A 65,431-nucleotide genomic window follows, 5' to 3' on the forward strand; every position below is an offset into this window, starting at 1 on the left:
TTGGGGATGGGGATCGAAGTTAGGGTTAGGGTTTCGGGTTCATTGTTAGGGTTTCACTATTTTTCTTTTCCCGAATTGATTGCGGGTTTTAGGGTTTGGTTTAGACGTGAAACCGAGCCCTCCTTCTTACTCCTTTCTTTTACCCAGTTAGGGTTAGGGTTCGGCTTTCTTCCGAGACCCCTTCTTTTCTCAGATCCGAACGGATCTTCTCTGTTTCTTATCGTACACCCGTTCTAGATCTAAAACCCCTAGAAAACGTGGCTCTGGTACCAATGTTATAACTGTTGAATCACTAGGATCATAGATCTAGCCGGGTGCAGTGGTTCTATTCGAGATATGATAGACGTTGTATATCCTAATGCTTGTAAAACTAGAGAGACAAAGAGGGAAGGGGAAGGTGTTGAACCTGACACCGCAGAGGGGGAGGGTTCAGCGGACGCCATTAGGTTCGTTGGTGTAGTCTGCGCACGGGCAGTGACGGTTGGTGAAGAGGGCGATGAAGACGTCGTCGTCGATGGAGCGGGCGGCGCGGCTGGTGGCTTCCCGTCTCTGGCTGCGCCCCTCTCTAATCGGATTAAGGTTTAGGTGTCGGTGGGGAGCTCGGCTCAGGTCAACCTCGTGATAAGAGCCGCCGGCCCCACCTCTTTTTATAGCGCAGGGTGATAGGGGCCCTCCAGCCATGGTGGGCTGGACGCCCCCGATCAGGGCGCGAATCAAAGGCCCAACTGGACCGTTGGGTCCAGTTAGGTTAGAGATCAATCTAACAAGAAAGAGTGAAACTATAGCTTACAATGGTGACAACAACATTTTTTTATCTATGTTACATAGTCACTGTCACATCACTGATTATTTAACATGATCAAATATAAATTTGGAAGGTTGTTTCAGAAAATAATAAGGTGGACCAACCTGGCAACAGAGAAGAAAATGGCACCTCTTCCACAATCACATGCCTTTCTGTAGTTATCAAGAGCCAATGTTGTCTCAACGACATCTGGTGTTTCGATGAACACTAATTTATGTTGCATGATGTCCTGCAAAACAGAAAGACCAGGTTTCCGTTATTGGAGCTAATGCATATATATCTTATCTGGGCTATAGAAAATTTACAGGTATTTCATTTTCATAACACAAATGACTAGCATATCTTTGTGAATAACAAAAATTATCACCAATACCTGCCATATCTGTTTAGATAACAAAACAGCAGATATGATAGTGTAATTCTTCGTCCAAAGACTAGATAGTATCTATCTAGTACCAAAGGTAAGACTTAACACTTAAGCAACCTATCCAGTTCCATACGACCATATGCATGTTGATGATGTAATAAATAATTCATCAGTGTCTATATGAGTGCGAGAGTACTGGTACATACTTTTAAGTCTTAATGCAACTTGAGATTCTTGTCAGTATAGATAGTTGGATGGAAAATCCAGAACATGCAATGAAAATATAGCATTAGATGCTTAGACGCCATTTCATATACTTACTATAAACCAATGGTGTTCCAGAGGACCTGCCCCGCTATCTAACAGATATGGACGATTTATGACTTGGCTGAGTTGCATAGGTGTTACGTGAATACGTGATTGGACCAATTCCTCGTTGCCATAGTCTATATTTTATCTGAATTGTAGGGTTTATATGAGAGAAAAATATACAAGTGAAAAGAAATAGCCTGCAGAATTCCCATTTCGTGCCAGCTGTTGACAATGCCATCCATATAGGAATAACTGACAAAAAAGCAAACTAAGCCATCTGGAAAAGCAGAAGCCATTTCCAGCAAGAGGCGGCCATAATTCCTCACAACACCAGGATCACTACGCATATCGAACTTCGTACTCACAGGTAGCTGCTCACTGAAAATGATGGAATGATTGAAGTTTACACAAAAGTGTACAATGCTACCAGTAATACGAAATGTTGGAAACAACTAAAGCTGTCACAAAAGCTTAACATAATTGTCATATGATCCTCAGGAATAAAAAGGTATCATATGTTTGTATCAAATGTTGTGTTTGTAGTTCGGCTGAAACCATCCAACATTTGTTCTTTGATTGCTACTTTGCACGCTTTGTTTGGAATACTGTGCATATCACATATGAAATTCAACTTCCTACTAGTTTCGCCAATATGTTTGGTTCCTGGCTACATGGTTTAAGTCTAAAACTTAGAAACCAGATTTTGCTGGGAGCTGCTGCATTGTGTTGGTCGATTTGGTTGAATAGAAATGATATGGTATTTAACAAAGCTAAACCTAATACATTGATGCAGGTAATTTTCAGGACGACGTATTGGATACGACAGTGGTCCATGCTGCATAAGGAAGAGGAGAGACCTCTGTTCTTTGAGGGATGCAGAAGATAGGAGACGTTGATCATGGCTGTTTTCGTGAAGTTCAGCTGGAACTTCACGAATCGTATTGAAGCCTAGTGTTTTGCTTTGTTCGCTGCGCCCACTAGTTGGGCTTAACTTTATTTTTTTTCCTTGGACTTGTAAGCCTCATGGCTTTGGTGTTTTTCTGTGACGTATCATCCATAGATGGTAGAGGCTGGAACTTTGTTCCATTATGAAAAAAAAAATTTGTTCGCTTCAGCTTCAGTGGTTAGTCAGCCTGTTCGCTTGCTCGTAAACGATCGTAAATTTCCAGCCGGGAACAGTGTTTTTCTCTCACACCAAACCAGCCAGCAGTAAATAATCCACGATACGATACGGCCTCCCGAACAAGCTGAGTATTCCTTCTAATTTCAGGTGATGCTCGGTATTGCTGCCGCACAACTCTTCTTCTGAATATGAAGGTAAATTCTCTCGATCCTACTGTAATCCTTTACCGTCCTGCGGTTACATGCGTTTGTGTTCAGCTAAAAAAAATTCATATAGCTTACTTGAAGGACACTCTGCAGCAAGTGAGCACACGTTCATCATATAGATCACATGGCAACGCTCTGTAGCACGGATACGTGAAGAAGGTGCTGTATCGTGTATCGGATAAGTATCCAATACGGATACACCGTCGATACGGCTTCGATGCGTATCCTTCGAGTATCGGATTTTTATTTAATTTTGGGAATATTTAGTACGTGTCCACTCGTCCAGATATGTATCAGACCTGTGGGATACGGCCCACCCCAACAAGAAGCCAACTATTCTTTTGATTCATATAAAGTTAAAACAAAATAGAAAAGCTAAACTATTTAAATTTAGAAGTTAATACAAGAAAAAATGTTAATACTAAATAGGATATGAATATAAGGTGCATAATAAATAGTTTTGAAGAACAAACTTGGCATACCTCACAACACATAATCAGTTAAATTAATAGTAGAATTGATACATATTTTTTTATATAAGTTGAGGTAAATGACAATACGAGCTAGAATTAAATATTGCAAGGTTATAAAAAGGGCATAGGCACCTAGAACACTATTCTGACCAAATATACACAAGAAGACCAAATACATGTTTGAATTTTTTTTTAATAATTTGATCGATATTTGTAACATCAATCATTCGAGCGTGAAGACCATATCAAGAAGTCATCTCGAAGACCCCGTGAAAATAGCTCGTGCCTAAAGATAACATAAAAGGAATATACAAGGGAAATAATAGATGTGCCAGGATAGCTAGGACAATTACTAAAGAGCGCAGAGCATTGTCCACGTGTCCGAGCAACGGTGAAGCTAAATAATTCAAGATGCTCCAAAACGCTCGTTGAGCGGCTATAAAAGGAAAGCCAGACGCATGCATTTGGCATGATGACGAGGAGGAGAACGATTGAGTACTGAGAATCAAAACGAGCTGGGCCATCCTCCACGTGGCACTTTGTATAAAAATAGCAATGAACTAAAAGAAAACAATGATTTTCAAAGGAAAACTACTTACATTCCTTTCGAGAAACCCAAGCACTGAGCATAAATCTGGAGACATCGCCTTACAAGCATGAGGTGTTCACAAGCAACTCCTTTATTCTATACTATACTAGACTGAAGGTGTGGAAAGTGGAGCTAGGAGGTTGTCCTCATGGTCGTACATGCGCCTATCTTTTTGAATTGTTATTTGTCTTCACTGCTGTCTAGACACCTGGACGATGCTAATAATTGTACTAGGCTCTTGGCTATAGTTGCACATCCATTATTGCCCTCGCATATTCCTTTTGCATTGTCTTTTGGTGCGGGTTGCTTTCACATGGCCTTTTGGATGACTCTTAGTATGGTCTTTCATGCTTGAATGTTTTGTATAATTTAAAGACCAAATACATGTTAAAATATTTTTTATATATAATTTGGTTGAATTCTGATTCATGAAAGTGTGTGTATACCGAATGTATGCACCTGCCTTTTCTTTTATATAGCCACTCAAGTTGCCTGGACACACGAACCAAAGGTGCTACGCTCTTCAATAATTGTCTTAGATATAGTGACTTATCCATTATTGCCCTTGCATTTTCCTTTTGCATTGTCTTCCGCTTGGCCTTCTGGACGACTCTTTGGTGTAATCTTTCACGTCCTAAGACCAACACGATGCTTGCATACGAAATTCAACGCTCCTTTTTGCGAAAGAGAGATAAATCAACACCTCTGACTATTTGGAGCTTCATTTCTTGGACGCGAAGATATAAATGCTAATAAAGAATAGGAAAAAAATCTCATTGATATTTGTTTTTTTTTACTATATATATATTACAACTAGGATATATTCCCTCCATTAATTAAGAAGAATGCATCTCACTTTCTCACGACTCAACCAATCTAAAGCTTAACCAAATATATAAAAAAATGCCAAGATATATCATTATATTTCCCTGGACGGAGTGTGTACCGAAGTTCCATGAGAGTGACAACATGATTAAAAAACAGAGTAGATGTACCGGAAAGTGTAAACTAAACTTGACACGTCACGCGTGCCGAGTGATGCCTCTCTCGTCAGTCGTCTCCATGACCATCACACGCAGCTTCCACGAAACTTGTTGCTCGCAGTTGGTGATCACCTCCGATCAAGCATAAAACTTGAGCAGAGTAGGGAGCTGCCCGGTCGCCACGGCGGGAGAAAGAACTAAGGCGATCGGGACGAAGCCCCGGCAGGAAGGAAGCAAAAAAGCCATATGGCGGGCAGCGTCGTGAAGGTGTACGGCCCGGCGGCGTCGCCGTTCGTGGCGACGGTGCTGGTGTGCCTGGAGGAGGCCGGCGCCGCGTACGAGCTCGTCCCCGTCGACATGGCGGCGCGCGAGCACAAGGCGCCGCACCACCTCGCCCGTAACGTACGTACGCCGAAACGGAATCATCTCTCTCACTCATCATCGCCTGTCAAATTTATCTGTTCATCATCCTCTCTAACAAATCATCGATCTCTCTACAGCCGTTCGGCAAGATCCCTGCCTTCCAGGACGGAGAACTCACGCTATTTGGTACTCCCTCCTCCGTCCACGAGAAATGCAGTTCTACATTTAAACCAATTCAATTTTTAAATTTTTTGAATAAATTTATGTAAAATAGTACTGTGTCTACATCTAAACCAAGAACTATTTTGTTTTCGCTAGAATCACGTGCGATTTCAAGGCACGTGCTCCGAAAGCACTACAAGAGCGCCGGCGGCGGCGACCTGCTGAGGGAAGGCGACCCCGAGGGGGCCGCCATGGTGGACGTCTGGCTGGAGGTGGAGGCGCACCAGTACGAGCCAGCCATCGCGGAGATCGTGCGGCACTGCGTGATCCTGCCGATGATCGGTGCCGGCGGCGCGCGCGACCAGCGCGTGGTCGACGAGAGCGCCGGGAAGCTGCGGGCGGTGCTGGCGGCGTACGAGGCGCGGCTGCGCGAGCACGCGTACCTGGCCGGGGGCGGGGACGCCGGCGTCAGCCTCGCCGACCTCGCGCACTTCGGGTTCACGCACTACCTCATGGCCACGGACTACGCCGCGCTCGTGGAGGAGCGCCCCGCCGTCGCGGCGTGGTGGCGGAGGATCGCCGCCAGGCCGGCGGCCAGGAAGGTCGCCGCGCTCATGTCGTGGCCACCGCCCGCTTAATTGAGCCCGTGACTGACCGACAAGTGGGCCCATGTTTTAGAGACACAAATCATTGTAAACCGGACACTTGTTCGGTCTCTCCCTGTTTCATGCAAACTCCTCGCCGTCTCATTTCTTCTCCGTGCAAATTCATCCATTTCTCTCTTAATCTCAATACAAGATTGCAACTTTGACAAGAAAACAAACAAATCGAAGCAACTCAGAGAATATAAGGATGAAGAAGGCACCATTCTCTCCTCTGGCCGTCGTCGCCACTCGCCATGACCGTGCTGGCCGTGGCGTGGGCGTCCACCGGCCTGCGCGCAACGGAGGCGACGATCGAGAGCACGTGCGCGGCGGCCGCGGCGCGGGACCGGCACGTGGACGCGCTGTTCTGCGCGCAGCAGTTTCTGGCGTACCACGGAGCGGTGAAGTCGGACCTGTGGGGGTGGCGAGGACGGCGGCGCTGATCGGCGTCAGCCTGGGCGACGACGCCGTGTACGACGTCCACGAGGGCACGATCCCGGACCCGCCGGCCGGCGGCGCCAGGGGGAAGGCGGACATGGGCGCATGCGCGCAGGCCTACGACGCCGTGGGCATGGCCTTCGCCGAGGCCGCCGACGAGCTCGGCGTGCGGCTGTTCGAGCGCGCCCAGGAGAGGTTCGACCGCGTGGCGCCGCTCGTGCGCCGGTGTGACGCCGCGCTCGCGGTGGCCGGTGCCAGGACGCCGCCCGTGCTAGCGAGGTATGGTGCCGACTGCCAGCAGATGGCCGTCATCGGTGCCGCCATCACCAACCTCATCAAGTGATCCAACACCTCCCGTGTCCGTGGCTCTGTACCTTCGTGGTAGCTGCTAGTTTTGCTTCTCTTGACTAGTTAGAACTTAGAAGTCGATTATTACCGCATTGCTCTTTTGGAACCTGAATAAAGAAAGGGTGCATGCCCATCGATTTTCACCCACAAATATTTGTCCATGTACCATGTCGATTGAGCTTGTTTGGCTGCTTGCAGAAACAATTGCAGCTTGCTGTTTGTACAGTGATTTTGTGAGAGACATGCCAGCTGCTGTTGCTGCAAAAAACAGCTACGGCAACTTATGCAGAAAAACAGAAGACAGAAACATATGGGTGCATATATATACCATAATATCATTGCACCAATGCAATGGAATTTCAATCAAAATGCAATTTTTTTTTCTCTTTGTTCGTTCGGCAAGTCTCTTGCCAACTTTTTGCAAGGGACATTTACAATTTTGTGGATCATCACCGCCCCATATCCTTTTTCTTTCGGAAATTGTGTGGTGCGGGCATCCGACCGTCAGGACGCCGCGCTTCTTGGGCCTGCGTGCTACTAGCCTATCAGGCCTGCTCCTCTCTACCTTCCTTCACGGCTTCTCCGAAAAAACAGCGACATTTCCCAACTCGCACAGCCATCGCGGTGTTTACCATCGCTCGCCTGTTGCTCGCCTTCTCCAGCGCGGTTGTCGCTCACTGCGGCCTTCTCCAGCATGGGGGCGCCTCGCCGTTGCCGCCTTCCACTGCGGGTGCCGTTCGCGTGGGGCACCGCTGCTCACCGGGGGCCGCGCAGCCGCCAGTCCACTACCATCCTCCTTCACGTGACCTAGCGTCGGATCTCGCTATGCACTTGTTCAGTGCTCCGCCCGCCCGTCTGTCAAGTTTTGGTGAAAGCGCATGTTGCAAGCGCATGTTTTGAGTGTTTCAGATATTTCAGAGGTATGTTACAAATGTTTTGTATGGATGTTGCAAAAGTAGATTAGGATGTTGCATATGTTACAATGGTCGTACATGTCTGTTGCAAACTTCTGTTCCCAATGTTTCATCTGTTTGTTCAGACGTATTTTGCAAATGCGTTTATCTGGATGTTGCATATGTTTCACGCGTATGTTGCAAGCATTTTATTTGGATATTGCGTATGTTTTGCAATGGTTTTCAGGTATTTTTGCAAGTGTTTTAGACACATGTCTCAAGTGTTTCACCTGTCTCCAGACATATGTTACAAGTGTTGTATCTGAATGTTTCAAAAGTAGATCGGGTGTTGCACATGTTGCAATGTGACCCACCTGCTGTAGGCCCCTGTTGCTGCTGGGGCGCCGCCGTGGGTCACCGTGCGGGTGCCTAAGGCTAGCAAATGCCTCCGCGGCCCGCATCCGCAGGCGGGGTGAGGCGGGCACGCTCCTGTCCGTTTCGACGTCGTGGGGTTACCGGCGTGCTTCTGTTACGGGGATGGGCAGGGCGCCTTCTGTTACGTGAGGATGGGACTGGAGGGGACACAATGGATGCGCTCGAACGGGAGCAGCGTCTGAAGGCCTCCTGCGGCCGGACATCCGGACGCTAACCCTTCCATTTTTCTTTTGATCACCGGACCTCTAACAACATCAACACACAACGTCATTTTGTACCTACGACGGCAGTGGTGGGGTGTGAGTTGACTTGTCTACGGCGTATGCTGAGGTCCTATTCCAGTTCGTCTTTGTTGGTCGTTTTCGTTTTTATTGGTTTGTTTGCCTCAGTTGTGTAGTTGCTAGACCCTTTGACGTATTCGTGTTTCATTGTATTATTATTCAGTTTGAATTTCTTCTTTTGATATACAGAAATGTGAAATTACACCTGTGTGTTTTGCGAGGAGCCAGCACATAATATCCTGCGGCTCTGCTCGCTGGCTGGCTCAACACCACGCGAGATCCGACGGCTCGCTCGCTCGCTCAACCACCACCCGGCGGCGGTACTCCGACGGCTTTGCCTCCTGCAGTACCTGCGCCGGTGGGTTCAGGCGCCCGGCTCCTCCCTCCCCTCCGGCGACCGCGGTGGATCCTCCTCGACGCGAGGTAGGCCCCCTCCTCCTCCTCCTCCTCCTCCTCCTCCTCCTGGATCTGTGCCTACCAGAGACGAAGACAACGGCGGTGGTAGTTAGGGTTTCGACAAGCCTCTCCCCCAATATTTGTCCTTGTCGTTCTATAGAAAAAAAAATATTTCTCGTGATTTGTGATCTGTGATCTGTGATTTATGATTTGTGCCAAGGAGTAACCCGGGGAGAGGCGGGCCGCGTGCCGGCGGCTGGGTGAGCGGTGGCGGCGGAGCGCTCGCTGGGCAGCGGGGGTGGAGCTGGGTGCAACCGGAGGTACAAGAAGAGGTGGGGTCCGTTGGATCTTCATCGTAAAAAAAATCGTGTGCTAGAACAGAGCGAAACACCCAAAAGCCAGGTAGCATATCGTTTCATTGCGTACATATTTTTTTTACAAGAAAATGAACAGATTGAGCTCATTCTGACACAAGACAGAACACAAGAAGCAACAAGATGCAACAAGATTAACCTCAGATGGTCCATGAAAAGTCATCCCGCTTTAACACACACGTTTGTTGCAGAGCTTCAACATTGCAGATTTGCAGTTCATGTTCGCTAAAGTACAAAATTATCCCGGATTAGGTACCTAGGATGTTGTGTTAGTTAATTAACGAGATAAAGTGCACTGCTTGGATGCATCCACGCACAATCAGAATGCTGCACAGCCATGCAACGAGGTGTGCCGGGCATCAATGGCGCCCGCCGCCGCGCGTTTCATTCTGGTCGGTTATTGAGCGACGACTGCATCACAGAATCAGAAGCCCATGCCGTCCATGAACCCGCCGTCGTACGCCGCGTCCACCTCGGCGTCGGCGATCATGTCGCCGATCATCAACCCGCCGAGCAGGCCGAGGCCGAGACCCGCCGTCGTGCCCATCCCTGCTCCGCCGCCTGATCTCCCCGCTGGCGCGGCGCCGTGGCCCCCGTACCCGTACGGCGCGGCGCCGTAGCCGTACGCGCCGTACCCGTACTGGTGGTGGTGCGGGTACGCGCCGGCGGGGCCGCCGTAGGGAGCATGACCGTACGGCGGGTACTGCCGCGCGCCGCCGCCGCGCGGGGTCGCGACCGGGTACGCGGTGATGGCTGCGTCGGCGCCCTTGCCGTGGTGCCGCTTGGACGACATGGACGACGCCGGCGGGGCCTGCGTGTACCGGTGGTAGGCGTCCGGCACCGGCGCCGGCGCGTCGGAGAGCCTGTAGGAGATGTGGAGCACGCCGCGCTTGCGTCCGCTGACGGGGCGGCGCACCTGGTAGCTGAGGTGCCTCTGCTCGGCGTTAGCGCTGGCGCCGGCGACGCTGCCCTCGGCCGACGCGGCGGCGAGGTCCTGCATGGGCACGACCACCTCGCCGACGTCGCGGTCGCCGAAGGCGCGCTCGGCGCGGAGCAGCACGTGCAGGGCGAGGCCGCGCGGGTCGGCGTCGGGCGGGATGGTGAACCGCAGCGGGGCGTGCCATATCGGGTTCCGTCCCCCCTCGCGGTCCGCGTACGTCCGGTGCGTCGGCAGCCGCGGGTCGCCGCCGGAGATGGACGCCACGGCGTACACGCGCATCTTGCTGAAGAGCGTCACCCGCTTCAGGTCCTTGGCCGAGATCAGCGTCACCTCCAGCACCTGGTACGCCATTGCGTGGCGCCGCCGGCTGCTCGGACTCTTTTCTTGCCTGTTTCTTATGTGTCGGAATGGTGGAGAGTCGCACTCGGAGGATGGAAGGTTGGTAGATGGCGAAATGACGGTTTTGGCCTTCCAGCTTCTAAGCTCAGTTCGTGGCTTTTTTGGAGGGGGCGATTTTGTGCAATGCCAAGGGCACTTGTATTTGGCGTGGGCACGTGGCCATTGGACAAGAATAGCTTCACTTAGGTTGGTTACATTTGTTATTCTTAGGGCTATGGTTATTAGCGGTAAACCGGCAATGGCGGTTCTTTGACAAATGGTCAAAGAGAAAGCATACAATGTGATTACTGGTAATGAATGGGATATACTTGACGGGTTTACCTTGAATTCGGTTTAGAAAAACACATTTTTCTATACCGTGTTTGAGATTTGAGCTCTTCTTACCTTATGCGATATTGTGGAATCGGGTTCGGAAGTCCTACAAGCTTAGAAATGATCTTGGGGGAGGCAGGCCAGCCAGCGCGGAGGAGGCGGGCATAGGGGTCCATCGATTACCTTACACTACAAAGCGAGACGGTCAATGTTCAGAAAGCTCAATCATCCTCCCACAGAAAAAGAGTCATGAAAGTGTATCAAAGCATGTGACAAGTCTTCAAAACCCTCCAATTCTCTGACAATTGATCAAATGGTAGCACATGACTGATAAACATAAAAAGTGACTGACATAATTGATCAAATCACTATCATCCGTTTGAGCGGTATTGGATCATCTTATTTCCACAAATGACCATCAAATTGGAGCATCCCTTTTGTAACCTGTGGAAGTATTTACCCACAATGAGACAAAGAGATCATCTAAAATGACACCTTTAAGAGACAACATGACACCACCTTAGCTTGTCTCTAGAATCGACATTGTTTTCCTCCCAACATGTGTGTGTGACACACCCTTAGCTTGTCCAGAATTGACAGCATTTTTCTCCAACCATGTAGGGGGAAGGGTGGTGTTGTGTGTGCGCGCACGTGCGTGGTGCTGTGTGTGTTGTGTATGCGCGCACGTGACGTGTGCATGCGCGCACGTGACGTGTGCATGCGCGTGTGTGTGTTCGTGAGTGTGTCTGTCAAATAACCATCAAACTGGAGCATCTCTATGTAAGCCATGGAAGTAGTTACCCACAATGAGACGAAGAGATCTTCTAAAATGACACCTAGAACATGACGCCACCTTAACTTGTCTAGAATTAACATCGTTTCCTCCCAACATGTAGGGTGTGTGTGTGATGAGTGTGCGTGATTGCGTGCGGTGCGCACGCGCGCGTGTGCGTGTGTGTGCGTCTGTGTGTGTTATTTTTTATTTTATTTTTCCCTAACATTATTTTTGAATTATTTTATTTTATTGGGAAAATATAGACCCAATAATTAGTTGATATTTGTGGTTGATGGGATCTTTATAGGTTCACATTTTGTTGATATTTCGTTGAAGTTACTTCCATGCATGAAAAATCTATTATTGATGGTTTCCCTTTAAAGAAAAAGCAAAAAAAAAAGTAAAAGTAAATGAATAATTTTCGTGCAAACAACCCACATCTCTCCCTTGAGATGGTTACATTGTCTATGTGGGCCACAATTTAACACAGTGTTTTCTCTTATAGAAATTCAAAACACATCACAATGTTTACACGACGTCGTCAACCAAATCACCTTACCAAGCCGCTCACCGAATCACAGCTACCTAGCCGCCCTCGAATTGTACCTACCTAGTTGTTCATCGTCGTCCACCAAATCGCTCTTACCCACCCACCCACTGAATGTAACCTAGTCGTCCACCAAACCGCTCTTGCCCACCAGCACCCAGTTCATACCTTCGCAACCACCCACCGTATCAATCCCTATGCAACCGCCAACCGACTCGCACCTACCTAGCCGCCCACCATATCAACCCCTAATGCAGCCGCCCACCGACTCGTACCTACCCAGCCGCCCACCGTATTAACCCTTACTATGCTTATAAAACCGGAGGAAGACCCCACCCCACTCTCACTCGGTCCCTGTGGGCGTGTTTGATACCTGGCCCAACGGCCTGGTTGTGCCCGTGGGCTGCAATACGCGTGTTTGATGTCCTTGGCCCAGTCCGTAGCCCGGTCGCACGGACCAAAAGCGCCCCCTCCGCCTAGATCCAGGGAAACTAACCCTACCTCCGTTTCTCCAGGGCGCGGTTGCATGCGGCTCCTCGTGGGCGATTTTGGGGAGATTTCAAGCGGCGGCGGGTGGCTCGCGCGGGCTCACATGGAAACATTGAAACCTCCATGCGCACTCGTGCCTCCGATGAAAGCTGCCGCCTTTATAAGCGGCCCCTCCGACGCTGCACTACCTTCCTTCTTCTCCCTTCATTCTCCACTCAATCCCATGAGAGACCAGCGCTAGTGGTGAGGTGTGGTGTTCGTCGAGGCAGTGGGCTTCCTCTCCGTTCTCCCGCCTTGGATTTTCTATATTTTATCAACCTTGTAATAGAATGGGAAAACGCCTTTTTTCTAAGAATAATAAAAATTACGAACAATGGCCCTCCTTGCTCCTATCCCCCAAGTCACCCTCCTCTGGAGCCCAAACCCAAACCCAAGCCCAGACCGATCGATCCTGCATCCAAATCTAGGTGCAGTGCGGTGCGTGCGTGTGCGTGCGCGACTGTGCGTGTTTGCGTGTGCGTGTATGTGTGTGTTATTTTTTATTTTATGTTTCCCTAACATTGTTTAAAAATTATTTTTATTTTATGGAAAAAAGTATAGACCCAATAATTAGTTGATATTTGTGGTTGATGGAATTTTTGTAGGTGTTCACATTTTGTTGATGTTTCGTAGAAGTTACTTCCATGTATGAAATTTATGATTGATGGTTTTCATTTAAAGAAAAAACATGAAAAGTATAAGTAAATGAATAATTTTATGCAAACAACCCAAATCTTTCTCTTGAGATGGCTAAGTTGTCTACATGGGCCACAATTTAACACATGCTTTCTCTTATACAAATTTAAAACATATCACATGTTCACACAACGTCGTCTACCAATCCGTTCTTACCTAGACGCTCACCGAATCACATCTACCTAGCCGATCGGCCTTGAATTGTACCTACCTAGTTGTTCACCGTCGTCCACCAAATCGCTCTTACCCAGTCACCCACCGAATGTCACCTAGCCGTCAACCAAACCGCTCTTGCCCACCAGCACCCAGTTCATACCTACGTAGCCGCCCACTGTATCGAAACCTATGCAGCCGCCAACCGACTCGCACCTACCTTGACGCCCACCGTATCAACCCCTAATGCAGCCGCCCACCGACTTGTACCTATGCATCCGCCTACCGTATTAACAATTATTGTGCTTATGGCCCTGTTTGCTTCTCTTATAATCTGTCCTTTTCAGCTTGTTTTTTCAGCTGGAACAGTATTTTTCTCTCACAACAAATCAGCCGGAATAGTGTTTCGGTTTTTTTTAGCGAAGCGAACGAGGCCTATAAAACGGGAGGAAGACCCCACCCCACTCTCACTCGGTCCCTGTGGGCGTGTTTGATACCTGGCTCGATGGCCTGGCTGCGCCCGTGGGCTGTAATACGCGTGTTTGATTTCCTTGGCCCAGTCCGTAGCCCGATCGCACGGATCAAAAGCGCCCCGTCTGCCTGGTTCTAGGGAAACGAACCCTACCTCCATTTCTCCAGGGCGCGGTTGCGTGCGGCTCCTCGTGGGCGATTTTGGGGAGATTTCAAGCGGCGGCGGGTGGCTCACGCATGCTCACATGGAAACATTGAAACCTCCGTGCGCACTCGTGCCTCCGGTGAAAGCTGCCACCTTTATAAGCGGCCCCTCAGGCGCTGCACTACCTTCCTTCTTCTCCCTTCCTTCTCCACTCAATCCCATGAGAGACCAGCGCTGGTGGTGAGGTGTGGTGTTCGTCGAGGCAGTGGGCTTCCTCTCCGCCCTCCCGCCTCGGATTTTCTTTATTTTATCAACCTTGTAATAGAATGGGAAAATGCCTTTTTTCTAAGAATAATAAAAATTACGAACAATGGCCCTCCTTGCTCCTATCCCCAAGTCACCCTCCTCCGGAGCCCAAACCCAAACCCAAGCCCAGACCGATCGATCCTGCATCCTAATCTAGGTGCAGTGCGGTGCGTGCGTGTGTGTGCGCGTGCGTGTGCATGCGCGACTGCGTGTGTGCGCGCGCGTGCACGTGTGTTTGCGTGTGCATGTATGTGTGTGTTATTTTTTATTTTATGTTTCCCTAACATTATTTCTGAATTATTTTTATTTTATGGAAAAAAAGTTAGACCCAATAATAAGTTGATATTTGTGGTTGATGGAATTTTTGTAGGTGTTCACATTTTGTTGATGTTTCCTAGAAGTTACTTCCATGCATGAAATTTATTATTGATGGTTTTCATTTAAAGAAAAAACATGAAAATATAAGTAAATGAATAATTTTATGCAAACAACCCAAATCTTTCTCTTGAGATGGCTAAGTTGTCTACGTGGGCCACAATTTAACACATGCTTTCTCTTATACAAATTTAAAACATATCACATGTTCACACAACGTTGTCTACCAATCCGTTCTTACCTAGCCGCTCACTGAATCATATCTACCTAGCCGCCCTAAGATCGCACCTACCTAGTTGTTCATCATTGCCCACCAAATAGCTCTTACCAACCGAATCACACCGACCTATTCGTCCCCGAGTCGCACATACCCAGCCGTCCACCCTCGCTGACCAAACTGCTCTTGCCCAGCTGCCCACCGTGTCAACCCTTACTGTGCTTATAAAATGGGAGGAAGACCCCACCCCACCCCACTCTCACTCGGTCTCTGTGGGCGCGTTTGATACCCTGTCCCGACAGCCTGGCTGCACCTGTGGGCTGCAATACGCGTGTTTGATGTCCTTGGCCCAGTCCACAGCCCAGCTCGCGTGGACCAAAAGCGCCCCCTCCGACTGACTTTAGGGAAACGGACCCTACCTCCATTTCTCCAGGGTGCAGTTGCGTGTGGCTCCTCGCGGGCGATTTTGGGGCAATTTCGAGCTGCGGCGGGTGGCTCGTGTGGGCTCGCATGGAAATGTTGAAACCTCCGTGCACACGCGCTCGTGCCTCCGGTGAAAGCTGCCGCCTTTATAAGTGGCCCCTCCGGCGCTACGCTGCCTTCCTTCTTCTCCCTTCCTTTCCCACTCAATCCCATGATAGACCAGCACTGGTGGTGAGGTGTGGTGTCCGTCGAGGCGGCGTCCTTCTCTGACGGGCTTCTTCTCCGTTCCCCTGCCCTGAATTTTCTTTGTTTTACCAACCTTGTAATAGAATAGGAAAACCCCTTTTTTCTAAAAATAATAAAAATTACGAACAATGGCGCTCCTTCCTCCGATCCCCAAGTCACCAGCCTCCGGAGCCCAAACCCGAACCCAAGCCCAAACCGATAGACCCTGCATCCAAATCTAGGTGCGATGCGTGTGTGTGTGTGTGTGCACGTGTGTGACTACACGTGTGTGTGTTGCACGTGTTTGTGTGTGTTATTTTTTATTTTATGTTTCCCTAACATTATATTTGAATTATTTTATTTTATGGAAAAAAGTATAGACCCAATAATTAGTTGATATTTGTGGTTGATGCAATTTTAGTACGTATTCACATTTTGTTGATGTTTCATTGAAGTTACTTCCATGCATGAAATTTATGATTGATGGTTTTCATTTAAAGAAAAAACATGAAAAGTATAAGTAAATGAATAAATTTCTACAAACAACCCAAATCTTTCTCTTGAGATGGCTAAGTTGTCTACATGGGCCACAATTTAAGACATGCTTTCTCTTATGCAAATTTAAAACATGTCACAGTGTTCACACGACGTCGTCTACCAATCCGTTCTTACCTAGCCGCTCACCGAATCACATCTACCTAGCCGATCGGCCACGAATTGTACCTACCTAGTTATTCACCGTCGTCCACCAAATCGCTCTTACCCAGTCACCCACCAAATGTCACCTAGCCATCCACCAAACCGCTCTTGCCCACCAGCACCCAGTTCATACCTACGCAGCCGCCCACTGTATCAAACCCTACGCAGCCGCCAACCGACTCGTACCTACCTTGCCGCCCACCATATCAACCCCTGATGCAGCCGCCCACCGACTTGTACCTACGTAGCCGCCCACCATATTAACAATTACAGTGCTTATAAAACAGGAGGAAGATCCCACCCCACTCTCACTCGGTCCCTGTGGGCGTGTTTGATACCTGGCCCGATGGCCTGGCTACGCTCGTGGGCTGCAATACACGTGTTTGATGTCCTTTGCCTAGTCTGTAGCCCGGTGGCACGGACCAAAAGCGCCCCCTCTGCCTGGTTCTAGGGAAACGAACCCTACCTCCATTTCTCCATGGTGCGGTTGCGTCCGACTCCTCGTGGGCGATTTTGGGGAGATTTCAAGCGGCAACGGGTGGCTCGTGCTGGCTGAAAGGTCCTAATGGCTAGAGGGGGGTGAATAGCCTAATAAAATTTCTACAACAACACTTAACAAAATAGTTAGACAATTTTGAGGCGAAGCAAGTGTTGCGCTAGCCTACTCAAAATGCAAGCCACCTACCATAATTCTAGTTTAGATAGTGTCGATTCACACAAGAGGTATGACACTACCCTATGTTAGTGTGCTCTCAAAGGCTAACTAAAGAGCCACACCAACCAAGCAAGCAAGCTCTCACAACTAGTTACACTAAAGAGCTTGTCAACTAGTTTGTGATAATGTAAATAGAGTGATCAAGATAGTTATACCGCCATGTAGAGGAGTGAACCAATCAATCACAAGGATAAATAACAATGAAGACCAATCGCCTCGGAATCAAAGGATGAACACAATGATTTTTACCGAGGTTCACTTAATTGCCGGCAAGCTCCTCCTCGTTGTGGCGATTCACTCACTTGGAGGTTCACGCGCTAATTGGCTTCACACGCCAAATCCTCAATAGGGTGTCGCACAACCAACACAAGATGAGGATCACACAAGCCACGAGCAATCCACTAGAGTACCTTTTGGCGCTCCACCGGGGAAGGTCAAGAACCCCTCACAATCACCACGATCGGAGCCGGAGATAATCACCACCCTCCGCTCAACGATCCTCGCTGCTCCAAGCCGTCTAGGTGGCGGCAACCACCAAGAGTAACAAGCGAAATCCATAGCGAAACACGAACACCAAGTGCCTCTAGATGCAATCACTCAAGCAATGCACTTGGATCACTCCCAATCTCACTATGATGATGAATCAATGATGGAGATGAGTGGGAGGACTTTGGCTAGGCTCACAAGGTTGCTATGTCAATGAAAATGGCCAAAGATGTGAGCCATAGCCGGCCATGGGGCTTAAATAGAAGCCCCCACGAAATAGAGCCGTTGTACCCCTTCACTGGGCACAATGTGCTCTGACCGGACGCTCCGGTCCATTTGACCGGACGCCATCCCTCAGCGTCTGATCCACTGATGGACGCCATGTGTTACTGGCTTCAAATGCTGTTCGTCAGATGTCAACGGCTACGAGGCTGACCGGACGCTCCGGCAAAACTGACCGGACGCTGGAGCCTCAGCGTTCGGTCGAGTACAGTAAGGGTCAAAAACCAGTTTTCCTCGACCGGACGTGTTCGGTCCACCTCGACCGGACATAGCCTAGCGTTCGGTGGTAAACCCTAGCCACTTACCGCCAGTCAGCATGACCGGACGTAGGCAGTCAGCGTCTGGTGCTTTTGGATCCAGCGTTCGGTCACTTGACCGACGCTGGCATCTCCTCCATTCTTCTTCACCCTTGCTCAAGTGTGCTAACCACCAAGTGTATCACCTTGTGCACATGTGTTAGCATATTTTCACAAACATTTTCAAGGATGTTAGCACTCCACTAGATCCTAAATGCATATGCAATGAGTTAGAGCATCTAGTGGCACTTTGATAACCATATTCCGATACGAGTTTCATCCCTCTTAATAGTACGGCTATCAAACCTAAATGTGATCACACTCTCTAAGTGTCTTGATCACCAAAACAAAATAGCTCCTACACATTATACCTTTGCCTTGAGCTTTTTGTTTTTCTCTTTCTTCTTTTCAAGTTTAAGCCCTTGATCAACGCCATGCCATCACCATTGTCATGTTATGATCTTCATTAGCTTCTCCACTTGAGATGTGCTACCTATCTCATGATCACTTGATAAACTAGGTTAGCGCTTAGGGTTTCATCAATTCACCAAAACCAAACTAGAGCTTTCAATCTCCCCCTTTTTGGTAATTGATGACAACCCTTACACAAAGATATGAATTGAAATTCAATTGAATCCATGTTGCTTGCCCAAGCATTTTTACCATGTGTAAAAGGATATGGACAAGTTTCATGAACCCCAAATGGTAGCAATTGCTCCCCCTACATATGTGCTAAGAGTTTGAATTATAGCTTGCACATATGCTTAGATAGGAAATATAGGAGTCAATGTCTACCAAATGATGCTAAGGTATAAAAGATGGACCTTTGAAGCGTGATACCAATCGGAGTGCACTAATATATCATCCTTAGCACCATGGTTAGCTCAAAATCACTTGGAAACATACTTTAGAAAGATACCACTTGTAAAGGCTTACTTGAAAAATGAAAGTTATCTAGTGATTTCATTTTATCATTCAATCTTACAACTAACATTCATCACACAAGTATGGATGTTTAAATTTAATACTTGTGCCATGCAAGCAAACATATGAAATGCACATTTAAATGCACCATACAAGTTCATGAGCTTGCTCCCCCTACTTGTGTGCTCAAAATGTTAATTGATTCCTTTCCATTGTCATATCTCTCCCCCTATGCCAAGTTCTCCCCCTTTGTTGTCTTTTCACTATCTTAGTACACTAATATCTTCGTTTTTCTCCCCATGTACTAGTATCTTTGTTTCTCTCCCCCTTTGTCATCAATGACCATAAAGGTTCTAAATATAGATAGTATTACTTGTAGGGTCGAGATTATCAATGTCAATCAATGGGGTGAGGATTATTTTCTCAAATTTGGTTTAGTCTAGATTATTTACCAAAGATATTTAACTCGGTTTGATCCAAGGACAAGCTTCTTCACACCTCCAAATAAGGGTTATCTTGTACCATGTTGAGTTAAACACTTATAGCTCATTTTCTAGATTAAACACTAGGTTTACAAGCCCATAAACATGTCATATGCTATCACTAGATCAAATCAAGCATAGAAGCAATAGTGATACCATATAAACATCAAATTCATTTGATTTTCATGAATGAGCTTAATAAAATAGAACCATTTGAAAGGTCCTAATTAGATTGAAAATATGACTAGATGCACTAAACATGTCCTTAGCAAGGATGTGTGTCATGCCAATCAACTTTTACCTTGGATCGCTCGAAGGATAGGCATGTCATATGAGTGGGGGTGCATCAACACATATTTGAGAAATCCAATATGTTCAACTCATTCCTTAGCTTGCAAAACCTTTTCTCATCCAATGGCTTGGTGAATATATCGGCAAGTTGATCTTCGGTGCCTACACTCTCAATGCAAATATCCCCCTTTTGTTGGTGATCTCTTATGAAATGATGGCGGACATCAATGTGCTTTGTTCTTGCATGTTGCACCGGATTGTTGGTCAACTTAATTGCACTCTCATTGTCACATAGCAATGACACTTTCTTGAACTTGATTCCAAAGTCACTCAAAGTGGCCTTCATCCAAAGTATTTGTGCACAACAACTACCGGCGGATATGTATTCGGCTTCGGCGGATGATAATGCAACACTATTTTGCTTCTTTGATGACCATGAAACAAGTGATCTTCCCAACAATTGACATGTGCCCGATGTGCTCTTCCTTTCAACCTTGCATCCCGCATAATCCGAGTCAGAGTAACCAACTAGCTCAAACTTTGCTCCTTTGGGATACCACAAACCAATATTTGGTGTATGCTTCAAGTACCTCAATATTCTCTTTGTAGCCTTCAAATGACTTTCTCTTGGTGAGGCTTGAAATCTTGCACACATGCATACACTAAACATGACATCCGGCCTTGATGCGGTCACATAGAGTAGGCTTCCAATCATAGACTGATACAACTTTTGATCTACTATGTTTCCACTTGCATCACTATCTAAGTTGCCATTTGTTCCCATTGGTGTGCTAATGACTTTGCTATCAATCATGCCAAACTTCTTGATCATGTCCTTGATGTACTTGCTTTGACTCACAAATGTACCATTCTTTAATTGCTTGATTTGAAGACCAAGGAAGTAACTCAATTCTCCAATCATGGACATCTCAAACTCATTAGCCATCATCTTTCCAAACTTATCACAAAATTCTTGATTGGTTGATCCAAATATGATATCATCAACATAGATTTGCAATACAAATAGATCTTTTCCAATCTTCTTGATGAAAAGAGTGGTGTTAACATTGCCCATTGTGAACCCTTTAGAGAGTAGGAAATCCCTCAATCTCTCATACCATGCTCTAGGTGCTTGCTTCAAGCCATACAATGCTTTCTTCAACTTGTATACATGGCTAGGGTTTCTTATCATCTTCAAAACCGGGAGGTTGCTCAACATATACTTCTTCATTGATATAACCATTGAGAAATGCACTCTTAACATCCATTTGATAGAGCTTGATGTTGTGGGCACAAGCATAGGCTAGCAAGATTCTAATTGCTTCCAATCTAGCAACCGGGACATATATTTCTCCAAAGTCAAGACCTTCAACCTTGTGTATAGCCTTGTGCTACCAATCTTGCTTTGTTCCTTACCACTATCCCTATCTTGATCTTGCTTGTTTGTAAAGACCCATTTGGTTTCCAATCACATTATGTCCCTTTGGTCTTTCTATCCAACTCTCATACTTGATTTCTTGTGAAGTTATTCAATTCTTCATGCATAGCATTCACCCAATCAACATCCATCAAAGCTTCATCTATCTTCTTTGGTTCAATGGATGACACAAATGAGAAGTGTTCACAAAATGATGCTAATCTTGATCTTGTTTGTACACCTCTTGAAATATCACCTAATGATTGTATCCAAAGGATGATCTCTTGCAATACTTGTTGGTTGGAGCAACGGAACTTGATTGCTTGCACTTGCTTGATCATTGGGTTGAGATGATGTACTAGCCACTTGATCTTGTTCATTATCATGAGATTCACTTGCACTAACTTGATTTGTATCATCTTGCACATTTGAGTTGGAGAGCACTTGTACTTGATCATCTTCATCATCAATCACTTGTCCTAGGCCTTAATTCACCAATATCCATGTTCTTCATGGCATTTGAAAGTTGAATGCCTCTAACATCTTCTAAGTTCTCATTCTCTACTTATGAACCCTTGGTTTCATCAAATTCAACATCATGAACTTCCTCAAGAGTACCACTATCCAAATTCCAAACTCTATATGCTTTGCTTGTAGTGGAATAACCAAGTAGGAATCCTTCATCACATTTCTTGTCAAACTTGCCCAATCTAGTGCCTTTCTTCAAGATATAGCATTTGCAATCCAAAGACCCAAAATATGCAATGTTGGGCTTTCTACCATTCAAGAGCTCATATGGTGTCTTCTCTTTCAATCGGTGACAATAGAGGCGGTTGCTACTAATAGCAAGCGGTGTTGATAGCTTCGGCCCAAAAGGATTGACTCACATTGTATTCACTAAGCATAGACCTTGCCATATCAATGAGTGTTCTATTCTTCCTCTCAACAAGGCCATTTGATTGGGGATGTGTACTTAGGCTGAAGAATTGATGTCTAATTCTAAATTCATCATATAACTCATCAATTCTAGTATTCTTGAACTCACTACCATTGTCACTTCTAACTCTCTTGATGGTTGTTTCAAACTCATTGTGAATGCCCTTGACAAATGATTTGAATATTGCAAATACATCACTTTTGTCCACTAGAAAGAATACCCATGTGTATCTAGTGTAGTCATCCACTATCACTAATCCATATTTGTTTCCACCGATACTAGTGTATTGTGTTGGCCCAAACAAATCCATGTGCAATAACTCAAATGCTTTACTAGTGCTCATCATGCTTTTCTTAGGATGGGTGTTTCCAACTTGTTTGCCAGGCATTGACAAGATCTACAAAGCTTATCCTTTTCAAACACAACATCTTTCAAGCCTTTAACTAAGTCATGCTTAACCAATCTATTCAATTGTTTCATTCCAACATGACCAAGCCTTCTATGCCATAACCAACCCATGCTAGACTTAGTGAACAAGCATGTAGATAATCTAGCTTCACTAGCATTGAAATCAACCAAGTATAGATTCTCATATCTAAAGCCTTTGAAGATCAAGTTAGAGCCATCTACACTTATGATTTCTACATCATCTACCCCAAATATGCATTTGAATCCAAGATCACACAATTGAGCCATGGATAGCAAATTGAAGTTTAAGCTCTCTACTAGCAACACATTGGATATGCTCATGTCATTGGATATTGCAATCTTACCAAGCCCTTTGACCTTGCCTTTGCCATTATCACCAAATGTGATACTATCATAACCATCATTGCCATTGGTGTTGATTGAGTTGAACATTCTTGCATCACCTGGTCATGTGTTGAGTGCACCCACTATCAAGAACCCAATGCCTTCCTCCAGCTTTAGTAATTGACCTACAAAAGAAGATCAATTCTTTTTAGGTACCCAAACTTACTTGGGTCCTTGAAGGTTAGTTACTAAGCTCTTTGGAACCCAAATGGCTTTCTTCTTTGAGCCCATCCATGGTTTGCCTAATGAACTTAGCCTTTACACCATTTGTACCCTTAGTAAGCATATAGCATGAATCAAGCTTTATGAAGGATACATTAGCATTTTTGCTCTTATTTTTGCATTCTTGCTCTTTGTGACCAACTTGCTTGCAACTAGTGCAAAATCGACCATTGTTCTTCACAAAACTAGTCTTATGAGGAGCAAAGGCCAGCCTTGCCTTTCGTGGGGGTATAGCCCAATCCCTCTTTGTAGAGAGAAGCTCTTTGGCTACCCAAGCACATAAGCAAGCGGTCCTCACCACCATAAGCCTTAGCCAAGGTGTGAGTGAAGCTTAGTGACCTCCTTCTTGAGGTTCTCATTCTCAACCACTAGTGAGGCATCACTAAGTGAGACCATCACTACTAGATGAGGTAGAAGTGGGAAGTAGCTACAAGAAGAGTTAGTAGGAGCAACAATGATAGGCATAGATAGTGATTCATCTATTATGTCACAAGTTAAACTTACATTGCAAGTTTCAACATGCTTCTTTTTATTTTACTCATCAAGCAAAGAGGAATGAGCCTTTCAAGCTTTTTGTGAGCTTTGCCTAAGCTTCTCATTGGCTTCCTCTAGCCTCTCATGAGATGCATTGAGCTCATCAAAGGCTTGCTTAAGGGCTTTTAGTTCCTTACTGCAAGCTTTTGCATTCCCTTCTCTTGATATCAAAGTGTTCTCTAGCATCTTCTAGCATGTCAATTAATTCATCTTTAGTAGGTTCATCATCATCACTATCACTATCATTTTCATTTTCATGTTCATTATCATCAACATGTTCTTCATCACTTTCATCATCACAAGATTGTACCTTAGTGGACTTAGCCATGAAGCATGATGAAGATTCGAAGAGAGAAGGCTTCTCATTGATGGCAATGCTTGCAAGAACCTTCTTCTTGGTGGTCTTATGATCATCACTATCATCATCATCATCATCACTTGAGGAAGCATCACTATCCCTAAGTGACTACATATGAACCACCCTTCTTCTTCTTGAAGGCCATCTTGTCCTTCTTCTCTTTTCTTTTCCTTCTTGTCCTTCTTCTTATTCTTCTTGTTGTCATCATCATTGTCACTATTGTATGGGCATTGAGCAATAAGATGATCTTTGCTTCCACACTTGAAGCACCTTCTTGACTCTTCTTTGTTCTTGAATGAAGATTTCTTTCTTCTTGCACGATAGCCCTTCTTCACCATGAACTTGCCAAATCTTTTGACAAAGAGAGCCATCTTCTATCATCATCATCATCATCCCAAGATTCATCTTCTTCACTTGATGTCTCTTGCTTAGCTTTGCCCTTTGATGATGTGGCCTTGAATGCCATGCTCTTCTTCTTGTCATCCTTCTTCTCATCTTTCTTCTCCTTCTTTTCTTCCTTCTCATCTTCATCTCTATATGTATCATCGGTCATGATGTCTCCTAATACTTGGTTTGGTGTCATGGTGTCCAAACCACTCCTTACTAGAATAGTGACCAATGTGCCAAATCTTGAAGGTAAGCATCTCAAGAACTTGTGGGAGAAGTCCTTGTCCTTCACCTCTTCTCCAAGTGCTTTGAGATCATTGATGAGCACTTGAAGCCTATGGAACATCTCTGGACACACTCTCATCATCCTTCATCTTGAAGCTTGCAAACTTCTCTTTGAGAATGTATGCCTTTGCACCCTTCACGGCTTAAGTGCCCTCAAATGATTCTTCTAACTTCTTCCAAGCCTCATGAGCCATCTCAATATTCTTGATTTGCTCAAATGTTCTCTCATCAATTGCATCATGAATAGCACTTAGAGCAATGTCATTATTTTGGAGAAGTACTTCTTCGGCCCGTGGTGGGATTCTCCGGATCACCAATCTCAATTTTGGTTTCTACCACCTTCCACACCTTTCTATTGATTGACTTGATGTGTGTTGTCATCTTTGACTTCCAATAAGGATAATTTGTGCCATCAAATTGGAGTGGCTTCTTGGTGTTGTTGATTTGAGCCATTTTAACACCGAAGGTTGTTAAGCCTCAAATAACGGTGACCTCGGCTCTGATACCACTTGAAAGGTCCTAATGGCTAGAGGGGGGTGAATAGCCTAATAAAATTTCTACAACAACACTTAACAAAATAGTTAGATAATTTTGAGGCGAAGCAAGTGTTGCGCTAGCCTACTCAAAATGCAAGCCACCTACCACAATTCTAGTTTAGATAGTGTCGATTCACACAAGAGGTATGACACTACCCTATGTTAGTGTGCTCTCAAAGGCTAACTAAAGAGCCACACCAACCAAGCAAGCAAGCTCTCACAACTAGTTACACTAAAGAGCTTGTCAACTAGTTTGTGATAATGTAAAGAGAGTGATCAAGATAGTTATACCGCCGTGTAGAGGAGTGAACCAATCAATCACAAGGATGAATAACAATGAAGACCAATCGCCTTGGAATCAAAGGATGAACATAATGATTTTTACCGTGGTTCACTTGCTTGCCGGCAAGCTACTCCTCGTTGTGGCGATTCACTCACTTGGAGGTTCATGCGCTAATTGGCTTCACACGCCAAACCCTCAATAGGGTGCCGCACAACCAACACAAGATGAGGATCACACAAGCCACAAGCAATCCACTAGAGTACCTTTTGGCACTCTGCCGGGGAAAGGTCAAGAACCCCTCACAATCACCACGATCAGAGCCGGAGACAATCACCACCCTCCGCTCAACGATCCTCGCTGCTCCAAGCCATCTAGTTGGTGGCAACCACCAAGAGTAACAAGTGAAATCCGCTAGCGAAACACGAACACCAAGTGCCTCTAGATGCAATCACTCAAGCAATGCACTTGGATCACTCCCAATCTCACTATGATGATGAATCAATGATGGAGATGAGTGGGAGGACTTTGGCTAGGCTCATAAGGTTGCTATGTCAATGAAAATGGCCAAAGATGTGAGCCATAGACGGCCATGGGGCTTAAATAGAAGCCCCCATGAAATAGAGCCGTTGTACCCCTTCACTGGGCACACTACGCTTTGACCAGACGCTCCGGTCCATTTGACCAGACGCCATCCCTCAGCATCTGGTCCACTGATGGACGCCATGTGTTACTGGCTTCAAATGCTGTTCGTCAGATGTCAACGGCTACGAGGCTGACCGGACGCTCCGGCAAAACTGACCGGACGCTGGAGCCTTAGCGTCCGGTCGAGTACAGTAAGGGTCAAAAACTAGTTTTCCTCAACCAGACACGTCCGGTCCACCTCGACCGGACACAGCCCAGCGTTCGGTGGTAAACCCTAGCTACTGTACCGCCAGTCAGCGTGACCGGACACAGGCAGTCAGCGTCCGGTGCTTTTGGATCCAGCGTCCGGTCACTTGACCGACGCTGGCATCTCCTCCATTCTTCTTCACCCTTGCTCAAGTGTGCTAACCACCAAGTGTATCACCTTATGCACATGTGTTAGCATATTTTCACAAATATTTTCAAGGAATGTTAGCACTCCACTAGATCCTAAATGCATATGCAATGAGTTAGAGCATCTAGTGGCACTTTGATAACCTGTATTCCGATACGAGTTTCACCCCTCTTAATAGTACGGCTATTCAAACCTAAATGTGATCACACTCTCTAAGTGTCTTGATCACCAAAGCAAAATAGCTCCTACACATTATACCTTTGCCTTGAGCTTTTTGTTTTTCTCTTTCTTCTTTTCAAGTTTAAGCCCTTGATCAATGCCATGCCATCACCATTGTCATGTTATGATCTTCATTAGCTTCTCCACTTGAGATGTGCTACCTATCTCATGATCACTTGATAAACTAGGTTAGCACTTAGGGTTTCATCAATTCACCAAAACCAAACTAGAGCTTTCACTGGCTCACATGGAAACATTGAAACCTCCATGCACGCGCTCATGCCTCCGGTGAAAGCTACCATCTTTATAAGCGGCCCCTCCAGCACTGCGCTACCTTCGTTCTTCTCCCTTCCTTCTCCACTCAATCCTATGAGAGACTGGCACTGGTGGTGGGGTGTGGTGTTCGTCGAGGCAATGGGCTTCCTCTCCATTCTCCCGCCTTAGATTTTCTTTATTTTATCAACCTTATAATAGAATGGGAAAACGCCTTTGTTCTAAGAATAATAAAAATTACAAACAAAGGCCCTCCTTGCTCCTATCCCGAAGTCACCCTCCTCTGGAGCACAAACCCAAACCCAAGCCCAAACCGATCGATCCTGCATCCAAATCTAGGTGCGGTGCGGTACGTGCGCGTGCATGTGTGTGCGTGTGTGCGCCTGACTGCGTGTGTGTGCGCATGCACGTGTGTTTGCGTGTGCATGTCTGTGTGTGTTATTTTTTTATTTTATGTTTCCCTAACATTATTTCTAAATTATTTTATTTTATGGAAAAAAGTATAGACCCAATAATTAGTTGATATTTGTGGTTGATGGAATTTTTGTAGGTGTTCACATTTTGTTGGTGTTTCGTAGAAGTTACTTCCATGCATGAAATTTATGATTGATGGTTTTCATTTAAAGAAAAAACGTGAAAATTATAAGTAAATGAATTATTTTCTGCAAACAACCCAAATCTTTCTCTTGAGATGGCTAAGTTGTCTAAGTGGGCCACAATTTGACACACGCTTTCTCTTATACAAATTTAAAACATGTCACAATGTTCACATGACGTCATGTACCAATCCGTTCTTACCTAGCCGCTCATCGAATCACATCTACCTAGCTGCCCTTGTGTTGTATGTACCTACCTAGTTGTTCACCATTGTCCACCAAATTGCTCTTACTCAGCCACCCACCGAATATCACCTAGCCGTCCACCAAACCGCTCTTGCAATTGCCCACCAGCACCCAGTTCATACTTACATAGCCGCCCACCATATCATACCCTACGCAGCCGCCAACCGACTCGCACCTACCTAGCCACCCACCATATCAACCCCTAATGCAGCCGCCCACTGACTTGTACCTACCCCAGCCGCCCACCGTATTTACCCTTACTGTGCTTATAAAATGGGAGGAAGACCCCACCCCACTCATACCCCACCCTACTCTCACTCGGTATCTATGGGCATGTTTGATACCCTGGCCCGACAGCTTGGCTGTGCCCATGGGCTGCAATATGCGTGTTTGATGTCCTTGGCCCAGTCCACAGCCCGGCTCACGAGGACCAAAAGCGCCCCTCCACCTGGCTCCAGGGAAACGAACCCAACATCCGTTTGTCTAGGGCGTGGTTGCGTGTGGCTCCTCGTGGGTGATTTTGGGGTGACTTCGAGCGGCGGCAGATGGCTCGCGTGGGCTCGCATGGAAACACTGAAACCTCCATGCATGCTTGTGCCTACATTGAAAGCTGCCGCCTTTATAAGTGGCCTCTTTGGCGCTGCGCTGCCTTCCTTTCTTCCGCCTTCCTTCTCCACTCAATCCCAGTAAGAGACCAGCACATGGTGGTGAGGTGTGATGTCCGTCGAGACGGTGTCCTTCCCCGGCGGGCTTCCTCTCTGTTCCCCGAGCCAGATTTTCTTTGTTTTATCAGCCTTGTAATAGAATGGGAAAACCCCTTTTTTCTAAAAATAATAAAAATTGCGAACTTGGGCCCTCCTTGCTCTGATCCCAAGTCACCCTCCTCCGGAGCCCAAACCCAAACCCAAGCCCGGACCGATCGACCCTGCATCCAAATCTAGGTGCGATGCGTGCTTGTGTGCGTGCGTGTGCGTGCACGACTGCGCGTGTGTGTGCATGCACAGTGTTTGCGTGTGCGAGTCTGTTTGTGTTATTTTTTGTTTTATGTTTCCCTAACATTGTTTTTGAATTATTTTATTTTATAAAAAAGTATAGACCCAATAATTAGTTGATATTTGTGGTTGATGGAATTTTTGTAGGTTGTTCACATTTTGTTCATGTTTCATTGAAGTTACTTTCATGCATGAAATTTATGATTGATGGTTTTCATTTAAAGAAAAAACATGAAAAGTATAAGTAAATGAATAATTTTATGCAAACAACCCAAATCTTTCTCTTGAGATGGCTAAGTTGTCTACGTGGGCCACAATTTAACACATGCTTTCTCTTATACAAATTTAAAACATATCACATGTTCACACAACGTCGTCTACCAATCCATTCTTACCTAGCCGCTCACCGAATCATATCTACCTAGTCGCCCTAAGATCGCACCTACCTAGATGTTCATCAGCGCCCACCAAACAGCTCTTACCAACCGAATCACACCGACCTATTCATCCCTAAGTCGCACATACCCAGCCATCCACCCTCGCCGACCAAACCGCTCTTGCCCAGCTGCCCACTGTGTCAACCCTTACTGTGCTTACAAAACGGGAGGAAGACCCCACCCCACTCATACCCCACCCCACTCTCACTCGGTCTCTATGGGCATGTTTGATACCCTGTCCCGACGGCCTGGTTGCGCCTGTGGGCTGCAATACGCATGTTTGATGTCCTTGGCCTAGTCCGTAGCCTGGCTCGCATGGACCAAAAGCGCCCCTCCACTTAGCTCTAGGAAAATGAACCCTACCTCTGTTTCTCCTCCAAAGTGTAGTTGCGTGTAGCTCACGAGCGATTTTGAGCGGCGCCGGGTAGCTCGTGTGGGCTCGGATGGAAACGTTGAAACCTCCGCGCACGCGCTCGTGCCTTTGGTGAAACCTGCCACCTTTATAAGTGGCCCCTCCGGCGGTGCGCTGCCTTCCTTCTTCTCCCTTCCTTCTTCACTCAATCCTGTGAGAGACCAGCGCTGCTGGTGAGGTGTGTGGTGTCCGTTGAGGCGGCGTCCTTCCCCGGTGGGCTTCCTCTCTGTTCCCTCGCCTTGGATTTTCTTTGTTTTATCAACCTCATAATAGGATAGGAAAACCCCTTTTTTCTAAAAATGATAAAAATTACGAACAATGGCCCTCCTTCCTCTGATCCCCAAGTCACCCTCCTACGGAAGCCCAAACCCAAACCCAAAACCAGACCTGATCGACCTGCATCCAAATCTAGATGTAATGCGTGCATGTGTGTGCGTGACTACGCATGCATGTGCGTGTTTGCGTGTGTTATTTTTTGTTTTATGTTTTCCTAACATTATGTTTTATTATTTTATTTTCATTGGGAAAAGCATAGGCCTAATAGTTAGTTGATATTTGTGATTGATGGAATTATTTGTAGGTTTTCACATTTTGTTGATGTTTCATTGAAACTAATTCCATGCATGAAATTTATGATTGATAGTTTTCATTTAAAGAAAAAACATAAAAGTAAAAGTAAATGAATAATATTCGTGCAAACAACCCAAATCTCTCTCTTTAGATGGCTAAGTTGTCTATGTGGGCCACAATTTAACATGCATTTTCACTTATAGAACTCTAAAACACATCACAATGTTCACATGACGTCAGTCTACCAATCCGTTCTTACCTAGCCGCTCACCGAATCACATCTACCTAGCCACCCATGAATTGTACCTACCTAGTTGTTCACCGTCGTCCACCAAATCAATCTTACCCAGCCACCCACTGTTGGGGGGAGGTACCCCTGGCACCGCTCCCCCCTAACCCTCGACCTGACGCTGGCTCAACTAACCCACCCTCGTCCTGGGTACCGCGCCCCATGACGAGGGTGCCCTTGATTGGTTTACTTCATCTGTGTGTTTAGGCGACGCGCCTGAAGGTCAGCTACGCCAGAGGAGCATGGCGAGAAGGGCGCAAGATGGGGATGGCGAATGAACCCTCACTGGGGGAACGTGAAGGTCGCTGCTAGCCATGGGAAGGGACCATCCCGTCAGCAATTGGGCCCAGGAGTGGTTGGCTGAGGAAAGGAGATTACTCTCTAATGTAATATTTATTCCCCGAAATGGGTGGATCACGGCCAATGCACCCTCATCGACGAAAAAGCACAGGTAAAGATTTATACCAAGCAGGGTCTCCAACCGCCCAACCCCCGCTCAGTACAAAACATTCCTCCAAACCTCACAAAAAGCAAACCCCACCCGCCCATTAAGACTAAGGACGGACGCGGAGGTCAAGACAAGTGAGCACCCTCGCAAAGCGCCAGGGAGCTCATAAAAGCAAACCCCACCCACCCTTAAGATAGGGACGGACGCAGAGGTCAAAACAAGTGAGCACCCTCGCAAAGCGCCAAGGGCTCACAAAAAGCAAAACCCACCCGCCCTTAACAAAAGGACAGACACAGGAGGTCAAAACAATTTAGCATCATCGCAAAACTGCCAGACGCTCACAAAAGCAGAGGTTCAAACAAGTGAGCACCCTCGTAAAACGCTAGGGGCTCACAGCGTAAACCCCCCACATCCCCAAGATAGAAAGACGGACACAGTGCCACCCGTCCTCAAAACAAAAGGACGGTAACGAGGGTCAAAGCACGCTGAACACCCTTGTAAAGCAAAACAACTCTAACCAAAGGGCATCCTCGTACCACCTGACTCAAAATCAAAAAAAACAAAAACAAAAAGGGAGCCCACAAGAATATTAAATCAATCGTCAAAATTCAAATACAAGACCAATCACCTCAAATGACGCATTCACTCCACACACCAACCTCACCAACAAAACATTAATCTCTCATAAACCAGTCGCATTTACCACTACATCGAGAAACGAATAGACTGAGATTAAATGCTCCATAAACAAACCACCCACCCAATCAACATTAAAAACAAACTACCACACCAAAATCCAACACTCGATTCACCCTAAAAATACCACCCCAATCCACCCAATGGGTCGATCAGCAACCACTGCAACAGCCACAATCCTCAACCTCCCCACACTCAAAAATGCCTCTCAAACCTCCAAACCCTCGCAAGAGAAAAGCCCCACCTAAAAAACCACCAGACCCCACCCTCGACAATCCAAACGAGGGTACCATAAGAACAAACGTAATGCTAGGGACAACTAGAACAATCTCATCCGTGAGCCCAATCAACGTAGTCCCAAAGCCTGGAGCACACTGGGGGATACCACAAGAAAAAACATAACATCCCCCCGAGCACTCCCTCGCCACCAATCTCGAGCCCGGAGTGAAGGGATTGCCAACACCTCCTACTGGAAGCTGGTGTGTGCCATCCGACACCTCCACCCAACTATACGAGACCCAAGGATCGCATATATCTAGCAACCCTCGCACGGAAGGTTCAGTGGAAGCAAAGTCGATAAGGGCTACGGCGCCATCCACAAGTAATTCAAGAGGAGGGGTTTCAATCCCTCCCTTCTACAAGTGGGCAATCAGCCACACGATAAAGAAGCTTCGCTAAGAACAAGAACATGAAGGCGCTCTAGGAGAAACTCGTGCTCAGAGCGGTGTGGAGCCTCGCGGGGTCCAAGCTCCACAAGAAGGAAACATGTGACCCCCACGGCCAACCAAGACAGCATCAACCGGTACCTTCATCACTAAGGCGAAAACAAATCACAGAGGGCTCACCAAGGTTCACCATCAATCGACGAGTAGCACCAAAACTATTGTATCATCTTCCACGTAGACGACAATCGAAAAAGTTCACCACGGCAAACCCTCGATGTATTTAGAACTAGCACTGCTATGTAACCCCTGTCAAAGAAAATAAAGTCAAACCCAGCATCCTTTTCTCATTCTACTTTCACCCAAAGCGCATCAAGTTTCGAACAACAGTGAGCCTCGCTTAAAAAGAAAAAAGGGCATCGCTGCACGTCAAGCTTTAGAAAATGAAAAACAGTGAGCCTTGCCTAAAAAGAAAAGGAGGCATCGCTGCAGGTCAAGTTTTAGAAAACAAAAAACAGTGAGCCTCACCCAAAAGAAAAGGGGGCGTCGCTGCACGTCAAGTTTTAGAAAACGAAAAGTAGCAAGCCTCACCTAAAAAGACAAGGGGTATCGCTCCACGTCAAGTTTTAGAAAATGAAAAATAGCGAGCCTCGCTCAAAACAAAAGAGGGCATCACTATGCATGAAGTTTTAGAAAGCAAAAAATAGCGAGCCTCGCCTAAAAAGAAAAGGGAGCATCACTGCATGTCAAGTCTCAGAAAACAAAAAAGCAACGAGCCTCGCCTAAAAAGAAAAGGAGCCATCATCGTGAAACAAAGCGCAAAAAAATGAAAACCAACAACAAAATCGCATCGTATCCTGACTCCTCAGTTAAACAACACCAAATAACGTTTATAGCAACTGGAAACCTACACGGGGCTCCCAATAACATGTCAAATTTACAACAGCAATTGTTACATCGATAAAAAGCAGACTTCAAGTCGACCCTCGGCACTCGAACTCCTAGACATCAGGAGCATCCTCTTCAAAACACACCTCACATGCCACCTCCCTCGCCATCTCCACATCTGTATTCTCAAGCACACCTTCAACCAGTTCACCTGCTACACTCTCCACAAACTCAGCTACATCATCCACAACCACCCACAAACCCTAACCCCCGCCTGACCCCTCATCCTTTACGATTGGCCCCCAAAGAATGGATGTCATAGGAACCAAAAGCAAATCACCTTTCAAAGCCCTCATGTGATACATACGCCAATGGTCTCGCTCATCAAGATCAACGACTCTGGCTTCGGCACCTTCAACTCCCCCTCGACATCCAAACTTAGGAGCCCTCGCCCAAAAATAAAGTCTATAGCAACCTCATCATCAACATCATCCAACACCCCCGAAGTAGACCCCGAACCAAAAAGCAAGCACTCGGAACTGACGATTTGTAAGATCTACGTTCTGCCAAAACCTACTCGCCTCCTGATTCTTCTTATCAATATAAACCAAGCTTCACCCACCAAAAATGATAAAATGACAACGAGGGAAACTTAGACTTAGCACACACCCATGACCCTGCCTAGAAATATATGTATCCTGATGATTTAACATCATTGGCAAAACATCCAACACTTCACATGCAGGCCCCGTAGGAACCTACACAATGAAGGCAATAGTTAATAACCAACCAAAAGTAGACCCCCAGTAGGGGGCACTCTAACTATTTTCCAAAAGACACCGCCATCCTAACTATGATGCACATGCGCGTCAAACTAGCCATGTAGTATTGACATCCATGGCTTCTATGGCCAGCGCTCCATCAGCTCGTCCTTCCTCGGTCGCAAGGCCTGCTTCAGCACCTTCGTGACAAACACTAGCAGTGACCTCACTGGCGGACTGCCTCGCTAGCAGCAGACACCGCGACCCTCAGCGCTTGTTGAAGAGGTCTTGGCCTCGCTAGTCCTGGCAGCAGAAGCCGAAGCATCCCTAGGGCTACGTCAGCTAACAAAATAAACAAAATCATAAGCAACATAAAAAGAGAAAGGAAAAAAGGAAGAAAAACCAACAAGACTAAAGACACAACGTACCTCGTGAGTACCAGCCGTCGCCTTGTCAAAAGCTAGAGCCTGACCCTCACCTTCTATCCAAAACTTTGTCAAGAAGCACGTGACAACATTCTTGCAAAGCCTGTCATTAGCAGCACCTCGCACATCCTCCTAGACTAGGAAAACTATGGTTAACCCACCCAAGCCTCTTCAAATGATCACACCCAACAGCCTAAAAAGACCGCGCAACAGTGAGGGTAGCCCCAAAATCAGCAACACTATCCAACAGTTGAGAAAATTGGCCTAGCTCCGCCTGAAGCCACATGGAAAACACAGCAGGACCAGCTTTGGGCAATACCCCACTCGACTCCGCGCTGTCTTATAACAAAGGCAAAATCAATGGCAACCTTCGCCTCCTGCATACAGGCAAGCAAAGCAGCACGCGAGTCTTCCAATTTCTTAGCATTCTCCTCCGCCAAATTCTTAGCCTTCTTGCGAGAATCCTCAGCCTTCCTTAGATCTTTGTCCTTTCTTTTAAGCTCCACGTTAAGGTCAACATTACAACTCAAAAACGCCACCGCATCCTCAACCGAAGCTTTATTCCTTGCAATCGAGGCCTCAAGCGACCCAACTTGCCTAGACAGCTCACTATTTATAACCTTCAGGTAACCTTATCCTTCTCCAATGACGCTAGCTGCTCCTTCAATTCAGCCTCGACATAACCATGGTGCTGACATATGGCCCGAGCAAGCATAATAGCTCTAACACCAGCAACCTCAACATCCTCAGTCAAGTCATCCACCGTCTCATGGGACATCAAAAACTCTACCTTTGGCATACAAATCTGACGATATGTCCCCGCCATGAAGCGACGCTCCTCTATAGTCCCAACAAGATGGCAATCACGGAGGTTTGGGCTGGTAAACAAATCAGTCTCTAGCTCATCAGTGCCGCATGAGGAAGTGAAATGTCGCAAGCCACTACGGCTAGCCTCGCCAAGAGCATGCTTTCTAGAGCCAACTCCAGGTTCATCCTCGTCTGTAGCAACTTCACGTCCCTCCCACAGGATATGCATGCGGCGACGACAAGACATCAACCCATCCCTAGTCAGGCAAGACTCAATATCCCTCTCCTCCTTAGATCCACGTCCCTGAAACCCGAGCTCATCAGACACAACGGCCTGAGGGTCACCCGACTCATCATGCTCGTCATCATTGGCATCACCTTCATTATCACTCGTGCCAGATTCACTTCAACTGCTAGAGGAACTAGAACCATCAACCTTAACCTCCTTAGAACCCTCGCTCACCTCTTTCCCCTCTTCATCATCACCCTCATAATCTGAGATTATCTACAAGATAGGCAGTCTGGAAATGCTTGGCATTTTGCGGCCAGGTAGAGGCCCACCAACCACACTCAGATGAGGCCTCAACGAAACCATAGACTCTGGCTTCGCCCCAACCACAGGTGAAGCAGCCGACGAAGCAGCAACCTTCACCACGGTAGCACGATCAACCTTAGATCCCCCTACACGCCTGTGGCCACGCCCACCTCGCTTGGACGTACTTACAAGCTTGCCTCCTGCCTCGGCCCTCTTCCTCTTCTTGCTACCCTCGGCATCTTTCAACTCCACAGACGGCTAGTCTAGGTAAGTCTATCCTAGCAAGTCGAAGCACCGGTTAACACGTTGATGATCAGCCAAGGCAACCTTAATCGCCTTGTTCTCCTGAGTGCCAAGAGCCCCAATGAGACCCTCAACAGCCTCGACAACCTTCTTATACACAGTCTTAACACCGGCCGCAGAGCTATTGCTCTTCTAAAAAACCTTCAACCAAGCCTGCTTAACATTGATGCCGAGCCCCTTCAACCCTCACCCCTGATACCGTTCATCATCCTTAACCATGAACCAAGCCTGGTTAGCCCTCAAAGGCAAAAACCTTCGCACAAACAAACTCCTCAACCAAGCCGTGCGTACATTGATGGCGCGACAGAATCCTGAACGCATCCACAACGGCGGCACAGGCGTCAGTCATGACACCCTCTAAAGTCACACTTTCAAGCTTTCATAACTTACCACAAAGATCAGGCTCGCCCTCCAATTTCACATAGAACCAGTTCTCTATCCATGGCAAAGCCCACTTATTCTTCTAAGCCTGAACCAGAACCTCCGCACCGTGCTGATAAACAAAGGTATACACCCTAAACTGCCCCAATATAGTCTTGCCCTCCACCGTTGACTTCCGAGGCTGGGGATGAACTCAGTGAAGTCGAATGAAATCCTCTAGATCTGGCTCAACACCCTATGACTTGCATCCCCAAACATAGATACTTAGCTTCACAAAACTAGAAGGGTTCAACTGGTGGAAATTGAGATTGAACCTCTTCAAAACGCCAATGACAAGCGGATGTGGTGGAAACCTCAGCCCAGCCTCAAAAAACCCCTTCAAAACGATAACCTCGTCATCTTTAGGATCAGGAATGGTCTCACCCCTAGATGGCCTCATAGAGTCACGAGCGAACCAAGTAGAGTCATCCAAATCACTCGACGTGACCCTCGATAGACCAAAATCAAAGCTCAACATGACATCCAAGCCAGAGTCAGCAACATCGGATCCTTCAATAAGCCTCGTCATCTTCTTCACATGAGCCATTAACGTACAAAGCAAAGCAAACAGCAGACTCGTTAGTACAACTAAAGCAACAAAAGCAACTAAAATGCAAGCGACCAGAAAGTACCTCAACGAGCACGACGATGTGAAAGAAGCCAGCAAAAGCACGAACCCTCGAAAGAGACAACCCTTGCAACAATCGAACCCTTGCTCAACAAGTTCAGCAGTAGCAACCAACTAGCACAAAGAAGGCGCAATAATGAAAACCCTAACCTACCGCAACTATTTATAGGCACAAAGCACCCCAACCTAAGGAAAGAAGTCGGCGCACATCCCGAAAAATCATGAACCACCCCCCGAGAAAAACACGAATAGGAAACACCCAACAATCTCGTGTCCCATCTAACTCCACACTGGGCCCATTCACTCAAACCAATCAAAGGCCCAGCTCTGGTCGAGCACGATAGGGGCGTCGCTAGACCGGGGCCAAAAGCTAGGTACCGACGCGTGCCTCCCTCCCCAAGTTTTAATGTTGCTCTAACCCATCACGCTAGGCCTGACCCTCGAGGGGCTTCTGTTGGGGGGAGGTACCCCCGGCACTGCTCCTCCCCTAACCCTCAACCTGACGCTAGATCAACTAACCTGCCCTCATCCTGGGTATCGCCCCTGTGATGAGGGTGCTCTTGATTGGTTTACTTCATCTGTGTGTCTAGGCAGCGCGCCCGAAGGTCAGCTGTGCTGGAGGAGCATGGCAAGAAGGTCGCAAGATAGGGACGGTGAATGAACCCTCATTGGGGGGCGTGCAAAGGTCGCTGCCAGCCATGGGAAGGGACCATCCTGTCAGCAATTGGCCTCGAGAGTGGTTGGCCAAGGAAAGGAGATTACTGTTGTACCCCTAGCTCTTGTATAGCATTTACCTACTAGGGTCTAACCCTAATGTAATTCGACCGTGTCTCCGTGTATGGCCTATAAATGTCCGGAGCGCTCGTGTAAGAAATGGGTTGAACTTTTTCCAGACAAATTAATGGGCATTTAATCCACATTTTTCCATCGCCTCGCTTTCCAGTACCCTCGCTCATTCCTTCATGACGGTCTAGTCATTCACCTGTGGGAAACCCTCGGCCTCTCCCCTCGTGTTCCTCAGCAAGGGCGAGAGGCTAGGAGTGACCCCACACCCATCGAATGTCACCTAGCCGTCCACCAAACTGTTCTTGCCCACCAGCACCCAGTTCATACCTACGCAGGCCACCATATCAAACCCTATGCAGCCGCCAACCAACTCGCACCAACCTAGCCGCCCACCGTATCAACCCCTAATGTAGCCACCCATCGACTTGTACCTTCCCAGCCGCCCACCATATTAACCCTTACTATGCTTATAAAACGGGAGGAAGACCCCACCCCACTCTCATTCGGTCTCTGTGGGCATGTTTAATACCCTAGCCTGATGGCCTGGCTGTGCCCATGGGTTGCGATACGCGTGTTTGATGTCCTTGGCCCAGTCCACAGCCCGGCTCACGCGAACCAAAAGCACCCCCTTCGCCTGGCTCCAGGGAAACAAACCCTACCTCCATTTATCCAGGGCGCGGTTGCGTGCGGCACCTTGTGGGTGATTTAGGGTCAATTTTGAGCAGCGGCGGGTGGCTTGCGTGGGCACGCATGGAAATGTTGAAACCTTCATGCACGCTCGTGCCTCTGTTGAAAGCTGCCGCCTTTATAAGAGGCTCCTTCAGCGCTGTGCTGCCTTCCTTCTTGATGTTTTGTTAAATTACTTCCATGCATGAAATATTTTATTGATGGTTTTCGTTTAAAGAAAACACATAAAAAGTAAAAGTAAATGAATAATATTCATGCAAACAACCATATCTCTCTCTTGAGATGACTAAGTTGTCTATGTGGGCCACAATTTAACACACGCTTTCTCTTATAGAACTCTAAAATAGATCACAATGTTCACACGACATTGCCCACCAACCCGTCCTTACCTAGCCGCTCAACGAATCACATCTACCCAGCAGCCCTCGGGTCGCACCTACCTAGCTGTTCACCGTCTCCCACTGAACCGCTCTTACTCAGTCGCCCACCGAATCACACCTGCCCAGTCGTCCCCGAATCACATGTACCCAATTGTCCCCAAATCGCACCTACCCAGCCATCCACCCTCACCCACCAAACCGCTCTTACCCACCCACCCCCATATCATACCTACCCAGCTACCCACCATATCAACCCCTACGTAGCCACCCAACGAATCGCACCTATAGAGCCGCCCACCGTATCAACCCTTATGCAACCGCCTAAAAAAGCCATTATACACTATGCTTATAAAAACAGGAGGAAAACCCCACCCTCACTTAGTCTCTCTAATTTTCTCTGATACCAACCTTGTTATACAATGGGAAAAAACTATTTTCTAATAGTAATAAAAGTTCCCAATGATGCCCCTTCTTCCTCCATCAAAAAGTAAGGATATAATGTGGTTATCGATAACAAATGAGATACACTTGGACAGGTTTACCTTGAACTCGGTTTTAAAATACACATTTTCTATACTATAGGTGTTTGAGATTTGAGCTCTTCTTACGTTAGGCGATATCATGGATTTAGGTTTTGGAAGTCCTATAGGCTTAGAAAAGATCTTGTGTGTATGCGCGCGCGCATGCACGCATGTGTGGGCGTGTAGGCATGCATGTGCATGCGCATGTGTTTGCGTGTGTTATTTTTTGTTTTATGTTTTCCTAACATTATTTTTTATTATTTTATTTTCATTGGGAAAAGCATAGCCCTAATAGTTAGTTGATATTTGTGGTTGATGGAATTATTTGTAGGTTTTCACATTTTGTTGATGTTTCATTGAAATTAATCCCATGCATGAAATTTATGATTGATATTTTTCATTTAAAGAAAAAACATAAAAAGTAAAAGTAAATGAATAATATTCATGCAAACAACCCAAATCTCTCTCTTGAGATGGCTAAGTTATCTATGCGGGCCACAATTTAACACGCGTTTTCACTTATAGAACTCTAAAACACATCACAATGTTCGCACGACATCATCCACCAACCCGTCCTTACCTAGCCGCTCACTGAATCACATCTATCTAGACACCCTCGGATCGCACCTACCTAGTTGTTCACCGTCTCCCACCGAACTGCTCTTACCTAGTCACCCACCGAATCACACCCTCTCACGCGGACAGCAAATAGATGGCGCACATGCATCCGCTGTCACTTTTGGAGGGGAAGGGGCCACTGCTGTAGCAAATGTGGCCTTTGCCGCCGCCGTCACCATCACAAGAGCTCCTGCCGACCATCGCCTTCATGGGTCCATGGTGGAATTGGGCCACACAGATCCACCATGGGAATGCACTGATCGGGCAGTGGTGTCATCCGTATCACAGTCAGGTTGTGGCCTAAACCGGCTTATGATCCAGTCTGATAGTGATAGTCATGAATATTACTGTCGGTTTCTGCTCTGAACCGGCAGTGATGTGCCTATATCACTATCGGGTTGTCCACCCGGCAGTGGTAAATCACCCCATCACTACCGATTAGCCTTTGTCGACGTAGATTCTGACAGTGATGGGGCTTCCGACTCGGCAGGCAGTGCTTGTCAGATCTGGTGTAGTGAAGCTTGAGCCTCCTATTTTTGTGAGGTTCGTTACTGTGCCTATATAAATAGTATCCCCTCTGTTCCAAATTATAAGATATTTAGGTTTTACATTGCTTTCATTATGTATTTAGACATAGTATATATCTCAATGTATAGCAAAAAATAATGCATCTAGAAAAGTCAAACATCTTATAAATTGGAACAGAGGGAGAGTAGAAACTTTATTGTTATAGCAACATTTATTTTATATTTTATGTTTTCCTAACATTATTTTTGAATTATTTATTTTTATTGGCAAAGGTATAGACCCCAATAATTAGTTGATATTTGTGGCTGGTGGAATTTTGTTAGGTTTTCACATTTCGTTGATGTTTCGTTGAAGCTATGATTGATGGTTTTCTTTGTAGAAAAAAACATAAAAAGTAAAAGCAAATAAATAATTTTTGTGCAAACAACCCAAATCTCTCTCTTGAGATGGCTACGTTGTCTATGTGGGCCACAATTTAACACATTATTTTCTCTTATAGAAATTTTAAATAACATCACAATGTTCACACGACATCGTCTACCAAATCACCTTACCTAGCCGCTCACTGAATCACATCTACCTAGCCGCCCTCGAATTTTACCGTCGTCCACCAAATCGCTCTTACCGAGCTACCCACCGAATGTCACCTAGCTGTCCACCAAACCGCTCTTGCGCACCTGCACCCAGATCATACCTACGCAGCCGCCCACCGTATCAATCCCTATGCAGCCGCCCACCAACTCGTACCTACCCAGCCGCCCACTATATTAACCCTTATTGTGCTTATAAAACGGGAGGAAGACCCCACCCCACTCTCACTCAGTCTCTGTGGGCGTTTTTTTATACCCTGGCCCGACGGCCTGGCTACGCTTGTGGGCTACAATACGCGTGTTTGGTGTCTTTGGCCAAGTCCATAGCCTGGCTCGCGCGGACCAAAAGTGCCCCCTCCGCCTGGCTCCCGGGAAATGAACCCTACCTCCGTTTCTCCAGGGCGCGGCTGCGTGTGCCTCCTCATGGGAGATTTTGGGGCGATTTCGGGCGGCGGCAGGTGGATTGCGGGGGAACGCTGAAACCTCCGCGCGCACTCGTGCCTCCGGTGAAAGCTGTCGCCTTTATAAGTGGCCCCTCCGGCGCTGCGTTGCCTTCCTTCTCCACTCAATCCTGTGAGAGAGAGGCGCTGGTGGCAGGGTGTGGTGTCCATCGAGGCGACATCCTTCTCTGGGCTTCTTCTCAGTTCCAGTGTCCCGTTCGGCTTACCCCATATCCGGCTTGTTCGGCTTCTTTTTTTAGCCGGAACAATGTTTTTCTCTCACAATATTTTAGCCGAAACAGTATTTTTCAGCTAATTTTAGTCAAGATTCAGCAAGCCGAACGAGGGCTGAATGGGAAACTCTCTTCTCCTACAACTAAAAACAACAAAATATGGATATTTTTTTGTGTGAAATTTGTTTTAGTTCATCCATCTGCCCACGCCTGCGATCCCACGACATCTCCCGCATGTTGCGTCCATTGGTGTGATCACACATTGATTACAGGTTAATCTTAATTACTGATTGATCGTGCCATTCTCCTTGATTGAATATTGCCTATCATGTGATAGAGGAATTACGGCAAAATAGGAAGTAGAAAATTATTGTGCTATCCATATACACATTGCATATTTGGATGCACCAACATACATGGCAACGAGCAAAAAGAAAGAGAATTAACACATAAAGAAAGAGAATTAAGACAAAAGGAACATCTTTGCATTTCTGAGAACCTTGCCAAATCTGCCTACACTAGGTAGCGTGCCCGTGCGTTGCTATGGGATAACTAACAATTTATACTAAAAACACACGGATCGCACAATAAGATAACAATACTGTAAAAATTAAATACCAACGTTAAAGTGACATTTAATCAAAAAAGCAAAGTTTATAAATTTAACACAGTCACGGAGTGCGCGGCGTCGCAGGCTCACAAACACTACTTTATAGACCTTTCCATGATGCGACTAAGATAATGTTTTATATTGGCAGGAAGAAATCTCCGATATCCATTTCTTTCATTATAATCTATTTATATGGACAATGTTTGATGTGAGGGCACGGTTATAGTTTTTAGTAGCTTTACAATATTGTCCGAAGCTATGAGATGATTGATGTCTTGCAATGATCCTTTCATTAATTTAGTTTTCTATCTATATTTAATTGTTTATTCAGTCTATTTTATAGGCACGCCGGTAGATAATGGATGACAAAATTCAAGCATCCATAATTTATCTCTTTGACTTTGAGCATGAGTTTTGTTTTTATTTTTTAATTGATATATTGTCCTTTTGTTTTTACCGTAGCGTTAGAACGGGCATGCATAAAAAACGAAGATGTCTTTATACCGCAGAAATCTTTCAAGAAGATCATGCATAGATTATTCTTGTATTGAATATTATATATATACATTCACCTAAATATTCTAATTAAACTATAAAATTTTGAATTAGGATACGAGGTAATACATGCAAACAAATATTTCAAAACTATCTATAGAGTCCAAAGAACTTAATAAATAAATTCTTCTGGAGGCAATGCAAATTCTCTCTAATCTTTCATTTGGTGTAGTTAGTGTTATCATAGTACCCGCATGTATTCATGAGAAATAAACCGTGGACAAAACGTGGATACTTTTTTGTACGACATTCCAATATGGGTCCATCGTCCTGCCAATATCCTTGAGGCAGATCACATAAATGATGAGAGTCCCTCTATGAGATTGCTCACAAGAGACTCAAACTTATATCTGATCATGGTAATGTTGAATTGCTTTGCATCAAAAGCATCAGCAATGATAAATGGGGACATAGATTTTAGTATGCATAGTGGAGGAAAACTCAACCTTAGCCTTCTCAGCAACTTTTTTGAGCCTTTACAGTACTAACTTGTTCTTACTCAGATAGTTAAGAGGTGCACCATAAAATTATGCACCACTAAGAAAAGTGTCACCATTAGTTGCCTTGACCTGAAAAATATGTCGAAATTAAGAATTACAACACCTAATTCAACATCTTGGAACATACACTCAAGTGGATACCTTATTCTACAGTATATGTCTGTGTGGAATAGTCCTAAAGCCACATATATTTGTACGGTGAGTATAACATACTTTGTTTTAAAATTTTATGAGAGATTTTTTAAGACATGCAATATTATCCATGTGACAGGCACTAATATTTACATATATACTCGAACATGTGTGTATAGGATTATATGGAGATGCAGCAGAACTTATTCATGGATTTATTGGCGCACGAAAGAAATGGATATCGAAGAATTCTTTCTGACGATATAAAATATTATCTTAGCCATATCACGAAAAAGTCTATATAGTAGAGTTTGTGAGTCTACGACGCCGCGCTCTCCGTGACTGTTAATTTTACGAACTTTGCTTTTTGAATTAAATATAACTTTAACGTCCGTATTTAATTTAATAATATTGTTATCTTATCATACGATCCGTATATTTTTAGTAAAAAAAATTAGTTGTCCTACAGTAACGCACGGACTTGCTAGCTTTTAAAAAAAAAATCGAACAATGGCCCTCCTTCCTCGTATCCCCGAGTCACCCTCCTCCGGAGCCCAAACCCAAAAAGCCCAGACCGATCGACCCTGCATCCAAATCTAGGTTTTCGATTCCCCTCCACAGGATGTCCGACCCTGCCGCCGGAGGCGCCATGGTCCCCGCTGCCGGAGGCGGCGGCGCGTGGGCGAACGGCGGACCCCGCTTCGGCGACATGGTCTGGGCCAAGGTGAAGTCCCACCCGTGGTGGCCGGGCCACATCTACAGCGTCAGCCTCACCAACGACGAGGAGGTACACCGCGGCTACCGCGACGGGCTCGTCCTCGTCGCCTTCTTCGGCGACTCGAGCTACGGGTGGTTCGAGCCCAGCGAGCTCGTCCCCTTCGAGGACAACTTCACCGAGAAGGCGGCCCAGGGCGGCAGCTCCCGCAGCAGCTTCGCCGCCGCCGTGGCCGAGGCCGTCGACGAGGTAGCCCGCCGCAGCGCGCTGGCGCTGATCTGCCCGTGCAACAACCCCGACGCCTTCCGCCCCCACCCTATCGACGGCAACTTCTTCCTGGTCGATGTCCCGGCATTCGACACCGACGCTGACTACCACCGCGACCAGATCCGGGCCGCGCGGCAGCGATTCGTGCCGCGGAAGGCGCTCGACTACCTTCTGGACGCCGCCGTGACTCAGCAGGACGCTGCGGAAAAAGCCGCGCGCACCGTGCCTGGGATGGAGATGGCCGGGCTGTTCTCGGCGTACCGCCGCGCAGTGTTTTCGCCGATAGACAACACCTACGCCCAAGCGTTCGGGGTGGATCCCGAGCTGGCGCTTGCTGCCGAGCAGAAAGCCGCGGCAGAGCGAGCTCAACGAGGTATCAACACTCACATGCCCAATTCTAGCTTCACTATTGACTGCGCTGTTGTTCTTGTTGCTGTGTACTTGAAATTGATGGCTAAACAATGTTACTACTGCTGTTATAGATCATGCAATAATTATTTTGATGTGAATAGTGGAGTGGATCTGATTCAAATGGTTTCTCTTTCTCTTCTGTTGAACTGCTTGTTGCATGAAGGATGTTGCATCTTTTTAACAGGGAGAGTGATTATTTAATTCGGGGTGATACTAGTCATGCAGAAATTTGTTGATTAAATGGTAACTTGTATTGCTTCACGGGATTCAATCCAACCTAGTAAAATATGAGACATGCATATCCACAGATCTCGATCTGTATTTGTTCTAGAAATTGGATGCCTGTATGATAATATATCATATATTTGTCTGTATGATACTATCCTAATTTGTATGTGAGTTAGGTTCTAGCTGTGTCCTAGAGAAAAATCATCCATGATCTTGTGGGCATGAAGTGTTTGTATGTGAGTTAGGTTCTAGCTGTGTCCTAGAAAGAAATCATCTATGATCTTGTGGGCATGAAGTGTTTGAAGCTGTGACTAATTTGCATCATGAAGTTTTAAAGCTATGACTAGTTAGCATCATGGTGTTATTGGAACCTTGAGATGTTTTACTTCTGTGTCCATACACTGCATGTCTAGGAAGTTTTTTCTGTAGTATATTTGGTTCTTTTGCACTACAATGGCAATTATCATATATTTGGAATTTGTGGTTCCTTCCTATTCTAGTGTTTGTTGTTGCACATCAGTTTTCTGTTCATTCCATCCATTGAAGTCAGATCATATTAAATTAAGGGTTCACATATAAAAGCTGCATTTTCGATCAAACTGATTGCTTGTCAATGAGTGGATGCACCTAGATTAGACAAGTTGATCCTTATGCATGTAGTCAGTACAGAGCAATGAATTTCATGTTTTGTAAAAGAACTGCAATAAACTGCGTGAAACTGATTCTGAATGAACGCCCATGCGACTGATTAAATATGTTGGTGACTCATTCAGATATGAGGATTGATAACTTTGGGGTATTCTTGAACATAACATCTTCTGTTCTGGATGCATCATTTGCCTGTTCATCATGGGCAGCAGGCATTGAGGTAAGCTGGTTGAGTCCACATGTACATGGAGAAGGAAGGCACTGCGCTCCACATTGCTCTATTGTGGTGCTTAGTAGCTTTTTTTTATTTATATATAAGCATGTATATACAATATATGTCGAATAGATATGTTGATCTGAGCATTCAGAGTAATTGATTTGATTAGACTGTGCACCTTAAGTAAAATCCTAACATTTGTAAACGAGGTATCACTTCACAGGCATTAGGTGAAAGTCCCCGGGGAGAGAGTTTTGCCTAAGCAAAGCAAGTCCTATCAGACTTGCATCCTACGTTGAGACCAAAGACTAAACCCGTTACAACTGCGAAAACCCACCCTCAGCAAGGATATTGCGGAATGCTATAGATGCCATGAGTAACCTGGTGTGCCCAGTCCCACATGCCATCATCTTTCCATACCTCTCCTTGATCCTCCATTATGTTACCACACTCTGCAGTCTGCACTGGTTTTGTACATGGCCAGTCATTGCAGTGTTCTTGGAGCGGGAATACTTTGCCTCGCAGTCACAGCTCCAGCCTGTCTGGACTCACTGACAAATGGCTAGCTGCTAACGAAGTGTATTGCTTGTGCCTTCCAGGGATCTAACATTAACATGAAAGATTCCGCCACTGGCGTGCGTGCCCCGTTGCTGCGATGATAAAGCTTTCTCTGAGCCATATCTTCCAGTGTCAGTGTTGTGTTCCTCTTGAGGATGAAGACACGCCGGGGAAAGACTGTAGGTTTAGCCTAACTTGATAGCTCTTGGCACTCTGTTTTGCACAGGGCTTGGAGCTGATAACAGGCTCCTTTTTGCAAGCCTATATAGATTAACGTCCTGTTCGCTTGGCTTATAAGCTGTACTTTTTCAGCTTTTCTCTCACAGTAAATCAGCCGCCAACGGTACTTTCAGCCATGGCTTATCAGCCAAGCGAATAGAGCATAAACACAGACAAGCACTAGATTAGAAGGAAACAGTAGCCCTGGAGCTTTAGCCCCGTGGTGCGTGGTGGTATCGGAAACAGGAATCAGTGCAGAATATGATGACATGGGAGTATTCCCTTGGTGGTGGTGGTCAGCGTACTGTAGTTTTTTTTGTGTTCGTTGCCTCCTCTTGGTCTTCGGCCTCCTGCTGCTAGCCGGGCCAGCAGCCACCGTGGAGCTAGTCACTGGGCCCAGGAGAGCAGCGTGGTTCAGCCCGTTCTGGCCTAGGACCAACCAACCATCCCAATCCCAAACATTAGGAGTTGCTGCAATTTCAATTCTATTTTTTTTATATAACAATCTTATATAAATACACAAAAGAAGAGGAGGAAGAAAAAGTCATGAATAGAAGTTGTCTTAGTGAGGGGGTAGCTGTGACCGTGTGTGAGGTGCCTAATCCATGCAGTTGTAGAGAACGTGTCTCGTGCTGGTGCATGTGCACGTTTCTTCACTCACTGACGAGTCACTGGAATGGAAGTCGAAGCTAGTGCCAGGGCGAGGCAGTTTCCTTTGCCAGAGGTGAAAGCAACGGCGCAGGCAGCGAGCCATCCGCATCCGCCACCACCTGCACGCCTAGCCTCCTCTCGGCTAGAGTGCCTGGCGTTACTCCGTGCCACTGCTGCCTGCCGCCACGTCTACAGAGATTAGCGTCGCCAAGCGCATATGCCAGCCGCTAGCTTCTTCACACGACAAGTAAATTAACGTTTCCCAAGCAATTATATTACGGCTAAATTAAACTTGGCTTTTGAGCCTTTGAGATGCATGTCCTGGCCATCACTACGACAAAAATACGACTTCCAATACATCAATCACTGGTACTAGTACGATCCACTAGCCATGTTGCCGTCTAGCCACTCCGACAGTCTGACTGACATGTCTCAAGTCTGAACCATCACACACATTTGACACTGGTCATTGTGTTTACAAGAAATACTTTACTTGGGCATAACTAGTTTCTTTCATACTGTTCGAGAGGCCATAAACGATCGTGAATTATTTACTGCTGTCTGGTTTGGTGTGAGAAAAACACTGTTCCTGACTGAAAATTTACAATTATTTACGAGCAAGCGAACAGGCTGTTTATTATTTATACATACAATCGTGGCATTATTTTATTTCATTATTGTAGATAGAAATCAGTAGTTTTTTTTAATCATTTGTGAAGCATTCACGTTTGTACCAGTAGTGGAGTAGCTACCGCTCGGTCTCTCCGCCTTGCGTTGACTGCAATGTTGTGTGTGCCTGCTCTGCTTTTCTGCTGCTCAGCTGACTGACATAGTGGGACAGACTGACTGACTGACATGGCCCACTCCGATGTTGATGCCTTGCAGCGCGGCCGCTCAAAGGGGGGCTCAGGAAGACGGCGGCGGAGCAGGCCACGCCGGCGGCCGGCCGCCGGGGGAGGAGGCGGCGCCGGCGGGGCCGCCGCGCGGCTCATGGAGAAGATCGTGCCAGGCGCGTCCGCCATGAAGGCCAAGTCCAGCAGCAAGAAGGACCAGTACCTGCTCAAGCGCCGGGACGCGCCCGAGGCCTCCTCCCCCGCCGCCCACCGCCAGCCGCAGCTCCCGGACGCGCCGCCGCCCGTGCCTGCGCCCGCGCTGGACGACGGCCCACCTGGATTCCCGGCCAGCGGCGACCCGCCCACGCCGCCGCTGCCTGGGAGCTCCATCGCGGACGAGGACTTCATGCTGCTGCAGAGGCGCACCCCGCTCGTCGAGGTCCCTCCTCCCGCCGCCCACCAGGCCCAGCCGACCGAGGGACCCGCCGGAGTCGCGGTCGCGCCCAAGAAGGTGACCAAGCCCAAGAAGCCCCGCAAGCGCGAGCGGGAGGAAGGTGCCGATGCCGATGCCGATGCTAGCCCCGACGCCGTAGACGCCGCCGGCGAGCCCAAGAAGAGGAAGAAAAAGAAGGAATCTTTCCAACCTGGACGGCTCTGGTGCCGGCAAGGCCGCCGTGGTTCAGGACCCCAACGGGCTTGACCTGACGCAGGTACTATCGGACATCCGGAACCTCCCGCTGGCTCCCTTCCATGGCGCCGACCGCCGCATCTCTGACACCGCTCGCTCCTTCGTCCTCGCGTTCCGCTCAAAATACTACAAGAAGAGCTACGAGAACGACCCACCGGAGGAGTCGAAGAAGATGAGCCTGGATAAGCCTACTGCCGCCGCGGTCCCTGACGGCCAGTCGCCCAAGAAGAAGAAGCCTGCTGCACCGAGGCCTGGCGCAGGCAATAATGACCCCACCAAAGCCGGCGTGAAGCGCGGGCCGTCGGACCGCCAGGGGGAGCTGGCCGTGAAGAAGAAAGCCAAGCTCGATAAGATCAAGACACTGTCCAGTGAGAAGAAGGCCGCCGGTCTCGGTCTGGAGCAGAAAGACACAGCGGCGGCGCAGCAGCAGGCAGCACGGGCTGCAGCGGCGGCAAGGACAACAAGGCCGAGATGGGTGGTGCGGCAGCCAAGAAGAAGGAGCCGGCGCCGGCGCCCAGGGTCCGGACCCCGTCGCCGACGGCGCTGATGATGAAGTTCCCGCTGAAGAGCACGCTGCCGTCGGTGGCCTCCCTCAAGGCGCGGTTCGCGCGGTTCGGCCCGCTGGACGTGGACGGCATCCGCGTGTACTGGAAGTCCCACATGTGCCGCGTCATCTACAGGTTCAAGTCCGACGCGGAGGCCGCGCTCAGGTACGCCAAGGACAACGCCATGTTCGGGCAGGTGGACACGCAGTACCACCTCCGCGAGGTCGAGTCGGGGACGGCGGGCCGCGAGCCGCCGCTGGCGGCGCCGGAAGCGCCCCCACAGCAGCAGAAACGCTCCGAGCTGCGGCTCATGGAGACCGCATCGTTCAGGCCGGGAAGCTCCGGGAATGGCGCTCCGCTGCCCATGTCCAGGGCCGGGGGCGTGCCGGCGCGTCCGGCCGTGGGGCAGCAGCAGCAGCCCAAGTCGATCCTGAAGAAGAGCACCGATGAAGGAAACTCTGGGACCACCAGGGAGGTCTCCCGTGTGAAGTTCATGCTGGACGGCGCGGACGGCGGCAAGCTCGAGCCGCCCGCGCCGCCGGCGAGCGTTGGCGGCGGCAACGGCGCAGACGGGGGCGTCAAGGCCGCCAAATCCGTGGGGTTCGCTTCTTCTTCCCAGCCTCTGCAGCCACCCCCGCGCGCGCTGCAGCCGCCCATGCGCCCGGCGCTGCAGCAGCAGCAGCCTCCACGCGCCGCCGTCACGCAGCAGCTCCCTCCACCGCCGTCTCTGCAGCTGCAGCAGCATCTCCCGTACCACCAGCCTCGCGTCGCCGACGGGCCTCCGCAGGTCCTTCCCTCAGGTCAGCTGCTGGCGTACCCACCTCGCGGCCACGGCGAGGGCCCCTCCGCGCTCCCTGGGCCACCACTGCCGCCGCTGCCGTACCAGCCTCGCCCCTCCGGCTTCCCTGGTGGACAGCAGCAGCAGGTGGGGTACCCGCCTCGCTCCGGCGACAGCCCGCCGCTCCTCGCCGGACAGCAGCAGCAGCAGTTCCCGCCTCGTCCCGTCAACGCAAACGCCGCCGAGGAGGTCCCGGCGTGGAAGAGAGGGGAGAAGGAGTTCAAGGAGGAGGTGTGGAGGCTGATGACGGGGATCGCCAAGATGGTGGAGCCGCTGACCGACAAGAACGGCTTCTTCCCCTACCACCTGTTCCGAGCACAGTGAGCAACTGAGCATGCGTGGCGCCCTACTCGAGGTGGGGTCGCGGCAGCTGCGTCGTCAAGGTCAATGATCATGGTCATGGTCAGCTGCCGCGTTGTATCTGTCGGGCCCCAGGGCCAGTAGCAATAGCAGTAGTAGCAACCGGGACTTCGCCGGAGAGGGGACAGAGAGAGCGAAAGGCTGGCAGGTGTGCCTGTTCTACTTCTGTTCCTGTGGTAGTTTATTTAGACTGATTCTGGTTTATCCGATTATGCGAGTGTGTGTATGCACTCCGCCGTCTAGACTCTGGATAGTACTTATGCAATGGGATGTTGTTGTAGTGCTTGTTTTGTTTGTTTTAAAATCCTCTTCATTTTGCAGTTAATAACTGTAGGTTTTATTATTTTCGCAATCGCAAACTCTAATCCACGTTCGGTAAAGCGCTCGTGCAACCGCACAACATCGCTTCCCCAGCCGTCCATTGTCACACATTACCTGGAGTTAGGGGGTGCGTCCTCCCCGACTCTAGAACTCTGACCGTAGTTGTAATACCCTAGTTTTTATAAAATTACTACGTTTTTCTTCGATTTTCAATAATTTTATGTCTTAGTAGAAATTAGGTGTACAATTGGAAGTATCTGGTGGGGTTTCTTGCGGAATAACAGAACAAAGAGACCAATCCCACAGCAAAGAACGTCTCATCCAAACCACTCCTTTAAGTGACCCTAAAGCTATTACACTAGGATAACCCAGCCATTGTTAATAATGAGGAAGCAAAGCGCCAACGATCGTGGTGTGTGAAGGCGGCAGTTGGGCAGGTGTGGCTCGTTGGCTACGGGTTAGTGGAGGGCGGTTTCGACTGGTAGGCAGTGTGGCAAGTCGCGCATCGTCGATAGCCACGGTCGGTGGTGGACGAGGTGGTATGCTCTTGTGACCGTGCGACCTGTCGAGCGATAACTCTACCCTTTCACAAACTAGGAAGGGTACTGGGGTAGCACTCAAAACTCATTCAGGGAAGAAATAAGAGAGTATAGTCTTCTTCTCTTAGGTCGGGTCTTTTTCCCCACTACATATGGATTAGGAAGCGAAGCAAAATAATTTATCCCTCAATCCACAGACAAAGCCCGGAGATGACTGAATCCAAGCGTAAAGTATGTATAGAGTGTTCTTGTGTCTTCCTCCAATCCAAATGTTCTGACATGGTGATCGCCATTACCAGTTTTAGTTGTAGCACGAGTCGCTACGTACGTGAGACCTTCTAACATTTCAATCATAATAACCCTTGCTCTGTCACTTTCATCACCAGCCACGTGCCAGTGACACTGATAACCTAAGTTAGAGGAATTGATTGTCACCACCACACCCTTGCAAGTTTGGCATAGGGATTTAAGGATTTTAACAAGCTGTCTCTCGCCACATCCCATATTGAGGTCCTTTTTTAAATTCCACAAAATGCCTTTTTTGTTTTTGAAAAGAAAACTCTTAGTGGAGACTATGTTTGCTTGTTCACAACAAACAATTGTCTCATCTGTACCAAACCAATCAAATGGCCGGCATCTTATTCTTGTAGTAGCGGAAAATGATGGAAAGCTACTAGTATCATTGTTCACATTGACTATTCTTCAACTACAATAATACTATAATAGGCACATATAAATATGTGTAAATATACAAGCAAACATTATCTTATAATAAACTGCCACTGAACCAAACAAAAAGCCATATACTCCATTGAGGGTCCACTTTTGGAACGCATGATTGAAGAAATACAAGAATATAAAAAAATGAATAATACATATGCAAAACATAATTTTGTAGTACTAAGTGTTTGGATAAACTGTAGTAAAAACACATGAAACAAAACAATGAGGTTAGACTAGAGGTTTTTCCTTGGTTTTTCTCTGAAACCAAACATAAAGGAAACCGACAGTGCTATGGACGTCCGCATCCGGATGCCCGCGCCGCCCAACCCCACGCGGGGAATGCTCGTGCCTCCTCCGCTTGCCCCGCAGGACGTCTACGCTCGCTTGGCGGCGCCCCAGCGGCTTCGGCAGGTGGGTCTCATTACAACATGTGCAACACTAGATCTACTTTTACAACATCCAGATGAAACACTTGCAACATGCATCCAAAAACAACTGAAACACTTATAATATACGTCTAAAACATTTACAAAAACATCTAAAAACACTGTAGACATATGCAACATCCAGATCTACTTCTGCAATATCCAAATAAACACACTTGCAACATACGTCTAAAACACCTGAAACACTTGAAATATATGCATGCAACATCATATATAGGCTTGCAACATGCGTATATAGCTATTGCAACATACGCAACATTCAGATGAAACACCTGAAAACACTTGAAACACAGCATCTCCGGCGGCCATGGCCTACCTGGTGGGGAATTGTGGTAGCCAGCAAGCAGTGCTCAGGTGCAGTTCGTCCATATGAGAGAGTGAGAGAGGAGGTCGTCAACAGCGCAACGAACAGCGCAGGTGCTCTGGGTAGTGCTCGAACGTATCGTCTATGTCCTCGGCCACGAACATGCGGTTCATGTAGCCCAGCACGATGTCCGAGAACGCCTTTGAATCGTCCGACTATCCCACTGAGGGCGGTGCGACGGACGCATCCCGCGGCGCTGCGACGACGACGCGCGGTTCGTGCGTGCGGGCGGAACCACAGTAGTAGGTGCGACATTCAGATAGCTATCACCGCCGCCGCCTGCAGTCAAAGCAATCCCATCTAGCGCACAATAGCGACTCGTGCCTGGTGATTGTGAGAGGAGGATGGGGATGGCTGAGCTCGTTGTGCCGTTCACCCAGTGAGGATGAGAAGAGTGAGGAGTTTGAAGAAGAGATATAGGAGGAGGTAGTGTCAGTGGAGGGTGAGAAATGAGTGGATAATAAGAATTAATTAGAGAATAAGTGGTTGTGCGTGGGACACATGAGCCTGGAGAGTCTGTCCTATATTTTTTGGAGCGTCGGACGCTCGGCTTAGAACGTTTCTGTAAAGGAAATTCTTCTATGTTCTTCCCGCAAGTGATTTCTACGAAACAAAGGATGCTACAATCACTCAATCTATAAGGACGTGAATTCTAAGTTTTTCCTTCTATCCATATTAAGGGGACTAGGATTGTAAGATGCATAGAAAGACAAGGACAATAGTAGATATTTGTTGATTTCAACTCCAAATTATTGGGTCCAGCGGGAAAAAAACGCTAATAGTACTAGTATTATATATAAGGTCATGTACAGCCCAAACAGAACCAAACAAGACACGCATAGCACAAAACTCTACAATCTCTTGCCTCTCCTAGTTCCTCAACATTCCGTTGTCCAGGGCATGTGTTTGGTTAGAAGTTTGAAGAGGATTGAAATGGGTTGGAATGTGTTGGATTTATTTTAGACGTGTTTGGTTAAAAAAAAAAGGGCTGGGTGGGTTGGGTTGAATCCATGGAGGAATATACCTTCCAGACGTGGGTTCATTCAGTACCTCTAGATTAGAGAAATCATTTCGATCCAAATGGACATCGCCGCTTCTCCGTTCGTGAGCGCGAGTGCAAAGACTGCTTGGGGGCTTCGTTAGCGTGGATGCAAGACAAGGCAGTGCGTGCTCAAGCACCTAGCATGGCGGCACAGGTAAGCTCTAGCACCTAGCCACGGTAGCGCGGGCGAGCTCCTACCCCCAGCCATGGTGGCACAAGGTGAGTTCCCAGCGGTCCTGGAGGAGCTCCTCTGTTGGAGCAGCGCGGGCATGGCCGTAGGGCGAGGCAGTGTTGGGAGGGGCGTCGTTGTTTCGTGCTCTACTCGATGGGAAGGCCCTCTACTGGAGGAGAAAGAACATGTAGGAGTGGCTGACAATGTGGGTTCCACGATGACAGCTAGACCCATGATGACCATCCTTCCCAACCTATTCAATCCCTCATACAAAATAAGAAATTGGAAATAACTCTATCTCTCAAACCAAACACAAAACGGGTCCAACCCAACTGTAAAAATTGGGACAGGTCTAATCCAATCCATATCATCCCACAATCAAACGCAGGCTAAAAGTTTCTTCGCTATGTTCGTTTAGGCTGGTTTGGCTTATAAGCCATGGCTGAAAGTACTGTTGGCTGGTTTTGTGTGAGAGAAAAATAATGTTCGTTGACTGATAAGCCATAGCTTATAAGCCAAATACAACCAAACGAATAGGCTGTTTATTAGTGCCTCTTTTGGACATGGATTGAACATGTCCTAAGTAGCTGCTATAACAAATTTAGAGCATATAGTTCGACCTTGTTTTATGAAATTATAATCAAGTAGCAATAATAGGCACATTTATATTTAAATATACAAGCACACATTAACCTTCAATAAATCTGTTGCTCAAGCAAACAAAATGCCACATACTCCATTAAGATTGTAAAATGCCTAGAAAGACAAGGATACTAGTAGATATTTATTGATTTCAACTTCAAATTATGAACAGTAATATTATTATAACTAGTTAGAACAAATCTAGAGCATATATGACGATCTTGGCTTACGAAACCATAATCAAGGAATTTTGTGACAACATTTTCTCAAGCAGCTAAAAGAATCCAATATATGGATATACCACTCAACACGAGTAACAAGAGTATAGTATTACAAGGTCATCATTTTCACGCACTTACAACACGATTGATTGCCACATTGAAACAACTCAAAATAGCAACCCAAAATCTCAAATAAAAATCATTTAAGGCTATACTCAACGAACAAATAACACTTGTAATTATGTTTTAGTGTCCTTAACGACTGTGTAGTATACTAGCTAGCAAGTTTTAAGCCGCTGGAGATGACTTCGGCGCCACCGCCTTGACGGCCTCGAACCTGGGTTCCTTGGCCTGGAACTTCTGCTTGGCGTACACATCCATGTAGTCGCCGAACACGTACTTGGGGTACGCCTCGCCGCCGCCGCTGGCCACCGCCGCCGGCGAGATGGTGGCCTCGTTGGCCGGGTTGTAGAAGGAGGCGATGGAGCGGCGGTTGCCGTCGCGCATGGGCAGCACGCGGTGCCACGCGCTGCGGTACCGCCCGTTGCTGAGCACCTCGATCTGGTCGCCCGTGTTGACGACGATGGCGCCCGCGAGCGGCTGCACGTCGGTCCACTGGCCGTCCTTGAGCACCTCCAGGCCGCCGACCCTGTCGTCCTGGAACAGCAGGATGACGCCGCCGGCGTCGGTGTGCGCGCGCAGGCCCGTGATGAGGTCTGGGCGCGGGCACGGCGGGTAGTGGCTGACCTTGGTGCCGAAGAAAGGCTCGTGCCGGCCGTCGCCGGAGAAGGCGGCCTTGATGCTGCCCCTGTCGAGGCTGAGGTTCTCGTCCATGGCCTCCATGACGCGCTCGGCCAGCTTCCGCAGCTCGGCGCGGTACTCGCGCATGGTCTCCTTGAACGCCGGCGGGTCGGACGGCCACTGGCAGCCGTCGTGGATGTAGAAGATGTCCTCCCAGTCCAGGTCGTCCACGGGCGCCACCTCCTCGCAGCGCCGCTCCGCGTCGACGAGCGCCTCCAGCGTGCGCACCGGCTCCGACGCCCTGAACCCGGCCTCCCGGAGGCGGTAGCTGTCGGAGCACACCTTCTTGACGCGCTCGAGAAGCTCCAGCGGGATGCCGTGGTTCACGAGCTGGAAGAACCCCCACTCCTCGCAGCCATTGGCGATCTGCGCCAGGGTCTCCGACCTCTCGGCGCCGTCCAGCTTGGAGAAGTCGATCACGGGAACCACCATGGCTGATGAATGAAATGAGCAGAAGAGAAAAGAAGAGGACGACTATATATGTTCTCGATCTCTGTCCGGATCGGATCGAGAAAGCCTGCTCTGAAGTAGATCTTTAGGTGTTGCAACAACTATATATACCTTCAATTCAGTGAAGGCTGGTTTGCATGCAGATCGTTGATCGGATGGCTTGACGTCGGAGGCCATGGCTGTGGTTTTATAGGATACCGAGTGTGCAAGTTTGAGCATGTGCCAAACGGGGAGAGACGAAGTTTCTGGGAGGGCAGCTAAGTCGCCAGCGGCACATTTGATTGACAGTGGCAGCTCATGCTGGATACTGATACTCGGCAGGGCGGTGTCGTGACTTCTCCTAATGGGGACGATTCTGTCCTTGTCTCTTGTCTGTCGTCTGGTAGGAGTACGACTAGACTCTCCCTACAGGCAAATATAAATATATATGACCTGACTTGGAAAATGTTGCTCTAGAGATTCAGAACTCAGTTTTATCTGTATTGATACGGTAGATTTTTTTTTCTTTAGAAAAACAACGGACAAGAAAATTGCCAGACATGTATCCATAAAGGACTAGGAGGAGGTCAGGAAAACTACTCCGACAGAGAATTTCCCATTGACATCCATACTTATAATCTCAGTCATCCATTTCTCTTGTGTGATATTCATAAAATTGATGGGTTTTTTTTTCTCATCTACCCCTCGGAGCGAATTACAAGCAAATGAACGGGTATGGCAAATCTAGTGTGCATATGCAAATCTGAGAAAATCCATGTCCTTCGTTAGCAAACACCATTGTCATTATTTTGAAAATATCCTCTTTCTACTACGAGAACACCATATCCCTCAGAAGAAGAAAAAACCGTCACCTATTCTCGGATTGTGGATTGCAAGAAAATTACTCCCTCTGTTCTAAATTATAAGACGTTTTGATTTTTCTATGCATCAAAGCATAATGTATATTTAAGTGCATAGCAAAAGCCACGAATCTTGAAAAAACAAAACGTCTTATAATTTAGATCGGAGGGAGTACGTAGTTCATTCCTCTTTCAATCCAACAAGATTGTACCTATAATGCATATATTCATCACCCAGTTGTCCACTTTATTCTAATGTCTATATTGCTTCTTCACTCGATAAATAAATATGTCATCCAAATGCCGGTGCATTTTCCCATGCTTTCTTATACTCCCATATATTATTGCATCATCCAAGTGGAAAGAAGAATAATGCATATCGATGGTCCTTAATAGACTTGTCCAAAGATATTACCTAGGTCCTTTATCTACTAAAACTTTCTAAAAAAATCATATCCAGATCTCTAAACTTTTTCAGTTTAGTGCTAAAGTCTCCTCATACTCTGTCCCTTATCTCTTCTCTTTGTCCTTCTCAGATCTGAGACAAGGATTTCCTAGAAGGCCTGTATCTTTCTCGCTTTTAATTAGGGTGGGTCTCATGACTCGATTGTGTGAAGGTGAGTCAATGGGAAATGAGAGAGAGCGCTCAGCATTATCAATAAAAACGGATATATACAAACATAAAATAGATATTTTTTCTTTATTGATTAGGTTCGAACACGGATAATGTCCGATGTGTCAGATATAGATATGAATAGATAGTTGGATACAAGCATTCAACGACATAACCATATTAGATATTCATCTTTGATTATCCAAATTCAGATATAAGGTAGGTTGTTCCGGTTAACCTATTCCAGTCGATCTTACACTCCCAATGACTTGGGCATGCTACATGCAGGAGCGGGCCTACCTTTATTTAAGAGTCATTCAGTTGAATACTCATTATTTTTTCAATAAATTTAATACATATAGTGTATACATGTATATGTATAAGAAAATAAAAATAAAAATAGAGCTAAAATAATAGGATAGTCATGAATTGAGCCAAAACAATAGCCTTCTCTGGTCTCCCATCCATCCTGTCAGCCCAACAATGCAAATGGTCCAACTACTCCAACTCCCCATCCGCAGTCCGCTCGGCATACCCCTCGGTGTGTGCGCGACTCCCATCCTCTTAGCAGTGACGGTGCATCACTACTTTAGCAGTTTATCCACGTATCCCAATCTCTCCTTCTAACTCCTATTCTTGGATTCCAAATCCTAGGTCTACCCGAGGCAGTGGCGGATCAGCAGCTCTTCGCTTGGCTAGTCTAGGCGGCTGCCAGGCGAAGCGCCTTCGGACAATGGCTAGTGGTTGTGTGGCTAGTTATGGGGCAACACTTTAGTGGTGAGGGCTACCGTCATGGTTGCACTGAACGAAGTTGTCGGCGACAGCTCTACGCAGTAGTGCGGCACCAGGCCATACCACCGAGAAGTCCAGAGCATGTGATGCTTGCTTAAATATATTCTTGATAGGAATGTTGAGACCAGTCAAGCTTCGGTTTGATTCAAATAGATTGACATATATGAGTCAACATTAATATGGTCAAGCCAATTCATAATTCCTTATATCTTTTTATTTTGGCTTGACACCCCTAACACTTACTTCAATATCTATCTTCTTACTTCGAGCTTGATCAAATCAATGCATAGTGATTTTCTAAATCTTTATCCATACAAGCAAAACAATGTAGAGACCATCTTATATCCATTATACATTGTCTCCTTTGTCATTTGATCTTTGCTTGGCATTTCCTCACTCATGCATTCTTGACTCATTCTTCAATACTTGATCAAAGCTAATCCACTATCAAACTCTTCTTGTTCACACAAAGCAAGCCACCTATATGAGACCGTTTCATGTTTATCAACTCATATCTCATTAGCCATTTGTTAAACATGCTTGCTTTACGTGATGTCATGATATCCCATAACATAGAAGTCCATTTCATCAACTCCATTCGCATTGTTGTCTTCTGATTGAACTAAATTAGTTTCCATAATCTTCTAACACAACAATATATAACTTTGGCCTTCATTTGAACACAATGTGGGATACCATCAAGTTTGCATTTCTTGTTGAACCTTTGATACACTTCTCATTATACAATTTTCAAGTTTATGCTTACTCAATTTCCTATTCACACTTAATAAACTTGTTATACCTTTAATGGTGTTGTCATTCAATCCACCAAAACCCACTAAAGGTACCAGATGCACTTTCAGACAATCTCCGCTAGATAGGACATATAAAATTTGCCCTTGGGAGCATATGCCCCCATGTGCATGCACCATTGGATGTACCATTGCACATGGGGGCATGCCCTCAAGGGCAAAAACAACTTTGCCCATGAGGACACCCCATCCACGTGAAGTGTGTAACTATGGACTACATATTTGGTGATGCAGCCACGGTGTTCCAGAGCTGCAAGATCCTCACGCGACTACCCCAGCGTGGTCAAGCAAACACTATCACAGCTCAAGGCCGGGATGCTGCTAACAAGACAGTGGGGTTTGTTTCCCAGTTCTGCACGTTGGCCACGGACAACGATCTTCTTCATGCAAACTTCACTAGTCAACACATATCTTAGAAGGCCCTAGAAGAAATATTCTAGAGTCAGTTTTCATGTAGTCATTCATGTCTAATGTTGTTCATCCCGATGGTTGGCTGCCATGGAGTGGGACTATGACGCCCTTGGACACATTGTAATATGCTGAGTTCAATAACTAGTGGCCCTGGCGCTAACATCAGTGGTCGGGTGCACTGGCCAGACGTCCACTGCATGCTAGGTCAGTGGCAGAACCATCAACTTTAATTAAGGGGCCCGGGCAAATATGATGACACCTCGTAAGTGTAATAAATATATACATAAGTGTATGTCTCAATAATTTTATCAATGCTTTTACACATGTAGTTAGTTTTCATAACAAAAAACCACAAATTTATGATAAAAGATGAGTAAAAATGGGGAAAATGTATTGTGCATTGAAATATTTATGAGGGTATTAAAAATTACAGTTTGGGGAGGGGAGACGACACCTACTAGCCCTTGGTTCCGCCACTGTGTGCTAGGTGCAGCTGAAGCTACACCAATTTCACCGTGAAGAATTTCATCAATGGAAACAATTGGCTACCTAGCACTAGAGTATCCCTCACTCTAGGCCTTTAGCCTTTTAGCTTGTCTGATCATCCTATCATAGTCAAGTTGAAAAGTCAATGAATGCAAGAATCAAGTCATGCCATGTAATGTCATGTGGTGTTCTTGCCACGTTTGCATGTGTGTGTGTGTGAGGATCGATGTACTCAACCTTAGTTAGTAACTCATAATATGTTCTTTGTCAAGTATCGTTGTAACTATCCATAGCATCTACACGTGGAAGCATCTCCAATGAAAGCACCGGCCAACGTGGCTACCCCCTGCCACGCATGCCAAAACAGTTCTATGATGATGGTCAATTTTTCGTTACAGTTCAAACCACTTCTATGACGAGTTGCTCGAATTCGTCATGCATGTACCAATGTGACTCATCGCTTTTGACGAACGAATTTTAGTCAGAAATTCGTCATACAACTAAAATTATGACGAATTTCACATCTTCAGTGACAAAAGTTGTTCGTCATGTATGTACAGATTTCTACTAGTGCACTGAGCGGCAAACAATAGAATATGAGCAATCAAACATGTCCAAATCTAATACTCTTAGTTTCTTATCAATTTAAATTCCAATTGTGAACCAATATTCAATTGCCTTTACATTTATTGGTATTTGATTCGTATTTGATTTTTAGTGTCAATCTCAAACATGAAGAGGAAGACAGTAGAATATTCTGATATGTTGAATCTAGGTCTTTATGTTAATCAATTCCAAAGTAAGATCAGTACTATGAATATCAGTATATTTTGGACAGCCAGAAACTTTTCACTTTTAGAAAAAAAACTAGAAATTATCAATCTTAAAAAATTATAAAATGATAAATATTTGTTGTTTACAATTCCCCCTCCTTGGGTGGCTTGTGTGGAACATCGGCGCCAGACCTCCTCACACAACCCCCTTCTCGCAGAAGCATGCACGAGACACCATTGGTCCCAAGAGGGCTGGCAAGCAGGGCTTCTTCCTTTTCTCCCTCACTACTTTGGTGGGTGGGAGGGGGGGACGGTGGATCTGGTGGCCTAGTTGCTGGATCCTACGTCCCTCATACCGGATCTACAAGAGCTTGGTAGGCTTCAAGCTAGTTTTGGTGGGCTCATGAGCAGCGACCCATGCAGTGGCATGGAGACTACATGTGTGGGGTTGTGGTGGCAGTGTGTGCTATGCGCATGATGGCACGGAGGTAGCTCAATATGAGTGTGTGGGTGCGGGATGTGTGTGAGGTGGCAAGGGCACGGTGGCTACGTGTGCGAAAACATCGCACTGTGATTGCAGTGGCACTTAGGCATTGGTTGTCATGCGAGTTGCTGCGATGTGGCCATGCGCAAGTGTCAATGTGGCGTGAAGTTCACGTATGAGGAAGCACGATGGTGTGCCAAGGCGAGGATATGGTGGTGTGGTGTTCCCTCCAGTTTTGGTATGGGGCATGGTGATGTTGGGGGCAGAGGCCAACAACGTGCAAGAGGTTTTAGGTAGAGTGGTGGCGGCAAGGTGGCGTGTCAGTGATGGTGGTCTGGCCTTTCAAGAGTGGCGCAGTGACACAATGACGTGGTGACTACGTGGTGGCACGTAGTCCCACGTGTGGTAGTGGTGGCTCCACATTGATGGTGGCAAACTCTCTAGTTGTCATAATTTGTCTTGAGGAGGATGAAGGAGTTGGCGTGGACTCGAGGTGTAAGTGTCATCAGTGGGGGAAGGCAACCAAGATGAGAGCATATGTGCAGTGATTGGGACCATGGCTTCTATGTAGCAATTGTTGGGCAACGATATGGTAGGGCCATACGCCATCGGTGTCTGCAAAGTTGGCAAGGAGGGCAGGGGCGAGAGAGGTGGACAAGTAGAAATGCTTTGTCAAGGTATATGTGTGGTTTGGCAATGGGCGGTTCTGCATTGTGGTTGGCCGTCCGTACGTAAGGAGGCATTCTAATGGCAAATGGAGACCCGCATGACATTTCTACTATCCTAGTTGAAGTGGCAGGTGGTTATTTACTTTGGTGTAGGTGAACGAATCTCGAAGGGCCTGGACAACATGTCAGTGGTCAGAGGCAGCCGCTCACATCTCGACTTGGCAGCATGCAGCGAGCCATGGCATAGCTCGCTCTACATGGAAGGGGCTAATCTGGTGTGGGACAACATCGATAGGCAGCAAACGGAATCGATGATGTGGCAACTACTTCCTCCATCCTAAATTATAAGTCATTCCAACTTTTTTTGGAGAGTCAAAGCATCTTAAGTTTGACCAAATTTATATAATAAAATAATAACATTTATGATATCAAATAAGTATAATTAGATTTTTCGTTAACTATATTTTTGTAGTAATACCTATTTGATGTCATAAATCTTTGTAATTCTCTCTATAATTTTGGTCAAACTTAAGATGTTTTGACTCTCCAAGACAATATTTTCCTAAACGCTAAATGCTAAACAATCGGTCACCTACCGTTTAGCCATTATTCGGGCTAAATAGTCCATTAAACGGGCTAAACGGCCAATTAAACGGAAACGGCGTACCACCTTGTTGCATTTACCCAATGTTTAAACGGGCTAAACGGCCATTTAGGCGAACAGTGCTCCAAGAAAGTTGGAATGGCTTATAATTTGAAATGGAGAGAGTATATGGCTTGCAGTGGTCTGCAACGACTAGTCCTACATGACAGTGGCTGATTAGGTGTGAGACATCACCGGTAACGACGACGCAAGGCAATACTTATGCAAATAAACTTTTAGAGAAACTTGTCGAAGGATAACTTAAACAACAAGAAAGGCACATTGTCTATATATTTTGTACTTAACTTATTCTAAAAATGAAGTTCTCAAAAATATAGTTGGACAAAATTTTGCTTATAGCATGTAGTGAAGCAAATGGATAGGATGAGTGTTAGGAAATGCACTTTCTACCTCAGGGCTTAAGGATACTCCATTCCGTCAGGAAAAAAATGATTTTGAAGGTTGTAGTAATAATAACTGACAATGGTTTGCAAAAGTTATGATATAAGTCGGTGGCAAACTCACTGTTTGAATGTACTTATATGAATAATACACATCTTTTTGTATTTATAGATTATAGATCAAGTAATTATCCAATCCAATATATAACATGTGAAATTACAGGGTCAAAATTAACAGTAGGTACTTTATTTCCTAGACCAATAAATAAATAAATTTCCGTTTGTTCCATGCTTGCATACATGGAGCTAAATGCCAAATATATAAACAGTACCAACCACGTTACGTGGAACAAAGATTTGCCCAGGAATTTCATATGATGCATGTTGGACGCACGTGCTGACTGCTGACCGTTGATCGAGTACCGGCAAACCATGACGTACGGCAGATGCATGCATATGCATGCTCTGAATTGCTGATGCATATGTTTTGCTCAAAACAATGTGTGGAATAGTGTTTCGCGTGCCTCAAACTGTTGTCGTCGTCTCTGCAGAAAGACTAGAATTTGGTTCGTCGTTGTGTTGCTTCTAAATTAAATCCTCCATCTTTTATTTGCATTTGCATATCGTACGTACGTCCTCTCTCTCTCTCTCTCCATGATCTTTCGCATCCAAATCCATCCACGTCACATGCATGCCTTATTAACCCGTTTTCATTGCTTGTTCTTCGATCTGCAGGTGCCACGTGGTCGCCACTGGCTAATTCCTGGGACTGTACTATACATACATCAATGACCAGTGTAGTCATAAACTAACAGTGACAACTAGCTAACATCCACATGATTTCGTTATACATATATATGTACAGGGAGGTATTGGATTAGCTCACATATATGTCTTATAGTCAGATGACTTGCTCAAAGGTCAAAGCACAGGAGCATGCATATGCATCTTCGTTGGTCCACATTATGACTTCATGCATGGAGAGAGGAGAGAAGAACAGGCAGAGAATTCCAAGTGCCACACCTCAAGAAGATAGATTATTTAATGTAGAGGACTAACCCTTGAACAAATATACTATGAAAAAAGAGTAGTGGTCAGAATTATGCTTTGTCAAATATCTAGATGACTTATTTGTGACCAGAAGAGTAATAATTAATCCTCCCTAATCAGTACCTAATTCAACAGGACCATCTACGCAGAAAACTTTATATGATTGAGACATTTGCCAGCCTTTTAATTTCCCTGGTCCTGGTCCTAGCTACTAGTTGGCATTTACAAAACACAGCACAAATTGCTGTGCAGGTTAGCCTTCTCTAGAGCACAGTGATGTGACGACCTGATGGTGATTTCCAGCAGGGAGGAAAATGCAAATTGCAGCGTGGAGAAGATGGCCGCCATGGTCAAGCTACACTCTAATCAAGGCCAAGCTGAGAAACACAAATTTTGCAGCGTGGAGGAGATGGCACAAATTGGAGATATGTTATTAGATGTATAAATTCAGAAACACATTAATAATATCATTAGATGTACTATTAAGGCCAAACTACACCTAAAGGAGCCAACAAGGAGAAGTAAGTCCTTAGGTACAGGCGTTGTTAACTAAAGAAAAAATATTACTTTATCCAGGAAAACTGCATCTTATTTTTCTCAAGAGTTAACCGCAAAAATCTAGTATTTCAAATACGGTCTTCTTTGGCTGCACCTCTAATCTATCCACATCAATCCACGTATATTTA

General features: G+C 46.6%; 3 protein-coding genes and 2 pseudogenes across 3 annotated transcripts; 3 read left to right on the top strand and 2 right to left on the bottom strand.

The window, feature by feature from the left end:
- Nucleotides 1-4,960: 4,960 nt before the first annotated feature.
- LOC136518278 (probable glutathione S-transferase GSTF1) lies at nt 4,961-6,132 on the top strand. The gene is made up of 3 exons (XM_066511915.1): nt 4,961-5,260; nt 5,359-5,407; nt 5,540-6,132. Exons 1-3 carry the CDS (start codon nt 5,105-5,107, stop codon nt 6,019-6,021), a joined length of 687 nt encoding a protein of 228 aa, XP_066368012.1. The 5' UTR covers nt 4,961-5,104; the 3' UTR covers nt 6,022-6,132.
- Nucleotides 6,133-6,272: 140 nt separating this feature from the next.
- On the top strand, nt 6,273-7,002 carry LOC136518279 (pectinesterase inhibitor 8-like; annotated as a pseudogene).
- Nucleotides 7,003-9,245: 2,243 nt separating this feature from the next.
- On the bottom strand, nt 9,246-10,677 carry LOC136518924 (protein SRC2-like). Its single transcript, XM_066512610.1, has one exon. The coding sequence runs from the start codon at nt 10,481-10,483 to the stop codon at nt 9,617-9,619; it is 867 nt and encodes a 288-aa protein (XP_066368707.1). The 5' UTR covers nt 10,484-10,677; the 3' UTR covers nt 9,246-9,616.
- Nucleotides 10,678-44,425: 33,748 nt separating this feature from the next.
- LOC136516346 (PWWP domain-containing protein 1-like) lies at nt 44,426-51,355 on the top strand (annotated as a pseudogene).
- Nucleotides 51,356-55,599: 4,244 nt separating this feature from the next.
- Nucleotides 55,600-56,913, bottom strand: LOC136517765 (1-aminocyclopropane-1-carboxylate oxidase-like). Its single transcript, XM_066511407.1, has one exon. The coding sequence runs from the start codon at nt 56,753-56,755 to the stop codon at nt 55,811-55,813; it is 945 nt and encodes a 314-aa protein (XP_066367504.1). The 5' UTR covers nt 56,756-56,913; the 3' UTR covers nt 55,600-55,810.
- Between the last annotated feature and the right edge of the window lie 8,518 nt (nt 56,914-65,431).

The sequence above is a fragment of the Miscanthus floridulus genome, chromosome 17 (assembly GCF_019320115.1).
Source record: "Miscanthus floridulus cultivar M001 chromosome 17, ASM1932011v1, whole genome shotgun sequence".
Classification (NCBI taxonomy): domain Eukaryota; kingdom Viridiplantae; phylum Streptophyta; class Magnoliopsida; order Poales; family Poaceae; genus Miscanthus; species Miscanthus floridulus.

Excerpts from the sequence above, each read along its gene's own strand:
- LOC136518924 (XM_066512610.1), bottom strand. The coding sequence starts at position 10,483 with ATGGCGTACCAGGTGCTGGAGGTGACGCTGATCTCGGCCAAGGACCTG.
- LOC136517765 (XM_066511407.1), bottom strand. The coding sequence starts at position 56,755 with ATGGTGGTTCCCGTGATCGACTTCTCCAAGCTGGACGGCGCCGAGAGG.
- LOC136518278 (XM_066511915.1), top strand. The coding sequence starts at position 5,105 with ATGGCGGGCAGCGTCGTGAAGGTGTACGGCCCGGCGGCGTCGCCGTTC. Across the intron at positions 5,261-5,358 it reads CGCACCACCTCGCCCGTAAC|CCGTTCGGCAAGATCCCTGC; the intron begins GTACGTACGCCG and ends ATCTCTCTACAG. Across the intron at positions 5,408-5,539 it reads CGGAGAACTCACGCTATTTG|AATCACGTGCGATTTCAAGG; the intron begins GTACTCCCTCCT and ends TGTTTTCGCTAG.